Source organism: Salmo salar, chromosome 18 (genome assembly GCF_965601325.2).
Source record: "Salmo salar chromosome 18, fSalSal1, whole genome shotgun sequence".
Lineage (NCBI taxonomy): Eukaryota > Metazoa > Chordata > Actinopteri > Salmoniformes > Salmonidae > Salmo > Salmo salar.
In genome coordinates, this window is record NC_138308.1 from 25,003,817 (window position 1) to 25,068,328 (window position 64,512).

Below are 64,512 nucleotides of genomic sequence, written 5' to 3' on the forward strand. Positions count from 1 at the left end.
CACTGTCCAAATAAATATGAAGGGGAGTGTAGAAGAATAAGTAAATAGAAATACAGTATATGCCCCAGTGTGAAGGCCAATCCTAATCTCAGTACTGTGAGATTACAAAACAAGTGTGATCAACTGTGGTGCAATTACATTATTGAGAGAGCAGACTATTCGTTTTTACTTCAAGGGTATGCCTATATATGAGGAACATCATGGGTGCATATTGTGTTACACCGAGCTCCTCTAAACTTCAATTTGGTTTGGCAGGAGATAGACGATGACAAGGCCATACAATGGCTGGATGATGTTTGTTTAGGGGCGGACAGGTAGCCTAGTGGTTAAGCGTGTTTATTTCACTGGTGAGCATATCTGTGAGCTCTGGCTGGCAGGAGATGACATAACCAAACGGGTTGCGTGTTTGTTTGTAATGTTGTGATGTCCTCGTGAACCCGAACAAGGGTCAGTTGGCTATTCTCGGGCAATGAACAGCAGTGAGCACAGCTTTGGGGATGTTCCCTTCTTTTACTAGTCATCAATCCTGTCTTGTTTTTATAGACACATACCTTTGCTTCAGAAGGGGATTTGGTATAATCTGAATCATACCATAGTCTGTATTATACCTAATCAAATTGAGTAATCAGGAGATTGATTAAATGACAATGAACCTTTTAAAGGTCAAAGTGATTCATTCGTTTTTTTATGCCTCTGCACACTGCAAAACTCAAGTGGAACCTGATAATGCATCTTGTAGGCACTATTTACTTCCTCATCCATGTAAAACTCTCAGCAATGGTGGAGCATGTTAAATGCTCCTTGTATAGGAGTTCTCCCTGCCTGTCAGTTTTTCACCACCCATGTACTCCCAAATTTTATTTCGTAAAAACAAAGTCAACTTCATATTCCTGAGGTAGAAAGTGGTGAGTGGGGACAGGAATTATGCTGAACAGTGTTATGCTATAGCAAACATATTGCTCTACAAACATGGATTGTGGGTAGTTGCAAAGCTATTGGTCATTTACTGGAATCTTCAGTCATTTCGGTAATTCAGATAATCTATGCGATTTATTGTAATTTTGGTAATTTCTATTTCAATAATATACATATCGTATTCATTTTTCATATCTGTGTCCATCTTGTCCGTGGGTTTCTAGTAGATAAACTATATGGTTCAAGAGGAAATAGCCTAATCAATGAAAAAAGCATCTAAATCAACAATGGCATTATTTTCAATGAACTCCGCAACTCTTTCAACTGTTGACTTTTTCCACAACTGCCAACAGTTTGACACAAAAACATTGACAACAAATACATACTGACATAGTCAAATAAGTGTTTAAAAATTATAAAGGATATTTCATGCTGAAACCATCATATTAAACACCAATGGTATTCACTTAGTTCATGGTTTATATTTAGGATAATGTTTCACAGCTTTGTCATTCTATTTTTTGTTTTAAAATCATTTTATTGATTTCATTATTTTTACGTGGCAAGTCCACACAGAGGGCCGGAGATAATTACAGACACCTGTGATAATCTGAAGTACCCAAAAGGGTTTTGTGATAGATTACATGCAATTCTTGAAAGATACCAAAATTCTGGTAGTTTACTGGTAAACTTAGAAAGTTTCCAGTAATATACCCTCCCTTTGCAAACCAAATTGTGGGTACTGATTTGATGTCAGATACTACAATCACCACCAAGGTGTTCTAAAACATGGCCATGGCACGGAGGAAATCATATTCCTGGGACTTATGTCTATGCTTTATCACAACAACTTGTGGTTAGACTGCATCATGTGAGAACAACCCAGAGCAGTCACAACTGAAGTTGGATATAATGAAGTCATGTTAATAAGTATTTTTTTATTTGTTGTTCTATGATTATTGTGCATAGTATGTGGCTATTTCAAAAGTTGTACTAAATGTTGTTTAAACAATGCTCCCTAACGTGTAAATGATTCATCCCACCTCTGTCTGGCTCATTTCCCTAGGTCACCCTGTAAGCACAGATGGTTCTTATTCTGGTACACTTGATTTAAGCTGCAGGGACAAAGTGTTTTGCAGCGGATCATGAACTTTGTGTTGACAATGCTACTCCTTCTCATCACTCTCTCCCTTTCTATCACTCTCTCTTTCTATATATGACACTGGTTTACAAGCCACTCGTCAACATGCTTTAAAGGTCCAATGCAGCCATTTTTATCTGAATATCAAATCATTTCTGGGTAACAATTATGTACCTTACTGTGATTGTTTTCAATTAAAATGGTAGAAAAGAAACAACAATAGCTTCTTAGCCAAGAGCAATTTCTCAAGCAAGAATTTTGCTAGGACGGTCTGTGAGTGGTCTGAGTGAGAGGTTTGGAACTCTTTCTTATTGTTCTATGTACTAATTTACTGCCTGGCCATGTCAAAACTCCATCCCACCAAAACAGTCTGACATTTAAGATAGTCTTTTGAAACCGCCCTTACACTAAAAGGGCCTCATTTTCACAATTTTGCAGTATTATTCCAACGTCATCCTATTGAAATATATATAAAACACAGGAAAATCAAATTTGACTGCACTGGGCCATTAATGATGTTTTGGTGGCCTATGACCCTGGCTGTGTATCAGTCAACTGTCAGAATGCGGGACCTGACTTAGTAGACATTTCTGAAAATTACAGCATGTTCCTCTACCCCTCTCTTAGGGTGTCAAGTCCTCTGTGCTACTACATCTTCAGGCAGGCCATTTTGACCTGTTACATTACGGCTTATGGTTGTGTGAGGCTGAAATATAGATATGGGGTATTAAGTTGGATGGAGCCACATTTGCCACATCAAACCAATTACAATATCTGTTTTGCAAAACAACACCTGATAACAGCTCAGAGATTGTGCCAAATGGAATCAACCTTGGACATTTAACCTGGCCCTGTACACATTGTCAGATCGTTCATATTCACAACATAAAAGATTTACCATCAGACAACTTCATTTCTGAGCGTAAAAACCTCAAAGATAAGTTTATTACTTGGGGCTAGACAGTAATTTTCACAAATAAATAGAAACACAACATAACATCATCAACAGTTAGTTACATTACACATCATAGACTTGCTCTAAAGATATACATTATAAACTGAGTGTACAAAACATTAAGAACACCTTCCTAATATTGAGTCGCACCCCATTTGCCCTCAGAACAGCCTCAATTCGTCGGGGCATGGACTCTACAAGGTGTCGAACGCGCTCCACAGGGATGCTGGCCCATGTTGACTCCAATGCTTCCTAGAGTTGTGCCAAGTTGGCTAGATGTCCTTTGGGTGATAGAAAGAGCAGGTGTTCTTAATGTTTTGTACATTCCGTGTAGCTCTACAGTCAGAATAGTCAGAGGACATGCATTATTATGAATTAATGTGACAGACTATGACATTGACTTATGATTAGTTACTTTGTAAGACAAGAAAGTGATAGATTCAATTCTATAGGCAGATTAGTGTAGTAAAACATAAACAGAAGAAATATGTTGGTAAGTTTTCAGTCTAATGAGCAGATGTGATCATTTTGAGCCAACGGGTTGATTAGTTCTGATACAAGTATATCAGTCTTAGAAAGGGAGGCTTTAACAGTCACAGGCTACTTCTATGATAAATGTATCAAACATCTATTATTAGCTTCCTGAAAGTTGTTGAAGGCATGATGGTGTGAAGATACTGAATTTCCCAACCAATCTGGGTTTGACTTAAATGTAATGCTCTGTTTGCTTAAATGATAACGCTAATGAATGTGCCTTTTCCATTTCAGATTTATGTTGATAATGCTTTGTTTAACCGAAGATCCTGCACAACGTTTCTGACCAAAGGATTCTCTTTACATTGGCAGTCTACCAGGCAGGCAGAAATAATGCCAAAAAGCTACTTACCGTAATAGTTAGAGAGATAAACAAACACACAACCAGACACAGTCATGGTTCCACTGCTACCATAGAAACAGGAGCTCGCATTTCTTATTACTACCAAACAAGTGAAAGATTCTGCTGTGCCCATCAACAGGCAGCAAATACACATCCTGGACCTCACAAGACAATCTATATCTCATGACACAAGTAACATTCTTTAACCAGCAAAGCCTTAGTTTTGAATATTTATAACAGTGTAATACAAATCAAGCTAAGAAAATACACATTTTGACCTCACAAAAATACACTATATATACACAAAAGTATGTGGACACCCCTTCAAATGAATCGCCACACAAGCTCACAGAACGGGACCGCCGAGTGCTGAAGTGTGTCTCTCCTCAGTTGCAACACTCACTACCGAGGTCCAAACTGCCTTTGGAAGCAACGTCAGCACAAGAACTGTTTGTCGGGAGTTTCATGAAATGGGTTGCCATGGCCGAGAAGCCGAAAACAAGCCTATGATCACAATCCGCAATGCCAAGCGTCAGCTGGAGTGGTGTAAAGCTCGCTGCCATTGGACTCTGAAGCACACTGGGGTGATGAATCACGTTTCACCATCTGGCAGTCCGACAGACAAATCTGGGTTTGGCTGATGCCAGGAGAACACTACCTGCTCGAATGCATAGCGGCAACTATAAAGTTTGTTGGAGGATAAATAATAATTAGTTTGAGTGAAGGGAAATCTTAACGCTACAGCATACAATGACATTCAATACGATTCTGTGCTTCCAACTTTGTGGCAACAGTTTGGGGAAGGCCCTTTCCTGTTCCAGCATGACAATGCCCCAGTGCACAAAGCAAGGTCCATACAGAAATGATTTGTCGAGATCGGTGTGGAAGAACTTAAATGGCCTGCACAGAGCTCTGACCTCAACCCCATCAAACACCTTTGGGATGAATTGGAACGCCGACTACAGGCCTAATCGTCCAACATCAGTGCCTGACCTCACTAATGCTCTTGTGGCTGAATGGAAGCAAGTCCCCACAGCAATGTTCCAACATCTAGTGGAAATCCTTCCCAGAGGAGTGGAGGCTGTTATAGCAGCAAAGGCAGGACCAACTCCATATTAATGCCCATGATTTTGGAATGAGATGTTCAATGAGCAGGAGTCCACATACTTTTGGTCATGTAGTCTATATCAAATTCTATTTTTGAAGGAATGTAATTCTAAAGTACATTTGGAAAGGAATCACCTACTCTCGTCTTACTGTGAATCTCATAGCTGCAGACTGAGTCACTCTAAGCCAAAGCCCTCTGCGTTTGAGATGGCGATGGTTAACTTCTGCTTCAGTTCCTTCCTGCTTTTATAAGGTGGGAGGCAGATCTGGTTGAAGCAGGTGTGAGATATGGGTAACCTGAAACAGACAAGGATAACCTGTCTAAACAATTACTGTAAGGGCCCTTCTGTTGCCATTGCACTAAACCTGGCTGCATTATAACAGATTACAATGACACCACTAAATATCTCTCTACTTATACTCTACAATACAATATGATGCTCAACATATAGCATTTGCAGTCAACCAGTTAATTAAGTCAACATATAATAGCTGGTCTATTTAGATATTGTTCTATATGGTTGGATATATGTGAGAGTAAGAGGCAATGAGTGATGAGATGACTGTACAGTACCAGTCAGTGGACACGTCGATCTTGGCGATCTTGAAGTTGAGGTTAGCCAACCCTCCCACGGGGACACGGTCACTTCCTGTGGCGAAGTGGAGCAGCTTCTTCTGCAACTCCAAGGGGAAAGCCAGCACCACGTCCCAAAAACAGCTAAACACACACACAAGAAAAAACATAGCCAACGTGACTTTTCTGTAAGGAAAGGGGGGTGGGGTGTGCAGCTGGAGTAAACAGGCCTGGAAGGGAGCGGAGCAACTTAAGGGGGTACTGGCTGGCTGCAAGTATCCAGAGAGTGGAGGAGGTATGAAGAGTTCAGCTCTAGGTTCCTCCAACAGAGTGAAAGGCCCTATAGTACTGCATGGGTGTGTCATAATGGCTTGTTGCTGTAGGCTTTGTGATATTGGATATTTGTACTCCACAGTAGGATCAGGGGTTGCTGGCGAGGTGAAAGATGAAAAAGGTATGCATAGTTGAATAGATTGGGTGCACTGGGTGTTTGTGTGCATGACCCTTACCGTACTGTGAGGTCAGCTTTGGTGTAGCCCTCGTACTGAGCTGCTCTCTGTAGGGCGCTCATGTCCAGCTCTGGACTCCCACACACCAGCATCTCCACCTCCTCTGGCCTCAGCAGCTGCACAACCAAAACATCATCACTAAGGAGTGTCCTATAGTATAAACCACAGGAGGCTGGTGAGGGGAGGACAACTCATAATAATGTCTACAATGGAGTGAATGGAATGGAATCAAACAAATGGAAACCATATGTTTGATGTATTTGATACCATTCCACTAATTCTGCTCCAGCCATTACCACGAGCCCGTCCTCCCTAATTTAGGTGCCACCAACCTCCTGTGATCTAGACATAACACAGTCTCATATTATGCCTACTGTAATTCAGTAACATCACATATTGGACTATGCATCCAGGGCTTAGTTTGAGACATAGCTTTAGATGAGGGATTTATATCACACAGCTGAGCACAGAGCTCTGACTAGGTCCCTGACATGAGGGATTTGCTGACAATGCCAACAATACATACGATGAGATCTTTTTAAGTCCAGTGCTTTATCTTGTCTATCAATATTGTGTTTGAGTCCATGCACATACATTGCTTCACAGTGATTACCATATATTCTACATGACCATACATCTTGGTGGTAATGTAAAGTTTGGCAAGAGCCTAAACACAAATATTTGATCTTAACTAGTTTAGGATTGGCTCAGACATACAGTAACTTGGCAGGGTGTAGACCATACCCACAGTGTCTGTGTGTGTGTGTGTACACTTGTGGACAGACCAACATTGAACATAGTCAACCAGCCACAGATCCTGGAGTTGCACCAATATTAACAATAATCTTACTTATTAACTCAGTGTGTTACAATACAGATGAAGGATCTTACTTTAATTTGAAATATAAAACTTGTACTGTATTTGAGGTTTAAAAAAAGCTTCTGAAGTTTGTAATTTCCCTTACGAAACATGTGTGAACCCCTACAAATATGAATGACAATCCACATAATTATTCACATTTCCTCTTGCTGAGCATTATTTTCCTGCTGTAGCAAACTGGCTCAAATTAAAGATCCTACATCTGTAAATCCAAACTATTCTGTAGGTCATCAACTTCTTCAATGTCAGCAGGTTTTCAACCAATACTGAATGCCTATTCTAGGACGCTTTAGTGTCTCTGACAAACAGATATGTACCACCAACATTAGTATTTTGTTTGTTTAATTACAAGGCAGGTAACATACACTAAATTACCTCTCTGTCAGGAGGAAATAAATTGACAAATCTATTGAGAGTTCACAATCTGAACATATAATTGATTCCATTGTATTTTAGCTAAAGTATTTCAGGAATGTACAGTATGAGTAAGCATACACAGTATCAGTCGAAAGTTTAGACACACCTACTCATTCCAAGGGTTTTCTTTATTTTTACTATTTTCTACATTGTAGAACGATAGTGAAGACATCACAACTATGAAATAACACATATGGAATTCTACAATGTAGAAAATAGTAAAAATAAAGAAAAACCCTGGAATGAGTAAGTGTGTCAACTTTTGACTGGTACTGTTGTAGAATTACAGTAATTTCGGATGGAATTCCATCTATTGCAGAATGTGGCTCTCTGGGCACAGGAGGCTGGTGAGGGGAGAACGGCTCATAAAAATGGCTGGAATGCAATCTAACACATGCAAACCATGTGTTTGATACCATGCCATTAATTCCGTTCCAGCCATTACTATTAGCACGTCCTCCCCAATTAAGATGCCACCAGTCGCCTGTGCTCTCCAGATAGCGCTTTCAGAAGTGTTTGATTTGCACAGCAACACATCCTGGATAGAGGAAGTCGACACTTGATTTAGATCTAATATGTTTCTGTTCTAGTATGTTTCAGTGTGGACTGTATCCAGCTTCACACAGTGAGCTGAGCAGAAGTAGACAAGACTATTGGCCCACGCTCCACAGTGCCTGTCAATCATCCTCACCCTGCTGTGTCCAGACATCTATAGCCCGAAGACACAGAGTTGTACCAAGGCTCATGATCATGATCCACTAGGTGAAAGTAGATTTAATTTCATCCTATGTGTGCACAAACTTTTTTTAAAATGTTTATGGCCCTAATCATAGAAATACATATAGAATCCCTATTAATTGAATAGGATCTCTATGGTCCTAATCATATAAATACATATAGAGATCCTATTTAATTAATAGGGATTCTATGGGCCTAATCATAGAAATACATATAGAATCCCTATTAATTGAATAGGATTTTATGGGCCTAATCATAGAAATACATATAGAATCCCTATTAATTTAATAAGATCTCCATGGGCTTAATAGTAAAGATTTGTCATTTAACTTTTAAAACGTATTAACCCACCTTCTAATGTGGCATAAACACAACCAGTTTTGATGTTTTCATCTGATTGTTAAACATTATTTAGAAAGGCTCATGTAGGCTACCTGGGCATGTTACTCCGGGACGGCGGAAAGACAGTCAGTGCAGGAAAAAATTGCTTTTAAGCCTCATTTAGATATTTTTCTGCTTCTAATTTCCAACATTTGGTAAGATTTTTGTTAGTCAACTTGTATATAATTATGTACATGCAGCTTCTCTCCGGTCATTACTTGATGCAGCTTCTCTCCGGTCATTACTTGATGCAGCTTCTCTTCGGTCATTACTTGATGCCGCTTCTCTCCTGTCATTACTTGATGCCGCTTCTCTCCTGTCATTACTTGATGCCGCTTCTCTCCGGTCATTACTTGATGCAGCTTCTCTCCTGTCATTACTTGATGCAGCTTCTCTCCTGTCATTACTTGATGCAGCTTCTCTCCGGTCATTACTTGATGCCGCTTCTCTCCTGTCATTACTTGATGCAGCTTCTCTCCTGTCATTACTTGATGCAGCTTCTCTCCTGTCATTACTTGATGCAGCTTCTCTCCGGTCATTACTTGATGCAGCTTCTCTCCTGTCATTACTTGATGCAGCTTCTCTTCGGTCATTACTTGATGCTCGTCTAGAATATTAAATAAAGCCTTGCTCGCCAGAATGATGTCATAAATCCAATGCATCATTAACAATCTAGTTGACATTGGTAAAGTTCTCTCATTTTTGCTTCTCTCACGGAGCGAGGACGTTTAGGGACCAGGGATATTTCCAAATGACATTTAAGGAAGGAAATTAAAAGCTGTGAAAAAGATCCAACATGTTTTGGATAGTATTTCAGTTAGTCTTGATGCATATATTATGTGGTTGAAAATAAAATACTGTCAGCTTTTAATGTCCCTGAAAGAAATGGCACTGTAGTCTCCACAACAGGTCCCTAAACTCTCATTAGCATTCTCTCAAGATGCTGAAACAACAAATATATATATTTCTCCGCTTCTGTTCCCGAGAGACAATTCACATTTGGTCTATAATTTTACTGCGAGGAACACTTAATTCTTCAGGAGTTAATATTAGAATAGGCTATATGTGAGGCCTACATTCAGTGTCCATAGTTCAGTTACTATTCCAAATAATAGGCTACTCCACTCTAAAATAATTCCAGCATTCATACAGTGCCATTTCATGAATGCAAAGAGGCATCACTTACAAAACACCAAAAAGTGTTCTGAATGACATTCGGTGATTGTCATGACTCGGCCTACACAAGTCTTGTAACCTGAATTGAATGGTACACTGCTGTACGCGGGTGTCTTGGTATTGGCCACTCATCTCTGCCTTGGCAAAATGTCTCTGTTACCTTCGAGCCACACTGCATTTTGGAGTCTATTCGTACATTTTTCATGTGACTGACATGTGGTAATGATACTATGTTTGAATTATTGTGATAGGCTCATGTTTTACCGGTACTGCTTTCCCCACTATTTATTTTGCCGGTACTCCGTACTGGACCGTTCCGGCTTACTTTCACCCCTAATGATATACATCTATGGCCACTGTCAAAGGGCAACAGCCCATGAGAGACATAAGTGTCCCCCATAGATTCCAAAAGCCAAAGCAAGTGTCAATCCAAGATACATGCACACTTAGTTTTCCAGGTGCTAAAGTCACTGACTTAATTGGAATTTTACCAGTAGTCAAGAAGCAGATTCCTGACCTGACAACAGTTGTGTTGCACGTTGGTTCAAATGACATTATGGGAGTGAAGTTTGAGAGACTCAAACAACTTCTTGTTGCTCTTGGAAACAGAATCGTTATCTCATGACCAATCCCATCTCCTCGCCGTTGTGGGACTGAGAGTTTTAGTCGTATGTGGTCTTTTCATCTATGGCTAATGTGCCTTTCTAAAGACATGGGCACGTCATTTGTTGACAATTTTGATAGTTTTTTCCAAAAACAGAGGTACTTCGTCAATGATGGATTTCATCTGGGTGAAAATGGCGTCTGCCTGCTATCATCCAACATCAAAAAGGTACTTAAACAATCAAAATGATATAGGGCTAGTCCCAGTATTGCAAGTATTGTATCAGACTACCATTTACATTTACATTTACATTTAAGTCATTTAGCAGACGCTCTTATCCAGAGCGACTTACAAATTGGTGCATTCACCTTATGATATCCAGTGGAACAACCACTTTACAATAGTGCATCTAAATCTTTTAGGGGGGGGGGGTTAGAAGGATTACTTTATCCTATCCTAGGTATTCCTTAAAGAGGTGGGGTTTCAGGTGTCTCCGGAAGGTGGTGATTGACTCCGCTGTCCTGGCGTCGTGAGGGAGCATGTTCCACCATAGGGGTGCCAGAGCAGCGAACAGTTTTGACTGGGCTGAGCGGGAACTGTGCTTCCTCAGAGGTAGGGGGGCCAGCAGGCCAGAGGTGGATGAGCGCAGTGCCCTCGTTTGGGTGTAGGGACTGATCAGAGCCTGAAGGTACGGAGGTGCCGTTCCCCTCACGGCTCCGTCATAAATGTAGAGGTAATGTACTTAGTAATCTTGTCCCCATTCACTTGGTTCACATTGGCGATTATACTTGTCTAGACACATCAAGTACCCCGGTCGATATCAACAATCCACATGTTTTTAAAAACTGTAAGGGACTTGGGTTTTTACATTTGAATATATGTAGTATATTGTCAAATTTTGATTTTAATAAGATTTTAGTTTCTCAGGCTAGTCCTGATTTCTTTGTTTTATCTGAAACTTGGTTATCAAGGAATTCTAATGATGCAGATATTGCACTGGACGGGTACAATGTTTTTAGAGCTGACAGGATGAGTAGAGGGGGACGAGTGGCTATCTATGCAAAAAATTACCTCTCCATTGCACCAATTAAATCTGTCTCCATTCCAAATCAATTTGAAGTGTTAGCTCTAAGTCTTACATTAGGTAACAACTGTAAAGTTACAATTGTTGGAGTATATCGCCAACCTTCTGCTAGTAAGAATATACTTAGCCATTTAACAGAATTATTAGCCATTTTTATATCAACTGAGGTCATTTTAACTTTGATTGTAAAACACAGGACTCAGACAGTTGTAAAGACTTTTGTACTGAGGTAAATGTCACACAATTAATCACTGAGCCAACAAGGCCAAATCTTAAGGTGCCTACAATGTCCTCATTGCTTGATTATATACTAACAAATGCACCTGAGAAATATAGAGCTAGGGGAGTATTTCCACTAGGTGTCAGTGATCACTGCCCCATTGCGTGTGTTAGAGATGTCAGAATTCATAGGGCCAAAACTTGTATTATCACGAAAAGAAATGACAGAAACTTTAGTGAACAAGCTTTCTTACAGGATCTTTCCCATAGATTCATTATTACTATTTGTAATATACATGGAGCCGAGTTGGCGTTCGAAAAATGTACTAGTGTTTTTATTTCCATTGCCGATAAACACGCTCCATACACTAAGGTTAGAGTAAAGAATAGATCAAACCCATGGTTTAATTCTGACATTTCTGATGCTATTTGTAAATGAGATGTAGCAAGGGCTCAGGCTGGATAAACGTATTCTAGCTCTGACTGGCTGACTTTTAGGCAGCTGAGAAACCTGTGCATCAGACTTGTCAGAAGAACAAAATCGGATTACTATGTGACTAGTTTAAAATGACTTATGGGAATCCAGCCAAATTCTGGAAAGTAGTTAAAAAGAACAATATGCACTCTACACTCCCAAATGCGATAGGGTTGGATACTGGACTCATTACTGATAAGAACACCATTGCTAATGCCTTCAACAATCACTTCATTGCAGCAGGCAATCTTGTTGAGAAAATGCCAACCACAAATGAAGGAAGAAAAGATACATATGAAGGCATTATGCATGAGTATGCGGACGCTGATGGTCAGGGTTTCTCATGAAGCCTCTTCACAGAGGAGAAAGTTATTGATGCCTTGCTAGCCATAGACACTAAGAAAGCGATAGGGGCTGACAAACTTGACCCAGGGTTGCTGGCTAGAGCTGCACCACTTATCTCTGGTGCTCTTACTCATATTTTTAAGCTCACGTTGACCTCTGGGGTCATACCTAAGATTTGGAAAACTGCCTATGTGCTGCCTCTGCACAAAGGTGGGGATACTGGTGACCTTGATAATGATCGACCAATCTCTATGCGGTCTTGTCTTGCAAAAATGATAGTCATTGGTAAATGTACAGCTGTGCTCTTTCTTGTCTGACAACTGCATACTGAACAAATTTCAGTCCGGTTTTAGACCGGGGCACAGTACCATCACAGCCACCACACTGGTTATAAATGATATTGTAAGAGCTTTGGATAAGAAGTTGAACTGTGTTGCTTTGTTTGTTGACCTGTCGAAGGCTTTTGATACAGTTGATCATTCTCTTCTGCTGAAGAGGCTGACCTCATTGGGGTCGGCCTCAGATACATGTTTATGGTTTCAGAATTATCTCAGTGATAGATCTCAGGCTATTATTGCAGATGGGGTAAAATCAGATTTTGTCACTGTTCACAAAGGAGTCCCACAAGGTTGGATTTTAGGTCCTTTATTATTCACTATATACATAAATGATATCTGTATCTCAGTGAAAACAATGCTGCTTTAATTTCTATGCTGATGACACAGCACTATATGCCACAGCCCCATAACTCACTCAAGCATTTGACTTTCAATTGCTTCAAGATGCACTTGTAGATCTTAGGCTGGTGCATAATTCAAGTAAAACTAAGTATATGGTATTTTCACGATCCAAAAGTATACAATTCAAAAATCTGAACAATGCTAACCATGATGGCTCTCTTTTGGAACATGCTCCCACCTATAAATACCTTGGAATTTGGTTAGATGATAATCTCTCTTTTAAAACTCGTATAACTGAGCTGGTAAAGAAGCTGAAATTGAGAATTAGATTTTTTTGTAGAAATAAATCTTGTCTGTCATCACAGCACAGAAAGGAAATTGTATAGGTCACTTATGTCAGTGCTTGATTATGGTGATGTTTTATATATGCATGGATCAGCATCAGTACTGAAGAAATTGGATGCAGTGTATCATGCAGCATTGCGCTTTGTTACTAATGAAAACTTTTGCACACATCATTGTCTTTGTACACTTCGGTTGGCTGGGACTCCCTGACTTTTAGAAGGGCCAGACACTAGTTGATACTTGTCTATAAAGCGGTCTTACAGAAACTTCCTAATTATCTTAATTTAAAAAATCCAGTGGTCAAACAGTATTTATCAGACTCGGTCACAGGACATGCTAGTGTTAGAGATACCCCGGATTCACTAAGTTAGACAAAACGGCATTTGAATATCATGCTTCACACTCATGGGATGAATTTCAGAGAGAACTCCAGTTAGATGTTTTGGTGCCTGTAAGACAGTTTAAATGCACATTACAGGAACTTTTTAATCTAAACTGTGATTGGTTTTTGTAATGTGTGTATTTCTTATAGATGTTAATTTATTTTAATGTTTTTCATCTCCATCTTGTACTTTTTATGTTTTAATTTTGTTTGGTTTAAAATTCTTATTAATTGTTGTTTTTATTGTTGTATCACAGGGCACAACTGTAAAAGAGACTTGGTCTCAGCTTGTTTCCCCTGTTAAAATAAAGGTTAATAAATAAATAAATAAATATGAGGCTACCCTGCTGGCCAAGTCTGGGCCAGGGAGAACATACGCTGTTCTGTGTCTCTGGCTGATCGGTATTCAATGGTAGTCAGCTGTGTTAGATTTGTGCTGCAGTAACGAGATAAGTAAAAACATTCTTCCCGGGAGGCCCTAATCCCTATAGGCTGTCTAAATAACTAATCACCTCATCACCTCTATTCTTGACCCACTTATACGGTCCTGTTTCACAATATAGGGGGGATACAGTATCTGAGCAATGTCAGTCAGTGCAAAATATACCCCAGGAGAGGGGGTCATGGGGAACAGGAGGGGACAGGTGGGTAGAAGTTGTGTATATTTACATTGACAGTCAAGAGAGACTTCTTCATACAATTGTGTATCTGTGAGACGCATGCATGCACACCACAGGTGGCTAGTGGCACGTTAATTGAGGAGGACAGGCTCATAGTAATGGCTGGAATGGAATAAATTCCAGCCATTATTATGAGCCCTTCTCCCCTCACCAGCCTCCAGTGAGGCACACATATTAATATTAGCTTATCTCCTCCTTACTATAAAACCTGTATTAGAACTTTCATTTGGAGGTTCTGACCACAGTGATGTGAATAACTTATTGTAATAACTTATTGTAACCCTCCAAGAACCTGGGAGCCAAGCCAACCTTAACCCCACAGAAAGCCCAGAGAAGTCCTGACTCACCATCAGAGCGTCTGACGCACACACACTGTGGAAGCCACGATAGAAGGCTGCAAACTGCTTGTAAATTGACTTATTAAGCAGGAAACCAGCGTACAGCTGAACATACTCTGCAGAGGAAGAAAATAATTTCATGAATCACTCAAGCACCCACAAATTGAGACACATACTCAAACAAGTTTCAGTTTTCAAGTCTTAAGTTTCAATGTCACGTGCACAAGTACAGTGTGATGCCTTTCTTACAAGCTCCAAAACCAACAATGCAGTAATCGATATCAACGTAGCACTAAACATAAGGTAGAACTAAAACACACGAGAAATAAAATAAGAAATAAGAATATGAGAAAGTAAGAAGCTACAGTTGAAGTCAGAAGTTTACATACACCTTAGCCAAATACATTTAAACTCAGTTTTGCACAATTCCTGACATTTAATCCTAGTAAAAATTCCCGGTCTTAGGTCAGTTAAGATCACCACTTAATTTTAAGAATGTGAAATGTCAGAATAATAGTATAGTGATTTTTTTCAGGTTTTATTTCTTCCATCACATTCCCAGTGGATCAGAAGTATACATACACTCAATTAGTATTTAGTAGTATTGCCTTTAAATTGTTTAACTTGGGTCAAACATTTCAGGTAGCCTTCCACAAGCTTCCCACAATAAGTCGGGTGAATTTTGGCCCATTCCTCCTGACAGAGCTGGTGTAACTGAGTCAGGTTTGTAGGCCTCCTTGCTCGCACATGCTTTTTCAGTTCTGCCCACACATTTTCTATGGGATTGAGGTCAGGGCTTTGTGATGGCCACTCCAACACCTTGACTTTGTTGTCCTTTAGCCATTTTGCAAGAACTTTGGAAGTATGCTTGGTATGCATTTGCATGCATTTGCATTTGTATGCATTTGCAACCAAGCTTTAACTTCCTGACTAATGTCTTGAGATGTTGCTTCAATATATCCACATAATGTTCCTTCCTCATGATGCCATCTATTTTGAGAAGTGCACCAGTCCCTCCTGCAGCAAAGCACCCCCACAACATGATGCTGCCACCCCCGTGCTTCACGGTTGGGATGGTGTTCTTCGGCTTGCACCCTTTTTCCTCCAAACATAACGATGGTCCTTATGGCCAAACAGTTCTATTGTTGTTTCATCAGACCAGAGGACATTTCTCCAAAAAGTACAATCTTTGTCCCCATGTGCAGTTGCAAACCGTAGTCTGGCTTTTTTTATGGCAGTTTTGGAGCCGTGGCTTCTTCCTTGCTGAATGGCCTTTCAGGTTATGTCGATATAGGACTCGTTTTACTGTGGATATAGATACTTTTGTACCTGTTTCCTCCACCATCTTCACAAGGTCCTTTGCTGTTGTTCTGGGATTGATTTGCACTTTTCGCACCAAAGTACGTTCATCTCTAGGAGACAGAATGCGTCTCCTTCCTGAGCGGTATGACGGCTGCGTGGTCCCATGGTGTTTACACTTGCATACTATTGTTTGTACAGATGAATGTGGTACCTTCAGGCATTTGGAAATTGCTTCCAAAGATGAACCAGACTTTTTTTCTGATGTATTGGCTGATTTCTTTTGATTTTCCCATGATGTCAAGCAAAGTGGCACTGAGTTTGAAGGTAGGCCTTGAAATACATCCACAGGTACACCTCCAATTGACTCAAATTATGTCAGTTAGCCTATAAGAAGCTTCTAAAGCCATGACATCATTTTCTGGAATTTTCCAAGCTGTTTAAAGGCACAGTCAACTTAGTGTATGTGAACTTCTGACCCACTGGAATTGTGATACTGTGAATTATAAGTGAAATAATACGTCTGTAAACAATTGTTGGAAAAATTACTTGTGTCATGCACAAAGTAGATGTCCTAACCGACTTGCCAAAATTATAGTTTGTTAACAAGAAATTTGTGGAGTGGTTGAAAAATGTATTTTAATGACTCCAACCTAAGTGTATGTAAACTTCCGACTTCAACTGTATATACAGGGTCAGTTCCAATACCTTATTAACAATGTGCAGGGATACTAGAGTGATAGAGGTCGATATAGTGCATTCGGAAAGTATTCAAAACCCTTGACTTATTCCACATTTTGTTACGTTACAGCATCATTCTAAAACTGATTAACTAGTTTTTTCCCCCACATCAATCAACACACAATATCCCATGATGACAAAGCAACAAAAAAAGCTAATTTATAATATATATATTTTTTAATATCACACTTAAGTATTCAAAACATTTAAAAAATATTTTATACATTTTAGAATAAGGCTGTAATGTAACAAAAAGTGGAAACACCAAGGGGTCTGAATACTTTCCGAATGCACTGTATGTATAAGGGTAAGTTGACTAGACATCAGGTAGAGGAGAATTGTGACATAACATGGGGAACAGACAAATACACAGAAAGGGGAATTAGCTTAAAGTGAACGGCACATCTCCGATTTTCTAACAGAAATGTGGTCCCGGAGGCCCGACGTGTGATTTTATTGTGGTGTGGTCTAAATTGACGAACAGGACTAGTTGAATCAGCTGCGTTAGAGATGGGATGGAACAAAACAAAGCACATCCTGTGCACATCCTGTACCCTTCATATATTAATCTACAGTATTGGCCTACTCACCCTTTCTGTTCTGTTTGTTGACTGGAATCTTGTCACCTCCAGGTTTCAGGTTATAGGACCTGACCACCCCGAGCTCCTCTTGGAAAACCTAGATACAATGATACAGTCATTATCTTAAAATGATGAGAGTGGATTTCCTGGGAAAGGCCAAAGCTTATTAGTTTATGGTCAACATTCACTTACGGTAAACATGTGGGCTTAAAAATAGCCTACTGTAATCAGAAAGCAGATAGATAATGTATAGATCATGTATTTGCTCTGGTGTTGAACTCAGCTGGTGAATAAAGAATATAGAACATATGATACAGTGTCTTCAGAAAGCATTCATACCCCTTGACTTATTCCACACTTTGTTGTGTTAAAGCCTGAATTCAAAATGGATTATATCGATTTTTGTCCCTCACCCACCTATACAAAATACCCCATAATGACAAGGTGAAACATTTTTTTGCAATTTTTGCAAATATATTGAAAATTAAATACAGAAATCTCATTCATATACTTTAAGTATTCACAGCTCTTTGCTACGACACTCCAAATTTAGCGTAGGCGTATCCAATTTCCTTTGATCATCCTTGAGACGTCACTACAACTTGATTGGAGTCCACCTGTGGCCAATTCAATTGTTTAGACATGACTTAGAAAGAAACACCGGTCTATATAAGATCCCACAACAGACAGTGCATGTCAGAGCATAAAACTATACCATGAAGTCCAAGGAACTGTCTGAGATATAACAATTCTAAGGCATACAGTACCAGTCAAAAGTGTGGACACACCTACTCATTCAAGGGTTTTTCTTTATTTTTACTATTTTCTAGATTGTAGAATAATAGTGAAGACATCAAAACTATGAAATAACACATACCCTGAGGGAAAAAAGTATTTGATCCCCTGCTGATTTTGTACGTTTGCCCACTGACAAAGAAATGATCAGTCTATAATTTTAATGGTAGGTTTATTTGAACAGTGAGAGACAGAATAACAAAAGAATCCAGAAAAAAACCGCATTGTCAAAAATGTTATAAAATTATTAGCATTTTAATGAGGGAATTAGGTATATGACCCCTCTGCAAAACATGACTTAGTACTTGGTGGAAAAACCCTTGTTGGCAATCACAGAGGTCAGACGTTTCTTGTAGTTGGCCACCAGGTTTGCACACATCTCATTTTACATTTACATTTCACATTTTACATTTTAGTCATTTAGCAGACGCTCTTATCCAGAGCAACTTACAGTAGTGAATGCATACATTTCATTATTTTTTTAATTTTTTCTCTCGTACTCAGGAGGGATTTTGTCCCACTCCTCTTTGCAGATCTTCTCCAAGTCATTAAGGTTTCGAGGCTGATGTTTGGCAACTCGAACCTTCAGCTCCATCCACAGATTTTCTATGGGATTAAGGTCTGGAGACTGGCTAGGCCTCTCCAGGACCTTAATGTGCTTCTTCTTGAGCCACTCGTTTGTTGCCTTGGCCGTGTGTTGGGTCAATGTCATGCTGAAATACCCATCCACGACCCATTTTCAATGCCCTGGCTGAGGGAAGGAGGTTCTCACCCAAGATTTGACGGTACATGGCCCCGTCCATCGTCCCTTTGATGCGGTGAAGTTGTCCTGTCCCCTTAGCAGAAAAACACCCCCAAAGCATAATGTTTCCACCTCCATGTTTGACGGTGGAGATGGTGTTCTTGGGGTCATAGGCAGCATTCCTCCTCCAAACACGGCAAGTTGAGTTGATGCCAAAGAGCTCCATTTTGGTCTCATCTGACCACAACACTTTCACCCAGTTGTCCTCTGAATCATTCAGATGTTCATTGGTAAACTTCAGACGGGCATGTATATGTGCTTTCTTGAGCAGGGGGACATTGCAGGCGCTGCAGGATTTCAGTCCTTCACGGCATAGTGTGTTACCAATTGTTTTCTTGGTGACTATGGTCCCAGCTGCCTTGAGATCATTGACAAGATCCTCATGTGTAGTTCTGGGCTGATTCCTCACAGTTCTCATGATCATTGCAACTCCACGAGGTGAGATCTTGCATGGAGCCCCAGGCCGAGGGACATTGACAGTTATTTTGTGTTTCTTCCATTTGTGAATAATCGCACCAACTGTTGTCACCTTCTCACCAAGCTGCTTGGCGATGGTCTCGTAGCCCATTCCAGCCTTGTGTAGGTCTACAACCTTGTCCCTGACATCCTTGGAGAGCTCTTTGATCTTGGCCATGGTGGAGAGTTTGGAATCTGATTGATTGATTGCTTCTGTGGACAGGTGTCTTTTAAACAGGTAACAAGCTGAGATTAGGAGCACTCCCTTTAAGAGTGTGCTCCTAATCTCAGCTCGTTACCTGTATAAAAGACACCTGAAGCCAGAAATCTTTCTGATTGAGAAGGGGTCAAATACTTATTTCCCTCATTAAAATGCAAATCAATTTATAACATTTTTGACATGCGTTTTTTCTGTCTTTTTTATTGTTATTCTGTCTCTTACTGTTCAAATAAACCTACCATTAAAATTATAGACTGATCATTTCTTTGTCAGTGGGCAAACTTACAAAATCAGCAGGGGATCAAATACTTTTTTCCCTCACTGTATGGAATCATGTAGTAACCAAAAAAGTGTTAAATAAATATTTGAGATTCTTCAAAGTAGCCATCTTTTTCTTCAAAGTAGCCACCCTTTGCATTGATGACAGCTTTGCACACTCTTGGCATTCTCTCAACTAGCTTCATGAGGTAGTCACCTGGAATGCATTTCAATTATAAGGTGTGCCTTGTTAAAAGTTAATTTGTAGAATATCTTTCCTTCTTAATGCATTTGAGCCAATCAGTTGTGACACGTTAGGGGTGGTATACAGAAGCTAGCCCTATGTGGTAAAAGACCAAGTCCATATTACTGCAAGAACAGCTTAAATAAGCAAAGAGAAATGACAGTCCTACTTTAAGACATGAAGGTCAGTCAATGCAAAAAATGTCAAGAACTTTGAAAGGTTTCTTCAAGTGCAGTCGCAAAAACCATCAAGCGCTATGATGAAACTGGCTCCCATGAGGACTGCCACAGGAAAGGAAGACCCAGAGTTAATTATGCTGCAGAGGATAAGTTCATTAGAGTTACCAGCCTCAGAAATTGCAGCCCAAATAAATGCTTCACAGAGTTCAAGTAACAGACACATCTCAACACCAACTGTTCAGGAGGAGACTGCGTGAATCAGGCTTTCATGGTTGAATTGCTGTAAAGAAACCACTACTAAAGGACACCAATAATAATAAGAGACTTGCTTGGGCCAAGAAACAAAAGCAATGGACATTAGACCGGTGGAAATCTGTCCTTTGGACTGATGAGTCGAAATTTTAGATTTTCGGTTCCAACCGCCATGTCTTTGTGAGACGCAGAGTAGGTGAACAGATGATCTCCGCATGTGTGGTTCCCATCGTGAAGCATGGAGAAGGTGGTGTGATGGTGCTTTGCTGGTGACACTGTCTGTGATTTATTTAGAAATCAAGGCACACTTAACCAGCATGGCTACCACAGCATTCTGCAGCGATACACCATTTCATCTAGTTTGCGCTTAGTGGGACAATCATTTGTTTTTCAACAGGACAATGACCCAACACACCTCCAGGCTGTGTGAGGGCTATTTGACCAAGGAGAGTGATGGAGTGCTGCATCAGACCTGTCCTCTACAATCACCTGACCTCAACCCAATTGAGATGGTTTGGGATGAGTTGGACCGCAGAGTGAAGGAAAAGCAACCAACAAGTGCTCAGCATATGTGGAAACTTCTTCAAGACTGTTGGAAAAACCTTCCAGGTGAAGCTGTTTGAGAGAAAGTCATAGTTTTGATGTCTTCACTATTGTTCTACAATGTAGAAAATAGTACAAATAAATAACCCTTGAATGAGTAGGTGTTTCCAAACTTGACTGGTACTGTATGTAAATAAGGTATTTCTGTTTTTTAACCCTTTCACGCGTGAGTTCCAAATATCTCTAACGGTCGCCCCAGCGTGAGTTTTTTTATGCACGTGATGTTCGAACGTTCTCTCCATTCCAGAATGTGATTGTTACATAAACAACAACACTGAATGGCTCAGAGTGGGAGTGAGAGGTTACCGTGATTGACTGCCTAAACGCGCAATTTGTATCAATAAATCACTATCAGAAAATGTTTTGTGTGGTATTATTGATATATTTACTATTTTATTTACGTTTTTCAATTACCCGTGATAAATCATGCGTTCCGATTTTTGCATAAATTGTAAAGGGCGCATAGTATGTGTGTAAAATAATGTTTTGAAGGTTGTACTGATTATGATGAGCTAAGCTAATTCCAGCTTTGTGTATGGAGCCATGTTTGTTGACATACAATGCATTCTGGGTTTCACTTGATCGTCTGTCGGACCAAAGATGCTATAACAAAATGAGGTGAGTAAGGGTTCACTCATTTTTTGAGAACTTCAGGAAGTGAATGTGGGATGTGAATGATGGTAGACCACACCCCTTCAACAACTCATCTTGTCTTCTCTTATTATCTTCGGTTTCTGTGAGGTAAAAAAGCATGGCTGCGCGCTGAAACTAATCGTCGGATTACTTTCGATTTCTAGAAAGTGTTTTACTCAATTATTTTGATCAACGGTGAGCTCACCCGTGATGTGATTAATTATACATAGTAATTGCTATTAGCTAATTCATAGTGTAGTTTATGTCAGCCGATAGTTAGAAAATATGACCGCTTGTGTTGCGTCAATCTTTCCTCAGCGCTAGGACAAATGTAGCCTACATTTTTCCGGTTAGGATGATTGTGTTATGCTATAGATACTTCTGTGAATATCTGAACATTGCATCCAAAAATAAACTGCTCACATCCTGGACATAACTTTGTAAGGACTGTGTTTGTGTAAATAGTTTCTGAAAAAAGTGTGGCCAGCTCAAATGTTGATTGTTGCGTCATTCGAAACGGGCCGTTCTAAATGAGTGTTCTAAATGAGTGTTCTAATCACACGGGGTGTGATCGTACGCTTCAGGGACCACTGTAGAACGATCACACCCCGTGTGATTGTACGTGTGAAAGGGTTAATAAATGTGCAACAATTTTGAAAAACCTGTTTTCGCTTTGTCATTATGGGGTATTGTGTGTACATTGATGAGGAAAAACATGTACTTAATCCATTTTAGAATAAGTCTAACATAACAAAATGTGGAAAGTCAAGGGGTATGAATAATTTTCGAACGCACTGTATGTCTATATGATATGTATATGATATACACTCAGTGGCCAGTTTATTAGGTACACCCATCTAGGGTCGGACCCCACTTTGCCTCCAGAATAGCCTGAATTCTTCGGGGCATGGAATCGTTGTTTCATTTGTATCAAGGAACCTACCGTGTTCCAGGAAAACCTTCCCCACACCATTCCACCACCGATACCAGCCTGTACCATTGACACCAGGCAGGATAGAACCATGGACTCATGCTGCTTACAAACAACTCCTGACTCTGCCATCACTATGACGCAACAGAAATGGGGATTTGTCGGACCTGGCAATGTTTTTCCACTCCTATATTGTTCAGTGTTAGTTATCAAGTGCCCACTGGAGACGCTTCTTCTTGTTTTTAGCTGATAGGAGTGTAAACTGGTGTGGTCGGCTGCTGCAATAGCCCATCCATGACAAGGACCGATGAGTTGTGCATTCCAAGATGCCGTTCTGCACACCACTGTCGTACCTGCACCGTTGTTTGCCTGTTTGTGGCCTGCCTGTTAGCTTGCACGATTTTTTCCATTGTCCCTCGACCTCTCATCAACCAGCTTTTTTCGCCCACAGTACTGCCGCTGACTGGATGTGTTTGTCGCACCATTTTCGGTAAACCCTAGACCAGGGGTATTCAACTCTTACCCTACGAGGTCCGGAGCCTGCTGTTTTTCTGTTCTACCTGACAATTATTTGCACCCACCTGGTTTCCCAGGTCTAAAATCTGTCCCTGATTAGAAGGTAACAATGAAAAAGCGCAGTGGAACTGGCTTCGAGGTGAAGAGTTGAGTTTGAGGGTCCTAGACACTGTCGTGCGTGAAAAGCCCATGAGGCCGGCCGTTTCTGAGATACTGGAACATTGTCATCAACGATCGTCCCACGCTCAGAGACTTAGGTCACTCGTTTTGCCCATTTTAACATTTAAACGAATAGTAACTGAATGCCTCGATGCCTGCTTTATATAGCAAGCCACGGCCACTGTTTGTAGGAGCGAACCATTTTATTGAAAGGGGTGTACCTAATAAACTGGCCAATGAGTGTATGTCTATAGATATAGCATAGAGGGGTAATGGATGGTGGTGGTTGGGAACTGAATACAGGTCAGTGATTATATCTCTGCTTCAGTAAAAGGGTGAAAGACCCTGAAACCTTGGTCCTCGACTCAGAGGCCAAAATGCACATTTCCAAAATCATTATCTCACAATTTTATAATAGTTCAGAGGTGTGACCACCTAACATGATTAGTGGTGATGGATTGATTTTGACCTCTGACGTTCTTCTACCTCTACCGCAGATTCAGTCTTTAAGTTTCATGATCACTAATGATGAAAATCAAAGCCTTACCCAGATCCCACTGCTTCCAATGGCAATTCGGACACAGTGATAGTCACTGCTTTTCACACTGGAGTGTTAGTCTTGAGGAGGGCATGAGAGAATGCATTTCCACAGCCTTCAGACCCTCCATACCCACACACTATGACACCTAGCCCTATTACCTGTGACACACCACCTATTAACAACCATACTGTAATACTGAATTGATGAAGTCATGTAACTGAGTCACTCTTTAAATCATTAAACAGCACCCGGTCATCTTGATGGAGTATGTAATTAAAACCTTGTGAGGCCAAAACCTTCTGAAGGTTTGGGGAACACTTTAGCCAAACTAATTGGCCCAAGATCCTTTTATTTTTTTGATCTATGTACATTTGAACTTTTTTAATTACATATTTCTCACTGGGGTAATTTGGTGAACTTGTCCTGCTCAATGTGTCCTGTTCTATAGTGCACTGTTGGCCTTGCACTGTTAATACATAGGAGAGGTCCATACCTGGAAGGTCAGATAGAAGTCTTCTTCCACATTGCCCTCATAGCAGAGCAGCTCTCCAAGCCCATGAGCCAGATCCTGAAATAGCAAATACTTTGTCACTTTTATAATTACACTTTTATTATTTCCTTTGAATTGTGTTTCAATGTGTTTCAAATGTGTTGTGTTGTATGTTGTACACAGCGTGACATGGGTCATGTATTACTATGTGTGCTGTATGAATATGCATGTTATGTTAGCAAGCTTCTGTTCTAAAGCTAATCAGCTGTTGTATTCAGCAAGCCACTCAACACACGTGAAACACATGTAAGCCAGTGAGGGCAGTGGGAAAAACTAAGTTTAACAACAACAAAAAACTATTGGTTAGATAATTGAACAGTGCACCAGGGGTACTGTGATTCCTGAAATGCAGAGTCTGTTGGAGTATTTTAAAATCTGAAATTATACTTTTGTTACATTGTTTGCTAGCTTCTCATTGACTACCCAACTTTGCTAACACTAGCTAGCTAGCCAGTTTTCTAAAAATGTATGTTAGCTAGCTAAGTCAGCCATGTTATTAATACAACTCTCATCTGCTGTCGACACCACGATACGATTTGAAAGCACTAGCTGGCTCGAAAAATGGTTAGTAGCTTTGGCTACACATGGACAGTGAATTCAGAGACATTCAGTGGCTAGCCACAATACAAACAATTTTACCAGGTTCCCATTTAGCAATTGTAATGACAGTCCACCACAACATACACGAGAGTTTGCTAATTAGCATGGGGTAATCTGTGTTTAATTTAATTATTTATTAAAAACACAGTTTGAGATTTCACCAGTGGTTCATATGGGGAAATAGGCTTGCCATGAAATTGTTGTCAGAGATTGCAATAGTAACCAAGGGGGGCGGGGCTTAGCAAAAGGTCAATTGCCTTTGCAGATGGGACTGTACAGCAAAGTGACTTTCAACCATCTACTTGAATCAGCCCAGCTGCAAAGCAGTTACATAAGATGAACTGACAGTCTCTGATCAGTGGTATAGTGGCATGGCTGTGCCTGCCTTTCATGCCCCAAAGGGAGCCAGGGCAGCATTACTGTGGCACTGGGAGTATGCCAGGCCAGCCACCCTGCTTCATCAAAGCCACAGTGTTATTAAAACAAAGGTTTTTTAGGACAGACAGGGCAGAGAACAACACCCCACTCTTATGAAACTATGAAAAAAGCCCCAAGAAACTAGGAGGCAAACATCTGGCACAGTTTAACAATTAAAAGCAAATTCTTACACAGAGAAACACCATCTCAGCAATGGGTGTGTACATTTTAGAATAAGAGACTGTTGAGTTGTTTCACATTGGACAAAATGAATGAACAATACTGATACATTTTTATGAATTCAGATGAGTTTCAGAGATTGGATCCAGACCAAAGGAAAACATTTGGGAGTAAAGAAAGAAAAGCTAAACTGTGGTTCCCCCAGCTGGTTAAACAGGGTATTGTGATCCTCACTGGTCTGTAGGCTGACTAACCTACTATTGAGGACACCTATCCTTAATGAGTACATTTCTTACTCTAAATGCTGTGCTTCAGATGAACCAATCAAAGAAGACATACCGGCATAACCTGCTGCAGGTCGCCCAGGGTGGCGGTTGCCATGCCGATGGGTGTATTCTGGTCACATGGCACAATGGGTGGAGTCAAGAGCTTCTTGTAACAGTAAGGAGGGAAGTGGATGTCCAGAGCAATGCTGTTGTACACAGCGAGACCCATGAGCTGGCACAGAGTCAAGGACCAGACATTGATTAACAGACAGATCAGGCCATTTTAGGTGATCAGTGTTCACCAAAGCAGGATCAGTGTCTTATATCAAAAAGCTATTATCCTGAGCCTTCTAACAATACACAGACTCAGTGACATTAATGTATGTATTAGCGCAACACAATAATACAGGAAACTTGAACATAACGTACAGTACCATACAACTGTGAATGTTTGGGCTAATGCCCAGTAAGCACGAAGAGACCAGACTGCACGAAGAGTGTTTCTAAATTACACCAGGACAGAGTAAATGACTACATTGTGTTACTGTGTGTGTTCAGACTACGTCAGCCACCGCCCCTTCCCCACAAAACCCAGCAGGTGGACAGGACATTTATCCCATTAACTACGCATGCACACACACACACACACACACACACACACACACACACACACACACACACACACACACACACACACACACACACACACACACACACACACACACACACACACACACACACACACACGTTCCTAGTTGCCTAGTCTCCATATTGCCTCCAAATGAGGGAGCCACTCTGGATGTATTTCAGAGTTAAAGCCCACACAAAGATCACTTTATAATGTGTTAACTGCAGGTACAGTGGGTGCCTGGATTCAAGAGTACCCACACAAACACACATGTATGCAAACTGCACAGACACGCACAACACTCTAAGACATGCACACATACACACTTTTGTGAACACACTTTCACAGTCACAGAACCATGAGAAATTCAACGGGGTTGCCGTAGTGAAGGTAATACACCGCCACCTACTCTGAAACTCTAATGTCATTGGCTTTCCAAGTACTTCAACAGTTGGAAATCTCACCGTACAATATTAGGCAAAACTGAGGGAAGGAGCTTCACACAACGTTATTTTGGGGAATTTGAGGGCAAAGACCTAATATACTAAACAAAAATATAAAACGCAATATAAAATGTTGGTCCCCCATGTTTCATGAGCTGAAATAAAAGATCCCAGAAATCTTCTATATGCACAAAAAGCTAATTTCTCTCAAATTATGTACACAGATTTGCTTACATCCCTGTTAGTGAGCATTTCTTCTTTGCTAAGATAATCCATCCACATGACAGGTGTGGCATGTCAAGATGCTGATTAATCAGCATGATCATTACACAGGTGAACCTTCTGCTGGGGACAAAATGCCACTAAAATGTGCAGTTGTCACACAACACAATGCCACAGATGTCTCAAGTTGAGGGAGCATGCAATTGGCATGCTGACTGCAGGAATGTCCACCAGAACTGTTGCCAGAGAATTGAATGTTAATTTCTCTACTAAACAAGTATCGGGTGGCCAGTACGTCCAACTGGCCTTACAACCGTAGACCACATGTAACCACGCCAGCCCAGGCTCTCCACATCCAGTTTCTTCACCTGTGGGATCATCTGAGACCAGTCATCCAGACAGCTGATTAAACTGTGGGTTTGCACAACCGAAGAATTTCCGCACAAACTGTCAGAAACAGTCTCAGGGAAGCTCATCTGCATTCTCGTCGTCCTCTCCAGGGACTTGACCTGACTGGAGTTTAAAGTCGTAAATGACTTCGGTGGAAAAATGTTCACCTTCGATGGCCACTGGCACGCTGGAGAAGTGTGCAGTTCATGGATGAATCCTGGTTTCAACTGTACCGTGGGCGAGCGGTTTGCTGTTGTCATCGTTGTGAACAGAGTGCCACATGGTGGCGCTGGGTTTATGGTATGGGCAGGCATAAGCTACGCACAACAAACACAATTGCATTTTATTGATGGGAATTTGAAAGCACAGAGATACCGTGACGAGATCCTGAAGCCCATTGTCGTGACATTCATCTGCAGCCATCACCTCATGTTACAGCATGATAATGCACAGTCCCATGTCGCAAGGATCTGTACACAATTCCTGGAAGATAAAAATGTCCCAGTTCTTCCATGGCCTGCATACACACCAGACATGCCACCCATTGAGCATGTTTGGGATGCTCTGGATCGATGTGTACGACAGCGTGTTCCAGTGCCCGCCAATATCCAGCAACTTCGCACAGCCATTGAACAGGAGTGGGACAACATTCCACATACAACAATCAACTCTATGCGAAGGAGATGTCACGCTGCATGAGGCAAATAGTCACACCAGATACTGACTGGTTTTCTGATCCATGCCGCTACCTTTGCTTTTTCATCTGTGACCAACAGATGAATATCTGTATTCCCAGTCATGCAATCCATAGATTAGGGCCTAATTAATTCATTTCAATTGACTGATTTCCTTATATGAACTGTAATTCAGTAAAATCTTAGACATTTTTGCGTTCATATTTTTGTTCAGTGTGGTCGGCTAAAGGGCTCATACTGAGCTGTATATACTGTGCTTTGAGAGACAGTAGCCTGGAAGGCTATATCAATACAGGAGCTGGTTGTAGATACGCTAACAGACAGACTACTTGACATTATGTCTGTGACAGGGGGCGGTAATCAGAGAGGTAATGCCAAGACAACTGTGTGGCTCATTGCGGTAATGTCAGTGGTCCCATGTGGCTCAGTTGGTAGAGCATGGCGTTTGCAACAAGGGACCCGTTTGAAAAAAGTATACAAATGTATGCTCTCACTATTGTCAGTTGCTCTGGTAAAGAGCGTCTGCTAAATGACTAAAATGTAACATGTAAACTGTCGACCTTCAAATGTCTGTCTCTACAATCTCTCTCTGTCAAAATCTCCCTCCGTCTGAATATCTCTTCCTTTGAACCTTTCCCTGTAGTCTCGTTTTGCAACACGTGTCTCTATCCATCCCATTGCAAGTTAAAGCAATATGCAGGCTCAATTCCAGCACAAGACTACTGCAAAGTGTAAAAACTCCAAACAACATGCACAAAGTAGGAACAGCATGCAGTGTGCACCGTCTCTGCACCGTGCAAAGCACAACTCTAACATCATGGAAATACACTTTCAGTGTAAACAAATCTCAGAGGTAAGTGGCTGTGATCCACCATCCGTATCAAAGTCTGTGAGCTATAAGAGGGTCCTTCCTCATCCATCTGGCTTTTATTTGACAGGCTGCCTTTTACTGCCTTGAGCTCTCGAGTAGGAGAGGGATTCAGAGGCCTCAGATGTAGTCTCAGATCTATAACTCTTGGCCTATTCTGCACGCAGAGACATACAAATGGTATCCATGAGTTCATCTGACTGTGGACAAGTAGAAAAAGGGCTTAATTGTCGAAATCTCACACTATCCCTTTAAATCTCCACCCGGAACAGCCAGAAGAGGACTGGCCACCCCTTGGAGCCTGGTTCCTCTCAAAGTTTCTTCCTATGTTCTTTCCATGACCGCCTGACAGACTGCCAAGACTACGGGAACAGGTTGGCTAATTTAGCACTTAGCTAGCACCCAGCCCCGCTAGGCCACAGACTAATGTTATGTAACACAGAGCTTTGACAAGCACCGGCTCACCTGTAGGTAGGAATAAACTGAATATGATCTACTTCGCAATGTGGTAATACATCACTCCCTTGAAACATACATAAGGGAAAACGTATTCAGTCTATTTCTTTAAAACGTTTTATTGCCATCTCTTGAAAACGCACTAATGCAATTTACTTCAATGAATTGACACCCAATGGCAGTTAATGAAAACAGAGATGGTGCATTACAGAAAGCAGTAACAATTGGACTAGATGTTGACAAAGATATTCAACAAGATCGTCCTCGAGCTCAGAAAATCTAAAGCCGACTTCTTCATTAACGTCATAAATGAGGCGAAAGGTGACTGTAAACTATGTTTTTTCCAAATTTGTTTAAGAGGCATGGGACATTTAAGGGAGATATAAAACTGAAAGTTGATGGAAGATTGGTCGAGGATAGCTACTTCCACTACTTTTAACAATTTCTTTGTTCAGTCTGTACAACACCTGGGGCAAACGTTTACAGTGACAGATTCACTCAAAATGTTTGATATGATTCCAACTACTGAGGTGAAAGTTAACAAAATATTAAATGGATAGTGAGATTTTTCCACTTATCCATGGTTCATCTGACTCTGGGTACCATTTGTATGTCTCTGCATCCAGTTTGAAGGAAGTTGCTAACTAGCGTTGGCGCAATTGCTAACTCGTGTTAGCGCAATGACTGGAAGTTGCGCTAACACTAGTTAGCAATTGCGCCAACGCTAGTTAGCAACTTCCTTCAAACTGGATGCAGAGACATACAAATGGTATGCATGAGAACAAGTGCTTAATTTCCTAAAATCTCACACTAACAGCACTAACACCACCACACCCATGGATTCCATTTCTGTATCGACAGTGTCTTCTTCAGCCACTACAACCCAGTAGATCAAGTCAAGAGAGGACAATTCTAGGTCAAAGTTTGCAAGTCATGAGTACTCCATGAGGGCTTAAGAGACAAAGGACGACTATCTACAGATAAAGGATATTGCCCACTCCAGGCTGTTTACAATATAAGTATATGTAATAAATATGTATAACTATATATAACTAAAACACAACAGGTTTAACATTCATAGATAAATAGGAATGTACAGTGGGTTAAGTGAGGACAAGTTGTCAGATTACGTTGGCTTACACTGACATGACATATGAATGTAACGGCATTACTAGGTCAATATGATGATTAGGTGGCCGCTGGCATCCTAACATATAGACAGACCAGCTGTCCAGATCAGCTTTATCTCAGGAGTGTTAGGAATGTTATGTTCAGTGGTTTGAAATGTTACTTTTTCGTATCTCTTACTTATTGAACGCAGGAAACAACCTCATGCTTAACATTATATCATGAAGATTCTGTCTCGCAAAAGGGGTTTACATCATTCAGTGAACATATCATCTAAGTCCTATTAAATATAGATAATAAGCATATATTGCAATAGTTAGACTGATTTATAGCATCGCAAATACATGAAGTATCAGTTTCTCCAGTGTGGGTTTCCAGCACTGCCTCATCTGTGTGTGTGGTGCAGATTGCTGCATATCTGAAACCGTTGACACAGTAATTCCTGGGTTAGGAATGAAAGGATACAGTCCCGACCAATTGAAACTCTGAGTAGTTGTCACATTTCCAGCTGCTGAACCAATGACAACGGGAATCCTTCAAGTAGGTGAACATGCCTGAAAAAACAAAACAAGTTTGATATATAATCCAGTGAAAGGAGCATAAATGGGACTGGGAAAACCCCTCCACAGGCCTAATGTAACACAAACGTCTGTTCAATGTCTAGTCTAATAATATTATATATAGTAGTATTCTAAAAGTTGACCGAAAACATTCCCAGGTGCATTCAACAGTTTCCTTAACCAGATGAAAACTCTGACCTTCAAACATGAAACATTATTGTGCCCTTTATAGCTGGGCTATGAAAAGCTGACAAACAAAAAGCTAACATTAACTTTCTGACAAGAAAAAAAAAACTTGAGTGTAGATGGGTTGGTTCGCGTTTTTAATGAGCGGGCACAGTTTTCATACAGTCTAGGCAAGCAGCCCACATCTCTGAAAATGTATCTATGGAAAGAATAACTGGGCTTGGAGGACAGAGAGACTCAATGACTCCAAAAGCAACAAGCTCACGCCAGTGTTTCACAGTTATTAGGTTTTTATTGGCAGTGTGAGAATGGCTTTATGGCTAATATTCTAATTCTGCTGAGATTTCAATAAAAGCTGATTTGCTTTCCATTTCTTCCAGTATCTCAAATGAGAGGGAGAAACATTTGATGAATCTTGCATGGGTTTTAAGCAATATATGGATTCTATGTGAAAGTTGCTAATTGAGGCCAATATATTCTGTCCTGCATTCCATGTCTCACCATAGTCAGTGTGGAAAATCTGTCGAACCAGCAGCAGGAACCACTCCTTGGTGAGGCCGCCCATGTCGAGCCCCGCCTCTCCTACGAAAGTGACCTTGAGCTTTTTCTTCAGGTCTGCTCTCTTCCTGCTCAGCTGGACAAGGCGAGGGAGGGGTAGAGGGGGAGGGGAGTAGGGGAGAAACAAACCCTGCGTTTTACGGCCAGGACAGTTTTCCAAATCAAGCCGTGGTGACAGAACCTCCAGAGCAAAATACCAGATGGGCTTTAGAGGGGGAGGCAATGGGTCCACTAACGGCTCTGTGCTGTAGTGTTATGTGGTTTCTGTCACCATTAGAACCAGATAACTTCATAAAGAGGAAATGTGTATATATATATATATATATATATATATCACACACACACACACACACACACACACACACACACACACACACACACACACACACACACACACAGTTGAAGTCGGAAGTTTACATACACCTTAGCCAAATACATTTAAACTCAGTTTAACCCTAGTAAATATTCCCTGTCTTAGGTCAGTTAGGATCACCACTTTATTTTAAGAATGTGAAATGTCAGAATAATAGTAGAGAGAATCATCTTTTTCAGCTTTTATTTCTTCCATCACATTCCCAGTGGGTCAGAAGTTGACATACACTCAATTAGTATTTTGTAGCATTGCCTTTAAATTGTTTAACTTGGTTCAAATGTTTCGGGTAGCGTTCCACAAGCTTCCCACAATAAGTTGGGTGAATTTTGGCCCATTCCTCCTGACTGAGATGGTGTAGCTGAGTTAGGATTGTAGGCCTCTTTGCTCGCATACACTTTTTCAGTTCTGCCCACAAATTCTCTATAAGATTGAAGTCAGGGCTTTGTGATGGCCACTCCAATACCTTGACTTTGTTGTCCTTAAGCATTTTGCCACAACTTTGGAAGTATGTTTGGGGTCATTGTCCATTTGGAAGACCCATTTGCAACCAAGCTTTAATTTCCTGACTGATGTCTTGAGATGTTGCTTCAATATATCCACATAATTTTCCCTTTCCTAATGATGCCATCTATTTTGTGAAGTGCATCAGTACCTCCTGCAGCAATGCATCCCCACAACGTGATGCTGTGCTTCACGGTTGGGATGGTGTTCTGTGGCTTGCAAGCCTCCCCCTTTTTCCTCCAAACATAACGATGGTAATTATGGCCAAACAGTTCTATTGTTGTTTCATCGGATCAGAGGACATTTCTCCAAAAAGTACGATCTTTGTCCCCATGTGCAGTTGCAAACCGTAGTCTGGCTTTTGTATGGCAGTTTTGGAAAAGTGGCTTCTTCCTTGCCGAGCGGTCTTTCAGGTTATGGCGATATAGGACTCGTTTTACTGTGGATATAGATACTTTTGTACCCGTTTCCTCCAGCATCTTCACAAGGTCCTTTGCTGTTGTTCTGGGATTGATTTGCACTTTTCGCACCAAAGTACGTTGATCTTTAGGATGAGATACCTGAGCGGTATGACAGCTTTTTTCTGAGGTCCTGGATGATTTCTTTTGATTTTCCCATGATGTCAAGCAAAGAGGCACTGAGTTCGAAGGTTGGCCTTGAAATACATCCACAGGTACACCTCCAATTGACTCAAATGATGTCAATTAGCCTATAAGAAGCTTCTAAAGCCATGACATCATTTTCTGGAATTTTCCAAGCTGTTTAAAGGCACAGTCAATGTAGTGTATGTAAACTTCTGACTGAATTGTGATACTGTGAATTATAAGTGAAATAATCTGTCTGTAAACAATTGTTGGAAAATTACTTGTGTCATGCACAAAGTAGATGTCCTAACCGACTTGCCAAAACTATAGTTTGTTAACAAGAAATTTGTGGAGTGATTAAAAATTAGTTTTAATGACTTCAACCTAAGTGTATGCAAACTTCCGACTTCAACTGATATATAAAGAGATATATATATAAAGATATATATATATTTTTTTTTTACTGAGGACAGTGTTTTAACAACGTCTCGACCACACCCAACGCTTGTTGCGTTAGGTCTTACCTCATCCAATGAGTCGCTGAGTAGCTGGGCTCGTCGTACGTTGATGTTGAGGAACAACAGGTTCATGTCCACTCTCTGCCTGCGAGAGACCTTGTTCACCAGGCTTTGCTGTAGAGAGAGAAAAAACACATAACGAAAAGGTTTTAATATGAATGCAGGTCACTGTACACCATATGCATCTCAGTTCATGCACAGCTCAGGGACAACTGTGTTGATAGAGGAAAGTTGACCGAAGATAATAGGCTGTGTCTCACTCTGGCCATGCTTATCATCTGCTGTTCTGAGTCTCTCTGGATGATGGCTTTCTTCACCACCGTTGACAGGATAAATGGGAACTGGCAGAAAGAGAACCTGAGGAGGAGAAGATAGGAAGAAGAAAATGCACTTGGGAAGAAGATGATAAAATATGGACGCAGGAGGATTTCCGTAAAGAGGAAGAGAGTAGCCCACAGTCTCTGGACTGCTCCACAATCAGTTCCATCTTTAGAAAGAGGAATCATTGTGCAATATCCTTCTCTCTCCATAATATGTGTCCCTTGACGGTCACACCATATGGAGGCGTGATGTGCTTTGTTTTGAGTTTCGGCTCTGACTCACAGAGCTGTTCCACTGAGGGTTGTCACAGCGAGAGGAGAGCTGGGGAAAGCTATCCTTCAGTAGCGCTGCATTCGCACTTTTAGCTGTTCATATGATGTATGGCACACAAGAGGGAGCTGTATCATCAAAAACTTGGAATGGACACACAGGGAGAAAGGAAAAACATGTGCAGCTTATGAGAAGTATATCTAATGTACCGTGTGTTCTGCTCTCAGTACCATGTGCTGTCAATCACTGGCTGATATGGGAAATGGGAAAACGACATGCTGTGGTTTACAATTTTCCCAGCAGGACTTCCTAACTACGTTCAGAATTGGAAGAAGTTTAACCAATAAGTTATGGCCTATAAGAAGGGCTCAGAAAATGTCCTGGTCAGGAAAAACACTGGACCCTGAATATGGGATCCGAGTGTTGATCCTGTAAACTAGGGACTCACTTGTTGGAGTTGCCGTGGCTCTGCCAGGTGCGGTACTGCTCCATGATGTCGATGTGGTCCAAGGTGATGTTGTAGAAGTCCGTGAAGGACATGATAGGAGGCGTGGATATGCTGTTAGCTGCATCTGGTGGGGACAGGGTATACAAGGGCATTAGAGTTTATCTACACATGTCTAAAAGACTTTACACCCGAGATAGAATCTAGGTAGAGATTCTATATGCATGAAAAAACACCATCCTGACAGCACCTGAACCTACAGCCTCCCTTGAACAATGACACTATCACTTTGTCTCTGGTATGTGTATCAGGATTAACAGCACATACTGGATAACACAAGGCTCATATTGTAGCACTGTGGGGTTACCCAGAATCCACTGAACAGCTCCAGGGGTACACCGGGTAAAATACCCTGTTCCTGATGTTGTGGACATGACTTACTGAAGAGGGCGAGGACCTTGGTGGCAGCAGGGATCCACCAGGAGCACCTGGTCAGAGGGGGCAGTTCATCAGGAGGAGCAGGTAACAGACGAGTGGAGATGAAGTGAAGAAAACGCTCCACCAGCTGCCTGAAACGCCTTGGAGACAGTCTGGGGAGGGGCGAGGAACAGGAAGTGTTACACGCAAACACACACTACGTTTAGGTTACCACAGGCCATAGTGAACTTTAGGTAGTGTTTGGGTGTGACAGCGTGCAGGGAGAGACTGTGTAACGCCTACTCAAACTGGATACAGGCTGGGTGTTAGTCACCTCTATGAAGATCAAATACTTCACTACTCAACCCCTATTCATAACTGCGGGCTGTGTTACTGTGAAACAAACACATGGTTTATAGTAATAAATGTTTTATAATCCATGCATGGGTGAGGCTTTAAGACACACTTTGCAGACTGCACTTACTTTTTAAACCAGTGCACTAGGAAATGGTGGTCAGCCTCGGACAGGGCAGCTATCTGTCTCAGTAGGTGGGCATAGATCACATAGGTACTGGTGCTGGAATACTGAGGATTCTAGAAAACAAATAAACACATGTCATCTGTACAAAAAATTCAGAATGTACTGCAAAATTGCCTTGCACCAATACAGAGAAAAGAGAGGCAAGAGAAAGCTTTAAAAGCTGACTATGGTCCAGTCTATTTAATCGGTTTCTATGCACTGAACTTCAGCGAAAACCATAAAACATTCAGCCTCTCCGAAAGAACAGTATCACACAGGAAACCGACATTCCAGCAATCCAGGATGACCTCACCCAGTCTCCATGGAGAACAAGGAACATGACATCAGGGATCTGGCTGATCAGACGTGTGCTGTGTATCTCCCAGTCAAACATCCACCCACATTCTTTACACGAACGTGTAACAAGAGAATAGGCCTACACTTATATACAGGAAATTGAACACAAAACAGAATTTCTATAGCCTATCTTGTTTACAATTGTCCTACACTGTTAGTTACAGCAAGTACAGACTTACTCAGAGTATTTCAATTAATGACAACATTAGCATTTTCCCTAGACGGACTAGGGTTACTAGATTTTATGTGAAGTGACACAGGTGAAGTGAAATCAACGACTCTACTCACACAGCTAGCTCGGGGCACAGAGAGTAGTTGTTGCTGCTGCTGTGGACTGACATACGACTGGAGTCAATGGGGTGTATGGAGAGGGAGGAGGCCTAAGGATTCCAGCCTGTCTTGCTTAACCTGGCCACTGTACTGTACAGCTAGGCATTAGACCAACAGACAGAACTACTGCTGCAGTAAAAAGTGCCCAGGTGTCAGAAGAACAGAGACACAGTGTACTGTTGGAATAGAAGAACATCCACTGCCACAACACAATGAAACAAGACACACTGAACCAGCAAAACGCACTACCATCTGATATAAGCATCTAGACATCAGACCAAAACCAATAACTACTGTCTCTCTATGAAAAACACAGACACTTAGACCACCAAAACAAACAGAGACTCACTGCACTACAGCCAGAACTATCTTCAAACTGACGTGAGAGCAGAAAGAAGTCCTGCCACTGAATCCAATGAGCCAGAACGGCTGCCTCTGTATCACTTCACATGCGACTGCAGTGGGATAGAATATTACAGGGGCTAGAGTACCACAGGAGCTAGAGTACTACAGGGGCTAGTGTACTACAGGGGCTAGAGTACTACAGGAGCTAGAGTACCACAGGAGCTAGAGTACTACAGGGGCTAGAGTACCACAGGGGCTAGAGTACCACAGGGGCTAGAGTACCACAGGGGCTAGAGTACCACAGGGGCTAGAGTACTACAGGGGCTAGAGTACCACAGGGGCTAGAGTACCACAGGAGCTAGAGTACTACAGGGGCTAGAGTACCACAGGGGCTAGAGTACTACAGGGGCTAGATTACCACAGGGGCTAGATTACCACAGGGGCTAGAGTACTACAGGGGCTAGAGTACCACAGGGGCTAGAATACCACAGGGGCTAGAATACTACAGGGGCTAGAATACTACAGGGGCTAGAATACCACAGGGGCTAGAATACTACAGAGGCTAGAATACTACAGAGGCTAGAATACCGCAGGGGATATGGGACCCTAACAGTCCCTTTAAGCCTGTGGCAGTGGTGGTTTGGAAAGCACAAAATAACCCACTTTCCACAGGAAATGACAGGGATTAATGGAAACCAAAAATCTGATGACGGGAGCATTATAGCCATTTATTTCTGTCCTGAAATTAACTGTTTAACAAAATGGGGATTTACTGAGCATTTGCACCAATCCAAGCTTTTTCACAAGGTAATTGAACACAAAAGACAAAGCATCAAACAGAAAACATTATTTATACATTATAAAATTAAACTTTTACAAACAAAATGTACTGGTGCATGTATTTAGTAAGATGTTAGCTTAAGGAGTAAATGTTACCTGAACTAAGATGAAGTATGCCCTCAGGTCATCTTTCGTTCTGGGACTGAAAACACAACACATCGTTTTCAGTGAAAGGAGGAAATCAAAATGTATACAGTCAGCCTAATGAGACATCATATTTCATTATTTAGGCTACCCCAAATTAGCACAATGTGGCAACAAATTTGAAAATAAATGTTGTGTTTAATTAGATGCCCAACTGTATGAATGTAATTTAGTTCTCATAAGCAATGCTCTATTTATGGTAAATGGTTGCTGCAGCGTAACAACAGGTAGCATAGTAACAGTAAATGGTAGTAGAGGTATAAATTGAAAGCAGCACTCACCCTTTCCACTCTCTCAATAGGCTGTTAATGATTCCCTTCAACACTGATTTCTGGATGTCTTGGGGCTAAAACCACACAAACAAACATGAGTTAACCTCTAAATCGGATGAATATGACCCAAATTCTGCTAGTTTCAGGAAGCACTTTCATGGTAAAAAATCTGAATAGGACTTCATTTGTTTTGTCATACGATATCCTTTTCCATAGAAAGGTCATGTTGGCAGTACTTACTGTGCAGAGTAAAGCATCATAAACAGCATTCAAATATTTTGAGTTGACTCCAGAATCCTCGGTTGTGTTAAATGGGGCGTTAGCTTCTCTCTAAGAAAGGAGGAAAAGGAGGGGAAAATTGTACTTTTCTCATTGTTAAAATGTTTTTATTTCAGGCCTTTTTAACAACAGCTCAAACAACAGGTACTTGCTACAGCCAAACCCTGGGCTTGTCTGCAGTGAGGACATATAGTGTGTGTGTGTGTGTGTGTGTGTGTGTGTGTGTGTGTGTGTGTGTGTGTGTGTGTGTGTTGAACAATGGTGGTGTGTGTTGAACCATTCTTGCTCGATGCCAACAAAACAAGGTTCAGACCTTATAAGTGCATTTGGAAAGTATTCTGACCCTTCCCTTTTTCCACATTTTGTTACATTACAGCCTCATTCTAAAATGGATTAAAAATGATTTTTTTTCTCCACATCAATCTAAAAACAATACCCCATTAGGACAAAGCAAAAACAGGAATGTAGACATTTCTGCCAATATATAAAAAATTTAAAAACACCCTTTGCTATGAGACTCGAAATTGAGCTCAGGTGCCATTGATCATCCTTGAGATGTTTCTACAACTTGATTGGAGTCGATCTGTGGTAAATCCAACTGATTGGAGATGATTTGGAAAGGCACACACCTGTCTATATAAAGGTCCCACAGTTGACAGTGCATGTCAGAGCAAAACCCAAGCCATGAGGTCGAGGGAATTGTCTGTAGAGCTCTGAGACAAGATTGTGTCCAGGCACATATCTAAGGAAGGGCACCAAAACATTTCTGCAGCATTGAAGGTCCCCAAGAACACAGTGGCCTCCATCATTCTTAAATAGAAGAAGTTTGGAACCACCAAGAAAGACTCTTCCCTAGAGCTGGCCACCCAGCCAAAGTGAACAATCAGGGGGAGAAGGGTCTTGGTCAGGGAGGTGACCAAGAACCCGATAGTGACTCTGACAGAGCTCCAGAGTTCCTCTGTGGACATGGGAGAACCTTCCAGAAGGACAACCATCTCTGCAGCACTCCACCAATCAGGCCTTTATGGTAGAGTGGCCAGACAGAACCCACTCCTCAGTAAAAGGCACATGACAGCCCGCTTGGAGTTTGCCCTTAAGACACCTAAAGGACTCTCAGACATGAGAAACAAGATTCTCTGGTCTGATGAAACCAAGATTGAACTCTTTGGCCTGAATGCCAAGCATCACATCTGGACGAAACCTGGCACCATCCCTACGGTGAAGAATGGTGGTGGCAGCATCATGCTGTGGGGACGTTTTTCAGTGGCAGGGACTGTGAGACTAGTCAGGATCGAAGGAAAGAATAACAGAGCAAAGTACAGAGAGATCATTGATGAAAACCTGCTCCAGAGCGCTCAGGACGTCAGACTGGGGTGAAGGTTCACCTTCCAACAGGACAATGACCCTAAGCACACAGCCAATACAACGCAGGAGTGGTTTCAGGACCAGTCTCTGAATGTCCTTGAGTGACCCAGCCAGAGCCTGGACTTGAACCCGATCGAACATCTCTGGAGAGACCTGAAAATAGCTGTGCAGCGACACTCCCCATCCAACCTGACAGAGCTTGAGAGGATTTTCAGAGAAGAATGGGAGAAACTCCCAAAATACAGGTGTGCCAAGCTTTTAGCGTCATACATAAGACGACTCGAGGCTGTAATCGCTGCCAAAGGTGCTTTAACAAAGTACTGAGTAAACAGTCTGAATTCTTATGTAAATATGATATTTCTGGATTTTCTTTTTTATAAATTTGCAAAAAAGCAGCTTTTGTTTTGTCATTAAGGGGTATTGTGTGTAGATTGATGATGAGTTAAAAAAAAAAAAAAAAAGTAGAATAAGGCTGGAACGTAATAAAATTTGGAAGAAGTCAAGGTCAGTACTTTCCGAATGCAGCTTTTCTCTCTTATGCACCGTTGGTTTCCTCATGAATAACACTTTCCAGAACACATGCTCTGCATGCTTTCCTTAAGAGAATTCACAATGGAGAAAGAGGTGCTGCAAATATCAATAATTTAATACGAGGAACTAAACCAAAGGGTTTAGAATATTCTAAAATTGATAAGGTATGTTTGGGGAAAGCATAACTCACAACATAATAACAAAATGCCTGCTTGAGCCATTACCTTGAAGGCAGCATTGATCTCGAGAAAGGAGTCAAAGGTGGTTAGGTAGAAATCCCTCACATCTCTCCAGTCCCCTGAGGTTGTGGCTCGCTCCATGTCTTCCCTGCAACACAGAGGAAAGAATCCATCAATAAATCACTGTCACAGCGAATCATAGCCCAGTGAGCAAAAACTGGTTGAATCAACGTTGTTTCCACATCAATTCAACAAATAAATGTAATGTGTTGATGTTGAATCAACATGGAAAACTGATTGGATTTGCAAACAGTCATCAACATAAGGGAAATGTTTAAAGAAAATTCACCCAACTTTTAACCTAAATCCAATGACATGATGTTATTTCATGTTGAATTTACGTTAGTTGACAACTACCAAATTTAAATCAAAACAAGACGTTGAAATGACGTCTGTGGCCAGTGGGAAGTCGTGACGATCATAAGGAATGCTGCTCACTGTTACAAGGTCAAATGGAGGTCATGGGGAGAGGTGGTGTTACTCACTGGAACTCTTTGATGGTCTTAGTGCGGAGGGGGATGACAGGTTCAGAGGGGAACGGGGCCTTCAGCTCGGGGGGAAGTGTGTCGATGGAGATCCTCTGTTTCTGCCTCACATCACTGCAAATAGGAGGTAGCTCCCTCCCTGGGAAATTACAAGACCCACATATTTAGTTCCCTTTACACAGAGTATCATACACATGACTATTGTGTACTGTGGCAGATATGTAAATATATTTTTTACTGCTTGCAAAGACGACATACATAGCTTCCACAATGGACATGATTCACAAGGCTTTGATTGCGAGATCCTTAGATTGCGACTTGCTCAGACTGGCTTCACTAACAACACTAATTAAACTCAACCCAATCAGTCTGTAATCACATAGTACATTCACTGCATGACCTTAGTTAACCAACACTGACTTTCCGTTAAGTATGGACACATTATTGTCTCTACCAATCTTTTTCAGGACCTAACAGGCCAAGAAAACAGTGTATTCAGACTAATGACAGCATTCTCACAAGAAGACACAATGAAGTTGTTAAACTATTTCTGATGGCTGTTGCCAGGTCATGACAATTGATGACGTCCATCATTACCTCAGATAGCTGACCCATCTCATCTCATCCTATTCATGTTGCCCATGCTTTTGTTTTCCTATCAAAACCCTTTTATGCATAGAAATCTCATTTGAAGATCAGAAGAAGAAAATCTTAAACTCTGCCAAATATCATGTATTTATTTACATTGGTAGCAGAGTTTACATTTTTGTGAGGTTACACAAATATCAAGTGATGGAACATATTGATTGCATAAACGGCAGAGCAATCATATAGTTTGTGCATAACAATAAATCAGGCAAGGAATCTAAACAACTACATTTGACATGACAAATGCTTGGAAATGCTTTCTTGCTGCACGGTTACTCTCCACCAACATGTATACGCCATGAAAATAAGCCTTCATATGGCTTTCATTTGACAGAGATGTTCGCATAATTATTTTGGCATCAGTAGCAGCGGTGACTAAATAGATTTAGAGTGTGCACTGCAGGCCTGACAACTGTTCTTTAATATACTGTCATTTTTTCATTTAACTAAATAAACAATGTCTCCTTTGCTGTACAGTGGTGAGTGACATATCATTGTATCCAGTGGAGAGACCAGCTTCTGTGTGAGTATAGGGAAGCCCATCAGGAATCTGGTGGGAAAGAGGAGAGATTCTTGTAGGATACGCGAGGGCTACGTTTCTCCAGTGTCTTTGTAGACCACCACAGTGTGTGAATCTGCCCTGTGTTGTTAACTCACCATGTCGTCCACCTGGTAGACACTGGTTTGTGCCCACGCTGAACCGGCCTCCCGTCTCCCTCCGCTGGTTAAGGGAGGAGATGAACGTGCTGAGGGAGGGAAAGGGCTGTTTCGCACCACGCCCCAAATCCTGTCACAATAAGATGACATCATTATGGGAGGAAAACTGAAAACAATGTACAGTTGTGTCTTATGTATGTATGTATGTATGTATGCCTGTGTGTTCTTGTAGTGGGCTCAGAGTTCAAAGGGCCTTTGAGTCTTACACTTTAACAGCTATGGAGTCATGGAACTCCTGCTACAGTTTGTACTGTTGGGAAATGTTTCATATAGGAATTAGAGGTTAACTTTGCTCCAGAATTATGATTTTTTAATTTTACCTTTATTTAACTAGGCAAGTCAGTTAAGAACAAATTCTTATTTTCAATAACAGCCTAGGAACAGTGGGTTAACTGCCTTGTTCAGGGGCAGAATTACAGATTTTACCTTGTCAGCTCGTGGATTCGATCTTGCAACCTTTCGGTTACTAGTCCAACGCTCTAACCACAAGGCTACCTGACTTTGTCATGGTGACAGGCGTGCTCAAGTTCAAGCTCTGCTCTCCATTGTGTGCACTTGAATTAAAGGCCCAATACAGCCATTTTTATTTTAATATGAAATAATTTCTGGGTAACTAGGTACCTTACTGTAATATTGTTCCATTAAAATAGTCAAAAAGAAACTAAAATAGCTTTTTAGCAAAAAACACTTTCTCAAGCAATCATTTTTCTAGGACTGTTTGGTAGTAGTCTGAGTGAGGGGCCTAAGGGAGTGAAAACTAGCTGTTATTGGTAGAGAGGTTTAGAACTCTTTGTTATTGGTCTATTAACTTATAATGCCTGGTGATGTCCACCCATGCAAAACCTGCTGATTAGAAGATCCAGTGTAAATTGTATTTTAAACCAGCAAATATCAGGAAATAACACTGATAAAAAAAGTCACGCTTTTACAGTGTTAGTGTCATCAGCTGTTGTACAATATGATACAAAACACAGGAAAAACGATTTTGACTGCACTGGGCCTTTAAGTCTGATTTGCCCCCACTTTCTTAATAATTGAATGTCTGAATCATGAGCTCTGTTGCTATTAAACTTCCGTCTTGTCATTAGCCTATGTTTGTTAATCAAGTGAAGTTATTTTCCTTCAGTTTGTGCATTTATTTAGGTTGATTACTGTGTGTGTTCTTGTTTGTTGCTGCTTCTCAGAGCTCCAATTGGACACGCGAACATGTAAGTGTACACACACCTATGAATGTGATGCCATGATAGACTAGTTAGTCTGCTTTTAGAGTTTTCTATAGCCACTGTGTTGGCTAAATGATTGATTTCAACCAGTTGTGCACCACTGCTCATTATGGCTATGTTTTAGCCCAGGAAGTGGCACAAGGTATTTGTACCTGGCTCTGCCAGTGTTCTGTAAACTCTGTTGGGGAGAGTGTCCCCATGTGGTTAGGTTGTACCCCTCGCCTCCTCAATTTCTTGTTAGAAGTTTATTTATTTATTTAGTCATAATTTGTTTGTTTTTGTAAGTCCATTTTTGCCAACATTATTTATCCTAACCACTGCTATTACTGCTACCGTTATTTTGTGAATAAAAAAAGATTTGCACTTTATCCTTTGCCAGAGGAAACCCTATTAGGCCCACACATTGGACTCATGAATCAACATGAATCATAGGGACAGAAAACCATATCATATAATTGGCGTTTATTTCATTCAGTTAAGTGGCACACGTGATTTTTCCACCCAAGGTGAATCCAACAACCAGTTTAGAAAATATATATGATGTCAATTTCCTATTTCTTGCTGCTGCTCTCACCAATGCCTATAGCCAACTGTTCCGGTAGCACAGACAGCAAGGTGAGGTCTCCTAGCAGCAGAGAGCAGACAGGGTGGGAGGTAGGAACTGAGTGCAGTGGACAGATTGAGAGAGAGGAGGGCCAACTAACAGCATATGCACAGCAGCAGGTCCTGACACCTTAAAACTCTCCACCGAACGAAGAGGAGGGGGAGAAAACACGTCTTACAGATGACATGGAGAGAGGGAGAGAGAGAGGGAGAGGGACTTCTCAAGTCCAGACAATCCTAATGAGATCACTGAGATTAGAATTACATCCATAAAGATCTTCCCTGATTATGCCATTAGCACTCCACATGGAGTTACTCTGATACAGACAGTAATATTGTCTCCAATGTCTCATATTTTAAAAATTATTGTTTAGCACAATTTCAAAAACATGTCAGTTTGTGCTAATCAAACTGACATCTATAAAAAAAATACACCTCAGTGGAATATGGTAGATGCTTAATTTCAGAGGGATAAAAGATATCTCCTCCCCCTTATCCCATTGTCTAATTCGATCCAATGGATTCTATTCAACATTCGTGTGTACAAAAGGGCAGATCAAACAAACTCTTCATCTGAGACACAGACAGGAACAATATCTCCAAACAGCACACCCCATTAACATACAAAAAGAGGCTGCCACACAGAGATACACCTAGTGTGTATTATCTCTCCATCTCTCATATTAAAACGCTCTTAAAGAAGTATGCATTTACATTTGTACATTCTAGTCATTTAGCAGACACTCTTATCCAGAGAGACTTACAGTACTTAGTGTTAAGACTTTATTTATTTTGTACTGGTCCCCCATGTGAATCAAACCCACAACCCTGGCACTGTAAGCGTCACGCTCTACCAACTGAGCTACACGGGACACCCTCTTAAAGAAAAGAAGAACAGTACGCGCATGCACACCACACATACATTAGACACACACCAACCTTTCAGTTGATTTTAGAGTTGTAGTTTACCCATTGCTCATAATAAGGTCACATTTTTCTCCTAACAACATTAATAACCAGAAATGCCTATAACTTCTGGGTTATACTTTCCATGCGTTCGAAATAACTGCTTAGTTTGTTTAAACTTTATTAGTGTTGCTTTAAGTGTGCGTTTGGTATTTAAAAAAATCAGTTAAACATTTCCTTTCCCAAGCGGACTCAGAGGATCTAATAATGTTTTTGTTTACGGAGGAAAAACAGGAATAATGTGTTATTTATAGTGAGGCGAGACACACGAGGCAGTCGCTGTGTTCAGCATAATGTGTAATGACACACAGGGCCAGGCTGGGCTGGACTTGTGTGTGTGTGTGTGTGTGTGTGTGTGTGTGTGTGTGTGTGTGTGACAGATATAACAGCATTACGACATTTCCAGATATTAGGCCTAGATTCGTCTGAAAATGATGATGTGACACAATAACACATACTGTATCACGGGCTAAGCGATTCTTGGTGTGGCTCCTCTCCTCTGAATTACAGAATTGTTCTATATATTACAACCCTAACTTCTGGATAAAAACATCACTCTCCTCTTTCCTCTTCTCCTCCCTCCTCGACCACTCCTATCCTTCTATTCTGTTATTCATGGCTGTGCCAAAATGCAGCACTTTATGAGAGAATAACAGTCTGTGTCTGTGGAAAAGTCTGCCTCACTCCTAAATCTCTTCCCATGTTGCTCTTCCAGGACGTTTACTATCTACATCACCACAATGATGCTACCGTGTGATGAGTGTGTTGGTGGGAATGTGTGTGTGTGTGTGGGTGGGTGAGAGAGGGGGAGAAAGAAAGAGAGAGCAAGAGAGCGAGAAGCAGCATTATGACATTTCCAGACATTATGCCTACAATAGTATGAAAAATGATGGGTTCCATATTGGATAGTTAAAGGGGAAATCCGCAGTCAAAACAATAACAAAGCGGTCCCACCCGCCTCTGCACGGTAAAAAGTTGAGGGATTGGCCTGGAGAAATCTAACCACTCTTAAATACATAGACAAAGCTTTTGATGCAAGGACTGACCATCCAAGATACAAAAATTATAGTTAAGCATTTGTTTGTTTACATTTACAATGTTTACAAACATTGGATTCAAACAAGCTTATATTTTGGGTTCTGATGGGGTATGACAGTTCAACTAAGCTCATGAGGAATTTACAAGTTATATTCTTCAAGAATCAATTCATTTATAAGTCCAAAAACTGATGTAGCAACTGCAGATTGCCCCTTTAAAAAAACTCTTCCAATGTTCCTCTTTTGAGGGGGACTGTTGGGGAACAAATGTCAATGCTTTTTCCAATGACAAATATCCTGGTTCACCGAACTGTGTGGATTATTGGTATAGGTCCTATTCTGATACTTTAAGTCCTTGAGTCCACTTACTTTGTGAATTAATTCACTAAGCGTCTTGTTCCATAGGAGAATTAAGCAATAAGGCCTGAGGAGGTGTGGTATATGGCCCATATACCACGGCTAAGGGCTGTTCTTTTTCACGACGCAATGCGGAGTGCCTGGACACAGCCCTTAGTCGTGGAATATGGGCCATATATCACAACCCCCAAGATGCCTTATTACTATTATAAACTGGTTACCAACATAATTAGAGCAGTAAAAATACATTTTTTGTCATACCCCTGAATACGCTGTCAGCCAATCAGCATTCAGGGCTCGAACCACCCAGTTTATAATGCCATTTACAGTAGGGATGCTTACAATAACAAATTATAATAGTAGCCCATACTGCAAAATAAATACTGCACATTGATTGACTGGGCCAGTTCAGGAATGTCTTTAGGATGAAGTTGAATAAAGGAAATATTGTGTAAGAAAAAAACATTACAGAAAAGAGCTCAAATAATTAACTATATTTTACAGCAACAAGTTGTAAGCATTTTCTGATTGAATGTAAACAATTTTGCACTTACCATAGTTGGTGACGTATGGCATATTGGAGGGAGCTTTTCCCTTTCCACCTCCGATTGCGCATAATTCTCTTCATTCATTATAGTGTGAGCTTTTTTTTTTAAGAGACAGTTATTTATTGCACTACAATGAGTCTACGGAGACGTTTACGCGTTACCTCGCTGTCGAAGAATAGACATAATATTGCAGGTCTCTATCAAAGGATATCGTCCACTATATTGTCAGGTTCAGGAGATTCATATTGGTCCACCGTCGTCACAGTTTCTCTGGCAGGTGGGCTCATGCGCAACCTGTCACTAACAAACTGTTGCTGCACGCAAATTCCAGAATTTTGCATGAAAAGAGCATTATTTATAAGAGAGCATTATTTATAAGAACTACGGTACCGTTATACTTTTTGTAGTTACCTGTTACTTTCAATAATCATATTTTCCTCTTACGGTGCGTTTTTTAGCATCTCTTTGGAAGGCAGCACCGCTGTAAACTGGCGCCATGTTGTTAGAAGGCGGTGCATGGAAACGAGCTTGGAAACGGAGGCAGTCTCCAAGATGAGACATCCTGCGTCATCGGGGCAATTTAACTAACATCCATAATTAGAGAAATAACCTAGATATTTGCGCCCTAAAAGTCATACCCTATTAATGGGATATTTAATTCGTGGCGCTCTGGGAAGTCCTGAATATGCCAGTTTCGCAGCAGTTTGCAGAACTCCCCTACCCAGCTAACAACAAACGTTTCCACAACTTTAGTAAAGTGTTCCCTTAAGAGTCTCATTAGGTCATTAACTAACGTTTTCATAGGAATGTTCCTGTGACGTGCAAGGATTGTTTCCAAGAGACCATTCCCTTAAAATAGAACTTACCCAGAACGTGGTTACCAATTTGTCAGATATTAAGATATTGTTGAAGACACGTGTCATGGGAACATGGCAAGAACATACATTTTTCCAGTTTTCTGTGGGTTAGGAGAACATTCCATCAACAGCCCACCAAACATTCACAGAAAATGGTTGCCATCTTCTCAGAATATTAATATATCAATGTTCTAGGCAAGTTTCATGGTAAAGTTGCAAGAACATTTGTGTTTCCAGTTTTCTGTGGGTTAGGAGGACATACCATCAACATCACACTAATCTTTGTTACCCATAAGTAAAATTCTCATGAAAGTTGTCACTTCTTGTTTACACTGGAATCTGTCCACAAGAGATTAACATCACACTCAACATACACAGAACATGGTTGCAATGTTCTTATAATATAAGATATTGATGTTCTAGACACTTTCATGGGAATGTTGCAGGAACATTTCTGTGTATCAGTTGTCAGGACTTCGCCTGATGGTCCCAAAGAAACGTTCTCCCCCACACCTGGGATTTGAACTCACAACCTCTTTGTTCACGGTTAGGGTTGCAAAGCAACCGATAATTTACCAAAGTTACTGGAATCGTCAGTAATTAACAGAAAATCTATGGCAATCTATTGTAACTTTGGTAATTTATACTTGAATAACTTTTAAAAATTGTGTTCATTTATAGTATTCATGTTTTTATATCTGTGTTCATATAGTCTATGAGTTTCTAGTAGACAGACCCTATGGTTCAAGAGAAAACAGCCTAATTAATGAAAAAAGCATCTAATTAACAAGTATTATTTTCAGTTACCTCTGCAACTCGTCCAACTATTTACTTGTTTTGCAACTGCCACCAGTTTGACAACAAAATATTGACAACAAATAGATATTGACATGGTAAAATAAATGGGTGACATGTCTGGTGACCATGGTAGGCCATGGAAGAACTGGGACATTTTCAGCTTCAAAGAACTGTGTACAGATCCTTGCGACATGGGGCTGTGCATTATCATGCTGAAACATCAAATCAAATAAAAATGTATTGGTCACATTCACATGATGTTATTGCGAGTGTAGCGAAATGCTTGTATGAGGTGATGGTGGCAGATGAATGGCACGACATTGAGCTTCAGGATCTCGTCACGGTATCTCTGTGCATTCAAATTGCCATAGATAAAATGCAATTGTGTTCATTGTGCGTATCTTATGCCTGCCCATACCATAACCCCACCGCCACCATGGGGCACTCTGTTCACAACATTGACATCAGCAAACCGCTCACCCACACAACATCATTCTGCCATCTGCCCGGTACAGTTGAAGAGCACACTTCTCCCTTGTGCCAGTGGTTTATCGAAGGGAACATTTACCCACTGAAGTCGGTTACGACACCGAACTGCAGTCAGGCCAATACTCTGGCGAGGACAACGAGCACCCAGGTTAGCTTCCCTGAGACGGTTTCTGACAGCTTGTGCATATATTCTTCAGTTATGCAAACCCAGAGTTTCATCAGCTGTCCGGGTGGCTGGTCTCAGACGATCCGGATCCCACAGGTGAAGAAGCCGGATGTGGAGGTCTTGGGCACGTGGTCTGCAGTTGTGAGGACGTTCCCACCAAATTCTCTAAAATGACGTTGAAGGCAGCTTATGGAAGAGAAATTAACATTTAATTATTTGGCAACAGCTCTGGTGGACACTCCTGCAGTCAGCATGCCAATTGCACCCTCCCTCAAAACTTGAGACATCTGTGACATTGTGTTGTGACAAAACTGCACATTTTAGAGTGGCATTTTATTGTCCCCAGCACAAGGTGCACCTGTGTAATGATCATGCTATTTAATCAGCTTCTTGATATGCCACATTTGTCAGGTTGATGGATTATCTTGGCAGAGGAGAAATGCTCACTAACAGGGATGTAAACAAATTTGAGATAAATAAGCTTTTTGTGCGCATGGAACATTTCTGGAATCTTTTATTTCAGCTCATGAAACGTGGGATCAACACTATACTTGTTGCGTTTACATTTTGTTCACTGTATGTTAATGTCATTATTTGGCAACAAGTACCACACACCATTATAACAGCAAAATCCTTATCCTGTAATTAAACTCACCAATATTGATTAGGCTACTGTCATATTCTATAGCAGGGGTGTCAAACTCATTTTTCCCCGGGGTCACATTTGGTCTTAGCCCATTGGCGCACTAAAAATGTGTTATAATGGTATATGTTTGACACCCCTGTTCCAGAGAAAGATCTATCTATCTATCATCTATCTATCTACAATATACAGTATATACAAAAGCAAATTAGTAGATTCGTTCATTTCAGCCATACCACACTGCCATGCAAACACCATAGACAAACATTGGCAGTAGAATGGCCTTACTGAAGAGCTCATTGACTTTCAACGTGGCACCATCATAGGATGCCACCTTTCCAACAAGTCAGTTTGTCAAATTTCTGCCCTGCTAGAGCTGCCCTGATCAACTGTAAGTGAGTTATTGTGAAGTAGAAACATCTAGGAGCAACAACAGCTCAGGCACCAAGTGGTAGGCCACACAAGCTCACAGAACGGGACTGCCGAGTGCTGAAGCGTGTAAACATCTGTCCTTGGTTGCAACACTCACTACTGTGATGTCCCTCCCCGTATGTCTGCTGTGATCTCCTGTTTGGTAGTCCACTTGTTGCAGGAGCCCAGTGGGCAGAGCTGGGAGGATCGTCAGCTGATGTGGCACACCTGGGCAGGCTTGGTCTGCAGGCTATAAAGGGTGACTACATCAGCCAACGTTCTCTCTCTTCCCTGACTGGCAGGCTGGCTTCCAGCAGTTGTTATTTTTTTTTATTTTTTTTACTTCTTACCACCTGCTCCACTCAGCCACATACTACTGGTCCTACAGTTGTCCACCTCTTATGTTACATTTTTATATTTAGTTTAATAAATATATTCCTTTTTACATTTAAAGCATGCGCAATCTCCCTTTGTTATGAACTATGAGTCATGTCGTAACACAGTGGGGGCTCGACCAATTGGAGATTTTGCTTATATGGCAGTTTTAGTAGTATATTATTTGTAAAATTGGCTATTTTGTTTTGTTTGGTTGGCATTTGGTTTGGACTCCCTGTTTTGTGCATGGTTCGCTTGGAGCACTGTGTAGGGGTAGTAATTGGTGCTAGATTGGGTTCAGCTGTGTTGCTACAGTTCTTTAAGTGCAATGTGGTGCTATTTGTTTGGCAGTCTTCGTTAAAGCCAAAGTTTGGGAGCATTCATTTTTTCAGGGGTTTTCCTTAATTGTGTAGGCTTCAGGGGTTTTGTTTTGGTGGATTCTGGAAGGGAAGCAGCTTTTGTCCCCTGGATGTTGGCCTACAAAGCCATTTGTTTGTACCTATTTCCTAATCACTGCGGTTTTAGGTGCTGTTACATTGATTTGGTAAGGATAGCCACTTCAGTTGGTAGGACCACATATCCCCTTATAGGTTTCAGTGACCATTTTTGTTTTCTCTCTAGTGTCGTGGAGACCGCGGGTAGAGCCAATTTGTGATAAATTGCCTCAGGAGCACTTCCTTGGATTCAGATCAGTCACTGGATTTCCGTTTGTCTTTCTGTTTCCGATGGAGCCAGTGCATAAATACCCCCTGCCAGTATCTGCACGAAGACTAGGGTTGAGATTAGATAGTCAGTTTGATAGGCGTATTAGTTAGAATGGGGCCGGGGAGGTTCCATTTTGAGTTGATTGTCCTTCACATTAGTGTACACTATGTACCAGCCCTAGTTGTGTAGGCTTGTCTCAATTGAAATTGGTAATTTGATTTTATCATTGTTAGTAATGTAGACAAGTTTATTTAGTGCCCATCTGAAGCACTTTTGGAGCAGTGCACTAAAGAGCAGATGGCACAGATTACTGAACACCACAATATTGGATTGAAAGATATTATGAAAGCCAGTCTAAAAGCCAAACTAGTTGAGGAAGGAATCCTAACTGTTCGAGAGCCACAGTTTGTTACACCAGTTGCATCACTAGGTGTCGCTGGTTTAAGTTTTGAGTGACGAGATAATGCTACAACTAGAAATAGAGCAGATTAAACAAACTGGGTTGGTAAAATGACAGATGGAACAGTATAAACTAGACCTAGTCAGAGAGGGTACGCTAAGTCAAGTCATCAGTTTTGCCAGTAACCAACTATCCAATTGAGGACATTGTAAGAAATGTGTTTACTTTCTAAGTTTAATGAGAAGGACCGAGAAACATTTTTCTCTTTGTTTGACGAGTAGTAGAATCTGGTCTGATGCAGATCGTACTTTACTGCTACAGTGTGTGTTAACTGGTAACGCTAGTCTATGAAACGGTGACACCGGCAGTGTTAAAAGCCGAAGAATTGGTCCAAGAGGCTTATAGGCAGTGTTTTTGCAATTGGAAATGAGGTGACAAGCAAACCTATGTAGAATTTGCACGTAATTTAGTGTCTCAGTTTAATCATTGGTGCTCTGCCTCAGAGGTAGATACATTTGAGGAATTGTCTGATCTGCTGGTTCTTGAGCAGTTTAAGAATTCAGTACCAGAGCGTGTTAGTGAGCACAAGATAGAACTGCTGACTGACTAGGAGTTAATCAGATGAGTATGTCTTGATCCATAAAAGCTTTTTTATAAAGTACTTTATAAGAAAGTACAGAATACTTCTCCCCTCGCCAAAAGTTTTCAACATTGGGAGCAGATCAATATTTTCCTAAGGTTGATCGTGGCATACGAGGTAGAAATGATCTAATTAGAGTTTGTAACTACTGTCAAGGTAAGGGACACTGGAAAAATGTATGTCCTGAAAGCTAAAGATTCTGGTGGCCAAAACCTTACCACTGTTACACCTGGCTTTCAGCAGAGCTTTGTCTGGCAGCAAAACAGTTCATTCAGCCTCATTTACTGCCTTTTAAACAAAAAACATAGCTGATATGGCAGACTTGCTTAAACAAATGTGGTTTCTACTGACAATTGAGATGTACAAACTATGACATAAGGGGACGAGAAACAGATAAGAGGCAATCTGTAATTTTGATTAAGACATTAATGAGCAAGCGACGATGGACGTAGTCAATATAACTATTTGTTCAGCACTTTTGAACAGCAACAGAATTTAGAACATGCGCCGTTCTTACAGTGTACTCCCTGTAGAAGTCAGAACCGTAGGATAAATAAAGGGGGCATATAAACAGACAATGAAGGCTCTTACAATATTCGATGATTACATTTCTCTAAAACAGGTTATAGGCTAAATGTGCACCACCAAGTTAGAACAGTAGGTGAAATTATTAGGGTGAGGCCCATTGAACGCCATTTGGGTCTTTGTGTGTCAAAAAAGATACCGTAATATAACACTATTTGACGCGTTAAATAAGCTTTTAATTTGACACCTCAAATAACACAATTCTATTATAGAATGTTGTGTGTGCAGTAGCACTGTGTGTGCAGTAGCACTGTCAAAACTGTACAAAAAAGTAGCCAAACAAGCCCACACTGGGCCATGAACAATGTGTTTACAATACCGCGTTGGTGAAAATAGACCAAATTATTAGGGTGAGGTACATGGGCTACTAACAGCTTACTACACAACATACACTTAGTATTACTTTCTTAGCTACAGTATACATTTCTCCCTTGCATATTACATCATTTACGCAGCAGCACACAATACATTTTTGGACTCATCTTGTGAAGGTGGCAAATTTTGTCATCAAACTTTGTCAACAAAGTCTGGCTCTCTCTGGATTCATGGTGGGAACTCTGGGGAAAAAAAACACATCCACTCCATTGAATAGCAGGCTAACGTTAGTGATTTCTTTGCAACGCTTGCAGTTAGCCACTGATTCCTTCCAAACGACTCATTGTTGAATTTGCAATTTCCAACTTGTTGTCTAATCTTTATGGCCAATGAGCATCGATACATTTTATCTACAATTTGTCTTCGTTATTTCTCTTCATATAACAAGGTTTAAATGGATTTGCCAGTAGATTGTCTACTTGATTTATGATGATGACTGCTAGCTAAAATGTTGAAAGTAAATCCAATCAGTCCAATCAAAGCTACTGTAGATATGTGATTTGAAATCATTTTATCTGTGGCCAATGACCTTGAGGCTTCTTGGAAGGGCACTTCTAATCTAAGTCTATGGCAGGACCCAAAGGGCTCACATTCTTGATGTCTACCCTTACTAAAGGCGGATGACATGTGTCCCCATGAGTGACATAACACTAAGCCAATCATGATGCAATACTGAGCCAATCACGGTGCAATGCTCCTATTTTCTGCTGACCTGCCCCACCACCACAGAAAGCACTGAGCTAGGCTGAAACACCAGCATTTTAGAGCTGCCTTACTCAAGAAAACAAAAAAGAGACCAAGTTTGTTTGTGGCTTTATTAACTCAATGATATATATTTTTTTTACATTGTTTGCAAACTGATATTTGACACGTATTAATGCCAAAATAACATACTTAACAGGCAAGCCCCACCCAAAAAAAGAAAGAAAAAATATATATATACACATATTTATTTACATTTTATTTTATGCAAAAAAATGTAGGGTCACCACTGGATACAGGTGATTCTACACTCATTCGTGGGATAGGGTTGTTTGTTTTTCCTGTTCCTGTGCATACATAGCAACTTGACTCAGATCTTGTGAAATGTGTGTTTTGTGGTGCGTCCTCATCTGGGTATTGATCTCATTGTACAGGGCTTGGGTGCCACCACCTTATGTGGCTACACAGCAAACCCCTGTTCTCCCTGCTCCCGAGGAGTCAAACCCCTGTTCTCCCTGCTCCCGAGGAGTCAAACCCCTGCTCCTGAGGAGTCAAACCCCTGTTCTCCCTGCTCCCGAGGAGTCAAACCCCTGCTCCTGAGGAGTCAAACCCCGGTTCTCCTTGCTCCTGAGGAGTCAAACCCCTGCTCCTGAGGAGTCAAACCCCGGTTCTCCCTGCTCCCGAGGAGTCAAACCCCTGCTCCTGAGGAGTCAAACCCCAGTTCTCCCTGCTCCTGAGGAGTCAAACCCCTGCTCCTGAGGAGTCAAACCCCAGTTCTCCCTGTTCCTGAGGAGTCAAACCCCTGTTCTCCCTGCTCCCGAGGAGTCAAACCCCTGTTCTCCCTGCTCCCGAGGAGTCAAACCCCTGTTCTCCCTGCTCCTGAGGAGTCAAACCCCTGTTCTCCCTGCTCCCGAGGAGTCAAACCCCTGTTCTCATTGCATCTGAGGAGTCAAACATTTCATGTTTGCACAAGTGCTACAGCAGCTTTGTGTCTAGCAGAACCAGTCATGTACAGTCCCAGGATGAGTTGGAGCATTTTCATCAAACCCTAAAGTCTCTCCTGCCTGCATACTGTATAGAGCTAGATTGTGATTGGGAAGAAGGTTCGCCATGGTTACTGTTGGCAGCTAGAGAAGTTGTCCAGGAGAGTGTAGGATTTAGCCAAATTATCCGTTTTTTGGACATGCAGTGTGTGGAACTCTGGCTGTGTTGCATGACAGCTGGGGAACAGTAGAGTCACCACTAAATTTACTTGGTTATGTTAATGGTTTTCGTAATAGTGTTCTTAGCTGGTGAAATGGAAAAAGAGAAACTGGAAAGTGCACAAGTAAATATTAAGCATATTTATGACCGTCGGCCTGAACGTAGACAATTTAGCCCTGGTGCTAGGTTTTAGCTCTGTTACCAATTGTAGGTTCTGCATTTCAGGCTAAGTTCACTGGGCCTTTCAGAGTGGTGTGCAAAGTGTCTGAACAGAACTATCTGGTTGCAACTACTAAGCGCAGGAAGGCCTCCCAACTTTTTCATGTGAATTTGTTGAAACCTCACTACCATCGTTCATCGGCATCGACTCCTGTTAAGTCAGGTGATAGTTAACTTAGTTCTGCCCTTTCTGCATTCTCAGTTGCCCTAGACTCCTTTTCGCCTCATACTTTGTATGAGGAAGAGTTCAGCTTCTGAGGGTAGTTTGAAAAATTCAGAAACATTGGGGATTCCTTTCCTCTTCCTCATATGGAGGATTGTGTTGATTGTGTTGAAGTGGGTTCTGCAAAGTTTCGGAGCAAGTTCAATCTCCTTAAAGGGTCCTCTTGTCTACTAGAGCAAGGGAGAGTTGTGCTTTCATCACAAATTCTGGACTGTATTCTTATACAGTTATGCCTTTTGGTTTGCGTAATGCACCTGCAACATTTAAGCGCCTCATGAACTGTGTTGTCTTTGGTCAGGACGGATGTACGGTGCACTTGGATAACGTGGTCATTTATAGTGACACCTGCTCTCAGTATGTCCAACGTATACAAGCACTGTTTGATAGGTTGGCTTGGGTACGTTTGACAATTAATCTGAGTTTAATAAATGTATTCCTTTTACATTTGTATCATGCGCGGTCTCCTTTTGTTGTTACGATCTATGAGCCAGAGTTCCAAACTGCCTCTGGAAGCAACATCATTGGGAGCTTCGTGAAATGGGTTTCCATGGCTGAGCAGCCACACACAATCCTGAGATCGCAATGCCAAGCATTGGCTGGAGTGGTCTAAAGCTCTCCGCCATTGGACTCTGTAGGAGTGGAAACGCTTTCTCTGGAGAGATGAATCACGCTTCACCATCTGGTAGTTCGACGGATTAATCTGGGTTTGGCGGATGCCAGGAGAACGCTACCTGCCCCCAATGCATAGTGCCAACTGTAAAGTTTGGTGGAGGAATAATGGTCTGGGGCTGTTTCATGGTTTGGGATAGGCCCCTTAGTTCCAATGAAGAGAAATCTTAACACTACAGCATACAATGACATTCTAGACGATACTGTGCTTCCAACTTTTTGGCAAAAGTTTAGGGAAGGCCCTTTTCTGTTTCAGCATGACAATGCCCCCGTGCACAATGCGAGGTCCATACATAAATGGTTTGTTGAGATCAGTGTGGAAGAACTTGACTGGTCTGCACAGAGTTCTGACCTCATCCCCATTGAACACCTTTGGGATGAATTGGAACGCCGACTGCGAGCCAGGCCTAATCGCCCAACATCAGTGCCCGACCTCACTAATGCTCTTGTGGCTGAAGGGAAGCAAGTCCCAACAGCAATGTTCCAACATCTAGCGGAAAGCCTTCCCAGAGGAGTGGAGGCTGTTGTAGCAGCAAAGGGGGGAACGAGCTCCATATTAATGCCCATGATTTTGGAATGAGTTGTTCGATGAGTAGGTGTCCACATACTTTTGATCATGTAGTGTATCTATCTCCCTTTCACTCTCTCACTCACTCTCACTCTCTTCAATTTCACTTTTCAGGACACGCTTTTGATTCAGGCCTCTCTCTGACATGTGGACTGTCCATATGGATCTCTCGTCTCCCTTTATGCCTTGTGTTGCATAACTGCAGATGTGCCCGGTCGTGAGTCGTGCCTGTTGACTCTGCTGTGCGGGTGTGGAGAGAAGGGAAGGGCCGCCGGAAGGAGATCCCAAAACCACTGTGTCCAAACGGATGAGTCTGTGGCAGGGTTCCTACTCCATCCTTCCTCCCTCGTTCCATCCCTCCCTTCCCTCCCACTGGCTCCTGACTGGGCCACTGTTTGCGGACCAGGTGTGAAAACAGTGCAGGCATAGAACCAATCAACAGCAGCGGCATCCCGGCCATACCTTCAAATGTGTCACAGTTTGAGCATTTTCTCTCATACCTTTTTTTTTACTCCCCGTTCATATACTGCTGAATAAGAGAGATTATATGGAGGGAGAATGAATCATTTAAATACAGTGTATGTTTGTCTAGTACATTTTAGGGTTGATTTATTTGACATAAACTAAGTTAATCACCAATTGCCCCCCCACCAAAAAAAAGGTTATGTCACAATGTGTTTTTTGCAACTCTCATACATGGAAGTCAAGTACATATAAACATTAATTGAATAAGTGGTTTGAAAATAGATTAACTTCTGTGGAAATACTATAGTTATACCAAATGTGAGTCGTACAATGGTTACATTGGGGAGGAATCAATGGACATCCACCCACTGCAGATGGAAGAGGTCCTCTACCTAGTTTAAATTGATCATAAATGCTATACTTTCACCTCTACTCCTATTGTTTGAGCACAAACTACAAAAATATACAAATATCATTTTTTTCTCTTGAATACTTTCACTGACATCAAGCTGATTTGTAGCTTACATCATTAGACATGGTCAAAGCATGACAGATAAAAAGCAAGGCACAGGAATGTAATAGGTTTAGTTTTGTGGAGGAGAGTATTAGCGCTGAAGTTAAATCCATCATACTGTTGAGAGAGTTATACCCTAGTCTCTGCAGTATTTTATTGATGGTTAGGAGGTGCACTCCATTCCTGGGTGGGTGGGTGGGTTGGTTGTTAGGAGTAATATTTAGTTTGATTCATAGCAACCCCAAAAGCGTGGGAGCTTAGTCTGTTCGCAGAGCCTCCAGTGACTTTTTCTTACAGCACACTTTGTTCATTGTGTAGGGCAGAGGTGCACACAGAAGCACAAGGTTACTCCAGTTCATAGCCTGGTTGTGACTGTTTGAGTAATTAAGCTGGCATATTATGTAATGGTTGTAGCTTACATAGTATAAGAAAACGTGATACATTACATCCACCATCATAAAGAAAACTGAGAACAGTTGCTTTTAATATTGCACAAATATAGAACCAGACTGAACTATTCTAACGAACCTCAACTATTTTTGTGACATTTCTGGGGGAAATACTAAAAAAGCCTCACATCTACTTGGACCACTATAGATCCTGCACCCGACTCATTCCAGTCCCATTCTGCTATGCATTGTCCTCAGTAAATCATTTTTTAAAGAAACAGCTACACCTGCTGAATTATTGCTGGCATTACCGATATAATGTAGGCTTTTGCTGACTCAAGTCTCAAAAAGGCACTTAACAAAATGTTGAATCAAATCATAAAGAGTGTGTGATATCATAGGGTAGGCTAAATCCATTGGAATTCAATCACTTTTTGACAGCATCCCTTTTGATATAAACCAAACTTTCCATACATGTTTGCCAATGGAGGAAGTTGTCAGGAAGTGACTTTTTGGATCTGAAACATTCAGGAGATAAATATGCTCAAAGTTCACACATTTTGCATACCCCACCATACCATGAGATATCCATGTCATTTACGAAGTGTCGGTGGCTTGAGGGCTGGTTGAATAAAGACAAAACAATATCTTAAATGCATAAATGTGTCATTCTTGTGCAATTTATATTTATGGGCTACATTGAGGGTTTTTTTCTCATTATTTTAGGGTATTATTTAAAAAAAAATTGCTATTGCATTTCATCCCCTGGTCCTTAAACATCTTTGCTCTGCGAAAGAAGCAGAGATGACAGAAAACTTGACCGATGTCAACTAGATAAAAGCATTCATTCTATAGATTTATAACATCATTATTTTGTACAAGGGGTTACGTTTATTTCATATTCTAGGGCAATATATAATGACAGAAGAGAAGCTGCATGTTTCTAATTATAGACAAGTTGACTTATAAATAGGCTACTGAAATGTCGGAAATTATAAGCAGAAACATGTCTAATTCAGGCAACAAAAACAAATCCTGCTCTCCCTGTCAAAGAATTGTTCTGCTGTCTCTGACTGTAGCTAGCCTATTTTCTATATTAGTGTTAAAGCCAATTTATGCTTGATCTGCAAATGTGGTCAGAGTCTCCATATGGAGGGTGTGACGCAATTGCGGAGCCTTCAGAGGCATGAAGAGGCCAAATTGACCTCTGTACCGCATCGCTGTGCCCCTCCCAAATTGTGTAACAATGTGGAGGGCTCCATATAGCTCAGCATTGACATGATTGGTTGATGGTAGTTGGAGGCGGGAGGTCCTGTATAAACACAAACTCACTTCCTTGGCAACTTCCTTCACAACAGCTCTGCTCAACAGCTCTGTGCTGCTCCACAAAGCACAATAATTATGAATGCCCTCACTTCTGCAGAGGCCTTATCACCGTAAATGCTGCACGGCCAATGCAGATGTCGATTTGACCATGCAGTGCTTTTTAGGGTCTGGTGCAGGCCTCACATTTTCACTTTATCACATATAGTTAGGCGGTTACAGATGAGTTACTAGCAAGTGCGGGCTGGTGTAGGTAAAAAGCACCACATGGTCAATCCGAGGTCTGCATTGGTCATGCAGTATTTACGGTGATACAGCCTCTGCAGAAGTCAGGGCATTCACACTTCTTGCTTCGCGGAGCAGCGTAGAGCTGTTGAGCAGAGCTGTTGTGAAGGAAGTTGTAAAGGAAGTGAGTTTGTGTTTATACAGGACCTCCCACCCCCCCTATCATTAACCAATCATGTCAATGCGGAGTTATACGGAGCCCTCCGCATTGTAAAAAAATGTGTAGGCGCACGGCGATGAGGTATGGAGCTCAATTTGGCTTCTGCATGCCTCCGGAGACTCCACAATTGCGTCACACCCTCCATACGGAGCCTTCGACTACATTTCCAGATCAAGCATAAATTGGCTTTAAACAAACAGCTTACCTGTGCACCACTAGCAGGCACAACACAGAAACCTCAGATGATGTAAAATAGGGTCTAAACTGCAACATATGCTAACATGAAGAAAATCTGATTTTACACGTTTTTATATAGGCCTAAGCATTTTTACAATTTATTTTCAAGAAATTATAAATAGTTTGGCAACCCTGTTTATAAGCTTTTAAATTATAGTAATCTCAAGAGTTTATATTTTACACTGATGAAGACATGGATGTCTCATGGTAAGGTAGGCTATGCAAAATAGGTAAACTTTGAGCACCTTTGTCTCTTTGAATGTTTTGGCATTTAGGTCGAAAAGTCACTTTTTGAGCACTTCTACAATGAGCAAACACGTATGGAAGATTTCGTTCAAATCAAAAGGGGTTCTGCAAAAGGGGTGTTTTTTTGTTATTGCATTAGACTCTTGCAGTGTGTGTGTGTGAGCGCACGCACGTGTGTGTGTGTTTGTGTGTGTCATTTATTGACCAACAGATATAATACAATTTATTAACCATATTCATTGGTGATGGGGTTATCTTTAAGGATATTTTATATTTCCATAAAGTTAAAGAGATGTGTTTAAATAGATTATTACTCAATCAATTAACAATTTAAGTTCTAAGTTCTAACTTTGTAACAATGACTAACAACATAAAAACTACTTTTAGTTTTTATGGTTGCCTAGTGGTTAGAGCGTTGGGCCAGTAACCGAAAGGTTGCTTCAGCAGTGAAAAATTCATGAACTTCTTTGACAAAAAAGATCATGATCATTAGAAAGCAAATGACAGACTCCTCTTTAAATCTGCGTATTCCTCCAAAGCTCAGTTGTCCTGAGTCTGCACAACTTTGCCAAGATCTAGGATCAAGGGAGACACTCAAGATATTTAATACTATATGTTTTGACACATTGATTAAAATAATCATGGCCTCTAAACCTTCAAGCTGCGTACTGGACCCTATTCCAACTAAACTACTGAAAGAGCTGCTTCCTGTGCTTGGCCCTCCTATGTTGAACATAATAAACGGCTCTCTATCCACCGGATGTGTACCAAACTCACTAAAAGTGGCAGTAATAAAGCCTCTCTTGAAAAAGTCAAACCTTGAAAAAGCTGTGGCGCAGCAACTCACTGCCTTCCTGAAGACAAACAATGTATACGAAATGCTTCAGTCTGGTTTTAGACCCCATCATAGCACTGAGACTGCACTTGTGAAGGTGGTAAATGACCTTTTAATGGCGTCAGACCGAGGCTCTGCATCTGTCCTCGTGCTCCTAGACCTTAGTGCTGCTTTTGATACCATCGATCACCACATTCTTTTGGAGAGATTGGAAACCCAAATTCATCTACACGGACAAGTTCTGGCCTGGTTTAGATCTTATCTGTCAGAAAGATATCAGTTTGTCTCTGTGGATGGTTTGTCCTCTGACAAATCAACTGTAAATTTCGGTGTTCCTCAAGGCTCCGTTTTAGGACCACTATTGTTTTCACTATATATTTTACCTATTGGTGATGTCATTCGGAAACATAATGTTAACTTTCACTGCTATGCGGACGACACAGCTGTACATTTCAATGAAACATGGTGAAGCCCAAAAATTGCCCTCCCTGGAAGCTTGTGTTTCAGACATAAGGAAGTGGATGGTGGCAAATGTTCTACTTTTGAACTCAGACAAAACAGAGATGCTAGTTCTAGGTCCCAAGAAAAAAAAAGAGATCTTCTGTTGAATCTGACAATTAATCTTGATGGTTGTACTGTCACGGTTGTGTGGAGAGACGGACCAAGGCGCAGCGTGCTCTGAGTTCCACATATTTTATTTAGTGAAACTTACAAAACAAAAGGAAACACACAACTAACCATAACATCAGAGGTGCTACATGCACTAACCCAAAACAAGATCCCACAAAACACAGTAGGGAAATGGCTGCCTAAATATGATCCCCAGTCAGAGACAACGATAAACAGCTGCCTCTGATTGGGAACCATACCAGGCCAACATAGAAATGAACACCCTAGATCACCCACCCTAGTCACACCCCGACCGAACCAAAATAGAGAATAAAAAGGCTCTCTATGGTCAGGGCGTGACATGTACAGTCGTCTCAAATAACATTTTGAAGGACCTCTGTGTTACTCTGGACCCTGATCGCTCTTTTTTGACGAACATATCAAGACTGTTTCAAGGACAGCTTTTTTCCATCTAAGTAACACTGCAAAAATCTGAAACTTTCTGTCAAAGCAGAAAAATGTATCCATGCTTTTGTCACTTCTAGGTTAGACTACTGCAATGCTCTACTTTCCGGCTACCCAGATAAAGCAATAAATACATTTCTGTTATTGCTAAACACGGCTGCTAGAATCTTGAATCTTGAAATGTGATCATATTACTCCAGTGCTAGCCTCTCTACACTGGCTTCCTGTTAAGGCAAGGGCTGATTTCAAGGTTTTACTGCCAACCAACAAAGCATTACATGGGCTTGCTCCTACCGATCTTTCCGATTTGGTCCTGCCGTACATACCTACACGTATGCTACGGTCACAAGACGCAGGCCTCCTTACTGTCCCTAGAATTTCTAAGCAAACAGCTGGAGACACGGCTTTCTCCTATAGAGCTCAATTTTTGTGGAATGGTCTGCCTATTCATGTGTGAGACGCAGACTCGGTCTCAACCTTTAAGTCTTTATTGAAGACTCATCTCTTCAGTAGGTTCTATGATTGAGTGTAGTCTGGCCCAGGAGTGTGAAGGTGAACGGAAAGGCACTGCAGCAACGAACCGCCCGTTCTGTCTCTGCCTGGCCAGTTCCCCTCTCTCCACTGGGATTCTCTGCCTTAAACCCTATTACAGGGTCTGAGTCACTGGCTTACTGGTGCTCTTCCATGCCATCCCCAGGAGGGGTGTGTCACTTGAGTGGGTTGAGTCACTGACATGATCTTCCTGTCCGGGTTAGCGCCCCCCCTTGGGTTGTGCCATGGGGGAGATCTTTGTGGGCTATACTCGGCCTTGTTGGTGGTTGAAGATATCCCTCTAGTGGTGTGGGGGCTGTGTGGGTGGGGTTATATCCGGGGGTATCGTCGGACGGGGCCACAGTGTCTCCCGACCCCTCCTGTCTCAGGCTGCAATAGTTTATGTGTCGGGGGGCTAGGGTCAGTCTGTTATATTTGGAGTATTTCTCCTGTCTTATCCGGTGTCCTGTGTGAATTAAAGTATTCTCTCTCTCTCTCGGACCTGAGCCCTAGGACCATGCCTCAGGACTACCTGGCCTGATGACTCCTTGCTGTCCCCAGTCAACCTGGTTGTGCTGCTTCTCCAGTTTCAACTGTTCTGCCTGCGACTATGGAACCCTGACCTGTTCACCGGAAGTGCTACCTGTCCCAGACCTGCTGTTTTCAACTCTCTAGAGACAGCAGGAGCGGTAGCGATACTCTGAATGATCGGCTATGAAAAGCCAACTGACATTTACTCCTGATGTGCTGACCTGTTGCACCCTCTACAACCACTGTGATTATTATTATTTGACCCTGCTGGTCATCTATGAACATTTGAACATGTTGGCCATGTTCTGTTATAATCCCTATCTGGCACAGCCAGAAAAGGACTGGCCACCCCTCATAGCCTGGTTCCTCTCTAGGTGTCTTCCTAGGTTCTGGCCTTTCTAGGGAGTTTTTCCTAGACACCGTGCTTCTACACCTGCATTGTTTGCTGTTTGGGGTTTTAGGCTGGGTTTCTGTACAGCA

The 64,512-nt window shown here is 41.4% G+C and overlaps 1 protein-coding gene across 2 annotated transcripts; it reads right to left on the bottom strand.

Annotated features, from left to right (window-relative positions):
* Positions 1–2,965: 2,965 nt before the first annotated feature.
* On the bottom strand, positions 2,966–48,126 carry LOC106577131 (putative E3 ubiquitin-protein ligase HECTD2). Of its 2 annotated transcripts, XM_014154887.3 has the most exons (22): positions 47,421–48,126; positions 42,621–42,750; positions 41,316–41,454; positions 40,816–40,918; positions 38,657–38,746; positions 38,426–38,490; positions 38,097–38,142; positions 36,093–36,202; positions 35,633–35,781; positions 35,195–35,318; positions 34,416–34,512; positions 34,162–34,269; positions 32,123–32,255; positions 31,341–31,429; positions 26,119–26,277; positions 24,526–24,600; positions 17,453–17,540; positions 14,832–14,938; positions 6,079–6,194; positions 5,570–5,713; positions 5,135–5,292; positions 2,966–3,292 (listed from the first exon to the last, which is right to left on the bottom strand). In XM_014154887.3, the coding sequence occupies exons 1-21, from the start codon at positions 47,496–47,498 to the stop codon at positions 5,172–5,174; spliced, it is 2,271 nt and encodes a 756-aa protein (XP_014010362.3). In that variant the 5' UTR covers positions 47,499–48,126; the 3' UTR covers positions 2,966–3,292; positions 5,135–5,171. The 2 variants fall into 2 exon arrangements, with proteins under 2 accessions (XP_014010362.3, XP_045556911.2); XM_045700955.2 differs by having other exon boundaries at positions 2,966–5,292.
* Positions 48,127–64,512: the final 16,386 nt, after the last annotated feature.

What these genes read in the sequence shown, in the direction of transcription:
- LOC106577131 (XM_014154887.3), bottom strand. Translation starts at nt 47,498, where the DNA reads ATGAATGAAGAGAATTATGCGCAATCGGAGGTGGAAAGGGAAAAGCTC. An exon ending in CATACTTCATCTTAGTTCAG is followed by an intron (nt 36,203 to 38,096) that starts GTAACATTTACT and finishes TTTGTTTTCTAG; the next exon opens with AATCCTCAGTATTCCAGCAC. An exon ending in TCAGCGACTCATTGGATGAG is followed by an intron (nt 32,256 to 34,161) that starts GTAAGACCTAAC and finishes CGCCTTGTCCAG; the next exon opens with CTGAGCAGGAAGAGAGCAGA.